General features: G+C 39.6%; 2 protein-coding genes across 8 annotated transcripts; one reads left to right on the forward strand and one right to left on the reverse strand.

Annotated features, from left to right (window-relative positions):
* Nucleotides 1–15,881: 15,881 nt before the first annotated feature.
* CDKL3 (cyclin dependent kinase like 3) lies at nt 15,882–54,336 on the reverse strand. Of its 6 annotated transcripts, none has more exons than XM_045183838.2 (14): nt 53,947–54,336; nt 53,568–53,750; nt 49,541–49,735; nt 41,052–41,230; nt 35,885–35,997; nt 32,735–32,874; nt 28,246–28,334; nt 26,070–26,223; nt 25,643–25,965; nt 23,962–24,052; nt 20,941–21,103; nt 19,391–19,488; nt 16,502–16,557; nt 15,882–16,338 (listed from the first exon to the last, which is right to left on the reverse strand). In XM_045183838.2, the coding sequence occupies exons 1-14, from the start codon at nt 53,983–53,985 to the stop codon at nt 16,323–16,325; spliced, it is 1,839 nt and encodes a 612-aa protein (XP_045039773.2). In that variant the 5' UTR covers nt 53,986–54,336; the 3' UTR covers nt 15,882–16,322. The 6 variants fall into 6 exon arrangements, 5 of the variants coding, with proteins under 5 accessions (XP_045039773.2, XP_045039774.2, XP_053768995.1 ...); XM_045183839.2 differs by adding an exon at nt 17,145–17,239 and having other exon boundaries at nt 15,882–16,557; XM_053913020.1 differs by adding an exon at nt 18,604–18,669 and having other exon boundaries at nt 15,882–16,557.
* Nucleotides 54,337–58,586: 4,250 nt separating this feature from the next.
* On the forward strand, nt 58,587–71,451 carry UBE2B (ubiquitin conjugating enzyme E2 B). Of its 2 annotated transcripts, none has more exons than XM_024575019.3 (6): nt 58,587–58,754; nt 60,841–60,921; nt 62,252–62,277; nt 66,361–66,450; nt 69,865–69,953; nt 70,903–71,451. In XM_024575019.3, exons 1-6 carry the CDS (start codon nt 58,711–58,713, stop codon nt 71,029–71,031), a joined length of 459 nt encoding a protein of 152 aa, XP_024430787.1. In that variant the 5' UTR covers nt 58,587–58,710; the 3' UTR covers nt 71,032–71,451. The 2 variants fall into 2 exon arrangements, with proteins under 2 accessions (XP_024430787.1, XP_024430788.1); XM_024575020.3 differs by lacking the exon at nt 58,587–58,754 and adding an exon at nt 59,313–59,465.
* Nucleotides 71,452–72,089: the final 638 nt, after the last annotated feature.

Consider the following 72,089-nt stretch of genomic DNA (forward strand, 5'->3'; position numbering starts at 1 on the left):
GAGCCTGCCTTCCTGTGAGCGATTCCCTCCGGACAAGTGGGGATTCCATGTGATTAGCCAATGTTGTGCTGTCAGGTCGCACGCTGCCTCAGAGCTCACGCAGCACAGGAATGCGAGCGAGCGGCACGGGCAAGGCAGTTGCTTGCAGACCCAGAGCGCTGTGCAGAAGCGACAGCCTAGCAGAGTTTCCCAAAGCCTCATTCTTTTGGTTTCTGTTTATTTGGAAATATTTTAGGAATTTATTGGACGCATAATAACATTTAGTGGCATTCATAAGGGTTAGAAGAGAAAGTAGAGTTCTATAAAAAAAGGGGGGGTTCATTCTAAGGGATATATACATATTCTATGAATTCCTTTGTAATGGTTGATTGACAAATGTTCAAGATTACACAAACACAGGTTGGTTTATGCCATTCCCAAAGAATTATGTGCAAAAAAATTCTGTAAGCCTAATCCTATTTTTAAAACTTTTCACTAGAGCACACTTTGTAAAGCTAATAATTATTCCCTAATTTATGTGCTTTGTGAGTCTCAATTTTAAACATATTTTTGTTCTTGTATTTTCTTAAAATGAAACGATCTCCACTAGGCTCGCAGAGGAAACTGCACTCTTGGGGCCGCGCACGTCTTTTCAACCCCACCCGCTCCTGCAGTAACTGCCTCTGTCCTTTACGCCTCTTCTCTCGTCCCTTCCCACCAAGTGGTCTTCCTAAAGCGCCTAGTAAATGCACTAACAGGCATTTAATGCTTCCACCACCTTTCAAAAGCCTCGGGTTCTTTACTACAGCACTCCGCGTCCTCTGAGCTCTGTCCCTCTCCCTGCATCTTCCCACTGCTCTCCACTCTCCACTCTCCACACACGCTCCAGCCACCAGCTAGTAAATGTTTTAATTATTATTCATTTTTTAATTTTCATTTATTGATGAGAGAGAGAGAGAGGACCATTAGTTCATTTCTCCACTTATTTATGCATTCATCAGCTGGTTCTTGTATGTGCCCTGGCCGGGGGTGAACCGTAACCTTGGTGTTTCGGGATGACGCTCTCACCGACTGAGCGACCCAGTCAGGACAACTAGTAAATGTTTCTAGAACATGGTCCATGCTTTTTCCAAGCACTGAACCACTGAATTCACTTTCTAGAATAAGAGATAGTATAGCAAACCCTTCATGTTGGACTGGATTGAATCCTGGCTGTCACCTACCAGCTGCGTCACTTTGATGAAAATCACTTAATCTGCCTCGGCCACAAGTGTGAGGATTCGCTTGCGTTAATCATGTCAAATGCTTAGCACAGCGCCTGGCACATAATGAACATCCAGTATTAGATAGCTCTTATTTCAGTCGATTAAGATCTGTCAAGAGCCACCCCCCCCTCCTTAAGCCTTTTTAGTTCCCCCAGCTGAAAGTCTTATTTCTCTCTAGGACCCCACAGATCATTAATACCTCTTTCTCAGCACTAACTGCTTTCTCCCTTGGATTACTATTAATATTCAGACGTGCATCTCTGTTCCACTTTACGGAATCCCCGCCGTGTACTAAGTGCTATGGGGAAGGAATGATGAAGGAAGGTTGGTTCTTTGCTATAGAGTGCTCACCGTCCAGTTAGCAGACAGACACTGGCAACTCAGAAACAATTCAGGGATGTTTGGTGAGCAAAGCTGGGTGGCTCATTAATTACCATTGTTTTGACGTTGTTTCCCTGAGGGCCTCTTTTACGGAAGAATCTCCAAGTATAAGCTAGATTGTAACCCAGGAACCCTTTTTCCTACTACTAAACGGAATGTACCTCCTGAAAGCAAATACAGGGATACAGTTGAACACAGCTGAGCTTAGGGGACTATCAACAGAAAAGTAACATCAGTGATGTCAGATTCAAGTGACACGATCCAACTATGACTTCCTCTGCACCCAAAGCTTTTGCCAGCAGAAATACCCGTTGCTGGACCTAAAATACGGCTCAAGGTTAAAGTGCTTCTAGCCTCCTTGCTGTGATGTGCATTCTTGGCGTATTTGTAATTCAAGGGCTGAACGGATGGGGAAGGCTGCCTGTCCATGCTGCCTGCTCTCACCCCGCGCAGGGACGGATGGTGACGACCCTTGGGTTTCAGCTTCGGAAAGCTGGCGGTCCTAACCCTGTCTTGTACTAAATGACACTGTAAGTCAGTGCCACGTTGTCAGGGCCAGCAAGACTTAAGTGAGACTGCTCAGGGCCCTGCCCCACCCAAATACCAGAAGAGAAGCCTACACCACCTACGGCAGCAGGAAGCCACGCAGCCGGACAGCATATTTTGGCCGTGTGAACCGGGTACACGTCATGAAGATGGCCCCTCATAAAATGACTGCTCCGGGCCGCCACAGAACAGGGCTGGCTTGTTCTCCCCGCAGAGCCGGTGGCCCGCTTTCTCCGCCACCCTCCCCTCCCGCCTGGGGCAGGACGGGGCTGGGTTCCTCACTCTGTCCAGAGTCCTAGCTCCGTGGGTGACTGAGGAAGGGAAAGCTTTACTCAGCTGCGGCAGTTTGGTGTTTCTGAAACACATTAGAAAGTCAGATGTATGGTCCAACAACGGGCTGGAATGTCCTAAGGACGGTTCATTCCCAGAAAACTAAAACCATTATGAAAGCCCTGATTACATCTCACATTTTAATCACAGTAGCTGGAAACAATGTGTTCCCAGCGTTTGTAGATATTTTTTCTTCATAACCAAGCCTGTCATCTGGCAGGTGACCCAGAGTCCAGATGAGGCTGCGGGCTTGCTGCTCTTCCTCCCCCGAGGCTCATTCTGTCTTTACAATAGCGTATCCATGAGAGCCACACTTCTGGTCACTAGCATGGGCAGCCTCGTTGTTCCACCTCAAATCATTCTTATTTTCACAGACAAGGAGTCAGATACTCAAACTGTCATAGAAGCACCACGTTGCCAACAATGGGAGCAACGCTTTCCAGACAGTGCTGTGGATGCAGTGGAGGACGGGGACTGCGGAGCCCGGACGCTGGGTGACAGCCAGAATGTAAGACCGCAGGCTGGAGGGGAAGGTGTGAGTGCCGTGGGTGTGACATTTCAGTGGGATACCAGGGCTGCTCGTCCTGTTTAAACCGCCTTTGTGTTGTCACACCTTATGGGTGACCACCTACTTCCACGTACACTGTCTCATTTGGATCACCGCACTTTTTCATCTCATCCCACACCCTCCCTCAGTTTGGGAGAAGAACGAGGATGGTGAGATGACAGAAATCAGTATTTGCTTAGCATGAATTATTAGTGAACAAAGAAGTACCATCTACATCTTACTCGATATAATACACAATGAGTCACTGCATAACCATCTAATGGGGTGTCGAGAAGAAAGACTTCCTATAGGACTTCTTTACACAAGGTCGGTAAAAGGGCAAAACCCAGCACGATCCCACAGTTAAATGACAACCAGGGACGTACACAGCAGGCGTCTGTGGACAGGGCTGTTGTTTTCCATGAGCCGCCTGTGGGGATCTAGACCCTCAGCCCCTGAACCAAGTGAGCCGGTTGTCTCGCTGAGTGAGACCCCCACACACGTTCAACAGAACTTCTCAGTGCCTTGTTCAGAGCAGCCCATAGGCAATTAAAAAAAAAAAACTAAAACAAAAACTTGATTCAAAGAGAATGTAAAAATATGAGAAATATGGATATTTGACCACTGATTAGATCATTGATGTTAAGAAACTATTAATAACTGTTACAAAGGCACATAACCATGTCTTTATAAAAAGAAGCTTTAGCTTTTAGAAATACATGTTGAAATATTTAGGGAAGAATTAAACGATGCCTGGGGTTTGCTCCAAAATGATACAGAGGACAGAAACCATGGGGGAATAGATGAAAGAAAACAGGGTGAGGAGTACGTGGGGGATCCGTGTGCTACTCCGTCTACTCCTGTATATATTTGAAATTTCCCATAATTTTCTTGAAGCACTGGAAACAAATTAAGACTTTAAGATACAAAGAATCCTGCCATTTCAGCACGGACAAACTTAAAAACAAGGTTGGGGAACAAAACATTGCAGAATGCTCCACAATGAAATACGCCATTTATATAAAATGCCAGCACGGCAAACAATCCAACAGAAACGACTAAGGGCAGATACATAAAATTAGGAAGACAAGCATGGGAACGACAGATACAGATTTCAGAACCGTGGTTACTGGGAGCGCAGGGGGAGGAATGGATGGGGAGGGTCACACAAGGGGCTTCAAGTCTATTTTTGTAAAGTCTCACATAAGGTTGTGGACGCATCGGCGATTATTATATTATTCTCTACACATTTTTGTATTTCTGAACTCTTTCACAACAAAAATACACATAAAAATTAAAATTTAAGAAGGCGAGACGACAAAAGTGGATATTCATCTGCGGGGAGGTTCCGGTAGAGCCCTGCTCTTCTTGGACTGAGAACAGCACCCACTTCTACCCCACCCTCAGCTGGCGGGAATTGCTTTTTATGTTAAAATGCTTTTATTATGAAAAATACGCTGGCAAAAGTATAGGTAGCACATTTAAATAGTAATAATAAAACAAAAGCCCTTGAACTCAAGTGACTAGAGAACCCTAACATTACCAGCCACTGAAGCGTGAATGAAGTACACTCTCCCTGAGCCTTCCCAGGAGACGGAGCTGCTATCCTGAATTTCGTGTGTTATTCCTGGCCCTTCTTTAGAATCTAATCATATGAGGTCTGTCCAGAAGGTACCCAGTCATGTACTATGAGAAACAGAGACATTTATTGAAGAAGATACAAAATACAAGAAACGTTGTACACAGGACAATGACCCCTCAGTCCCCTTCAAAGTGGGCACCTTGGGACCTCACACAGTTCTCCCAGTCACCATCAGCTGCCCTGTCGTGTGTTCCTGAATTTCATCAACAGTCTGAAATCTCTTCCCATTCACAGGTGATTTTAGTTTTGGGAAAAGCTGGAAGTCAGAGTGCGCCAAATCTGGGCTGTAGTGGGGCAGAGTCACTTGGGTGATTTGATATCTTGCCAAAAAACTCTGCATGGGATGTGATGCGTGAGCAGGCCAGTTGTGGTGATGAAGCTGCCAATCACCAGTCACCCATAGCTGCGGCCTTCTGAAACACCTGAACAGTTTCTGAAGAGGGATGTTCAAGCTTAACACAAAATTTGATGAAGATTCTTTGCTCTACTCACTCAGTCATTTTGAACGTGACAGCCACACAGTACACATGCTCATTCAACAGCATCTACTGTCCCTACTGACTAGTACAGTGAAGTCGTCATTATTCATGCATGTGCCTTCCAGTCCACTCTCGTTGGCTGCCAGGTTACATCGATGTTGTACAAACCATCCTCGTTACATTAACAATGGCTGGACTTTTTCCGGACAGACCTCATATACTGTGTTTTAAGATACAGTTTTGCATGTTTTTAACTTACACATGTGGAATCATACTATGATTTGCTTTTCTTTGTGGTGAAATACGTTTGTGAAATTTATCAATGTTGATGTATGTAGTTGCGGTTCGCTAATTTTTGCTATTTATTTACCCAGTCTGTTGCTGATGCACTTTTGGATTGTTTCCATTTTTGCTATAACAAACCCCGCTGCTGGAAACAGCCTTATACTTAGCTCCTGAGGCCCAGGTGCCAGACTTCCTCTCGGGAAAACACCGAGGAGAGGAACAGTTGGGCATAGGGTGTGCCCATCTACAGCTTGGCTGGATAATGCCAGGTTTTCCACAGTGGTTGTCCCAACACACACTCCCCCCAACAATGTATGAGAGATGTCGTTGCTCCACGTCCTCACCAACACTTGCTGTTTGTTGACAATAGTTGTTGCCAGTTGGGTGAGAGTGAGAACTGAAATCTGAGGCTTTAATGTCTATGTCCCTGCTTATTAATGAACTGAGCTCTTGCTATTTTATTGGCCATTCATCTTTCTTCTTTTGTGAAATGTCAGATTCTGTAGTTTGCTCATTTGGGAGAGATACGTTGTCTTTTTTCTTATTGATTATTTAAGGAATTTACTATATACTCTAGACATAATAATGTAAATTATGTAAGTTCCCAGTTGTGACTTGCCTTCTTGCTTTTTTTTGTGATGAAGAGTAGTCCTGAATTTTTAATATAGTTAATTTGTTCATAATTTGCTGCATTCTTTTGCTTTTTGTGTTGGTATAAGGCAAGAATCCAATTCCTTTTCTTTTTAGAGTATTCGTTTTTTGGCTTTTTTATTTTATTTTTAAATTGATTTTACAGAGACTGAGGAGGGGAGGGAGAGCATAGCCGTTTTCAGATCAGGCATCTATCTCTGCGAGGATGAAACCAGAGCCCTTAAGGGATGGAAAGAGCCTGATACCCTTGATTGCTATCAAGCAGCTGCTTGGTCTCCCCAAGCACTAATGCCAGAGACTAAGCACAATAGTCTCTGTCGCTGTAGTTTTCAGTGTACAAGTCCTGTACCTCCTTTCACCATGGCATTCGTAATGGCCTTGAAGAATGATGTGTCCCCAGGTCCTCCCGTGGAACACGCCCTCTGGGTGGTCTTCTGGTCTTGCATTATACACTTATTCCAGCATGCCCACTTCACTCAACCTCTTTATTTCTTCCTCTGCCATCTGTAAGGGCAACTCAGGCATTTCGTCTTCCCTGAGTGTTGGCCATAGAATTTTTCAGGTTTCAAAGAGCCACCCCAGCAGTGACTTTGCCACATTCTCTTAGGTCCTCATTAGGGTATTAAAACTTATCTCCTGCCCTGGCTGGTGTGGCTCAGTGGATTGAGTGCCAGCCTACGGACCAAAAGGTTGCCAGTTTGATTCCCAGTCAGGGCACATGCCTGGGTTGCTGGCCAGGTCCCTAGCTGGGGGCATGCGAAGGCAACCTTTTGATGTTTTGTTTTTCTCATAAATCATTTCTCTTCTTCTTCCTCCCTTCCCCCTCTCTCTAAAAATAAATAAATATTAAAAAAAATAAATTGCAACCTCCTATCACCCACTCTTCCCCACCCCTTTCTTTAACAAATAAAAAAATAAAACTTATGTTCTGAGAAGGTGCCCCCAAATCAATGAATTCTTCCTTAATCTAGGCATATAGTCCAGTCCCTTTGATCACACACCCTAAACACCTGAATCCAGGGTTACTTCCTTGGCTCCAGCTGGTAAGCTAGCTAAGTCTTGCAGTTCTTTCCGTGTGGGTTCATTACACTCCCTGCAGTTGGAGCTTTCAGAGGTGCATCTGTGTAGCTGCCGCACACGCACAGATTAGCATTCAGCCAAACACTGGAGGGGAACTCATACAGATTTCTAAGCTCCTCTGCATATCTTCCTCTTCTCTAGTGCTTGGCCTTGCAATTCTAGCCACCTTGGCCTCCCCAAGCTTATGTCCCTACATCATCGACTCAGCCAGTCTGCCAGGCTCTCCTCGGATCACCACCTGTCCATGCTGTGACCTAGAAATTGTAGGAAGACTGCATGATCTTAGCGGTCACTTTAATCATGTTCCTTCTACCAGGGATCATAGTCCTGGGCTGCCTGATGCCCAGTGTCTAAGGCAGCTACTGCGTACATTTTCCCCATTACCTTAGAAATTGACTGCATTAAAGCAAAACCTTTGACTTGTTGGAGTTCAATACAAATGACTACTTTCAGTACTTCTCTGATAATGTGAACTGCAAGGAGGGCTAGGAAAAGTAGTTTTTATGCCAGGCATTTATATGCTCAGTTAAAAGTCAGGGATTTGTATTCCAAAAGAAAAAACAGGACAGACATTGAGAGATAACTATCAATCTGCCTCAGTAGTCCCAGGTTACAGCTACTTTCTCTTGGTCCCTGGAAGATATTATTCCAACTGTCTTCTGCTGTCCAGTGTGTTGTTGAGAAGTCAGCTGTCATTCATTTACAATGACCGGTTTTAGTCTCTGCCTTTAATTTCTTTAATTTTTTTCATGTTCTGTATTTTCATGTTGATATGTCTCAGAGTGGGTTTCATTTTAACTATTTTTAGGATCTATTGGGATTCCTCAACTGGAGGATTCTTGTTTTCTTTTATCAATTCTGGAAATAATCAGCTATTCTTTGAATTTTGCCCTCCCTCATTCTTCGTATTTCTTTCTTTTGGAATTCTAATTAGTCATGTTAGACGTTCTCACACTTCTATTTTATCTTTTCCACTTCTTTGTCTCCCTAGACAAGGGGTGTCCAACCTACAGTCCATGGGCCACATGGGGCCCAGGATGGCTATGAATGTGGCCTAACACAAAATCATAAATTTACTGAAAACATTATTTAGTTTTATTATTAAGTTCTATACTAACTTTTATTACTTAGATATATACATTTTCTATATTAGCGATCACAGACTTGGGACCTGCTCACCAATTTTAAAAGATTATTGAAGGGGCTGTTGCATAATTAGGATTATTTTGTGAAGACTTTTTGCTTATCTGTGGTGGTGGGTATCATGAAAATTATGCATGGACCTTTTTTTTGCTCAACAGTTTTCGTTAGTGTCTGTGGCCCAAGACAACTCTTTTTCCAGTGTGGCCCAGAGACACCAAAAGTTTGAACCCCCCTGCCCTAGACTGTAATCTGGGTAATTTTTCTAGATCTATTTTTCAGTTCACTAATTCTCTCTTCAGCTCTAATTTACTACTTGACTAATTCACTAGGATTCTAATTTTTAAAAAGATTTTATTTATTTATTTCTAGAGAGAGGGGAAAGGAGGGAGAAAGAGAGGGAGAGAAACATCGATTGGTTGCCTCTTGCACACCCCCAACTGGGGACCTGGCCTGCAGCCCAGGCACGTGCCCTGACTGGGAATCGAACAAGTGACCTTTCAGTCTGCAGGCCGGCACACGATCCACTGAGCCACACCAGCCAGGATGCAATTTTGTATTCTTTTTCTCAAAAAAGGCCCTCAGATTTAAAAGCTTCAGGCTCCATAATATCGTATTAGCCCGTAACTCATCTTCTCAACGCCCTAACACAGCCAAGCTTGTGACATCACCTCACCCGCTCCTCTAATGCACGAAGACTTAGAACATCCACTGTAGCCTCAAAAGGTAAAAGTTGGAGCTGCTGGCATAGACGTGGTTTCCCAGGGTGGGACAGAACCACAAAACTAGCGTTTCCCCTCTGACATGGCACGACTCGGAAAGTGCTACCGAGCCTGCCAACAGTTCCTTGCAACCACAAAAGGACACAGGTCATACAGGTCTCTTTAAAAACTCTCAATGCCATGTTTGTTCTTGTGTTAAATGAAACATTTTTTACATGCGGGGCATATATCTGATGTGTCACCCATGCCAACTTCATATCTAGACAAACGGAGATCAAGACACGAATACCCTCAGAATTTCACAGGTAGACGCAACAGGGGTAGAGGGCACCTCTGGACCTAATTTACCACCAAAGAGAATGAAGTCAGGATAAATGCAGATGGCAGAATAAAATGAAAGACCCTTATTCTGCATCTCTGAGGGAGACTCCAAATGCCCTGTGAACAACTAAATTTCATTAATAGAAACCCACTATGCCCTGTGTGTTCAACCTTATCCCAGGAAGTCCTCATAATATCTCTAAGAGATAAGCTATTTTTGCCCCCATTTTCCAGCTGGAAAACTGAAGCCATAGAGCCCCACGCACATACTCCCCAGTAAAGTGGTAAAGGACATGATTCTAACTCAGGCAATCCAATACTAAGCTGGACACTATTACTAATCTCTACTCTATGGCTTTTAACAAAAATTCAATGCTCATTCAATTAATATTTTTAAAAAGAAAGAAGCCCAAGCCCTGGTCAGTGTGGCTCAGTTGGTTGGGTATCGTCCCACCAAATGAAAGGTTGCTGGTTCCATTCCCGGTGAGGGCACATGCCTGGGCTGAAGGTTCAGTTCCCCGACTGGGTGCACGCGAGAGGCAACTGATCAGTGTTTCTCTTTCTCATGGATATTTCTTTCCCTCCCTTCCTCCCTTCTCTTCTCTCAAATAGATAGATAGATAGATAGATAGATAGATAGATAGATAGATAGATACTTTTTTATAAGAAAAAAAGCCCCCAGGTGTTTTATAGGTATGGGTTTAATAAATAGTCTGCTACTAGTAGATATTCCACTGGGTGGATAGAAATGAAAGAAAGCAGCTTTCCAAACTCAAATCTATCAAAACCAGTTCAAAGAAGACTATTGATGGCAGAATTATTCCACAATAAATCTTGTTTTTAAAGTTTTTCACAAGACATCATATTCTTTCAACATTGTAATAATACAGTTCAATATAGTACTGATCACAAAGAAATTACTTCGGGACTCCCAAGAGATGCTGCCTGAAATGTACATAGTCTGGGCTTCGGTTTGAATGTCCTAAGACTTTAGAGTCATTCATCTGAGGAAACCCGATACCTAGCATGCATTTTCATTGCAGCTCTCATCTAGGGGAGCAAAAAGCATTGATGCAGAGCAAACAGCATTGCCATATTAGTACCCCATCCTCATACACTAATTCAGTCCAACACAACTCAATGGCTTATTCCTCTGTCGCCAGGGCAGACTGTCTCCAGGTCCTGAAAATGCTGGATCCTGAGCTCCCCCTGGAGGACACTGGGACTGTATGACTTAGAAGAAAACCTCAGATTCATCTTGACTCTTTGGCAAGAGGGGCATATAGACTGTAATAGCCACTGGACACACGGCCAGTTTGGAAGTCAATCTCAGGCAAACTTCATTTCATGGGATTGTTTATTCTTTCAATGCTGTACATATCCCCCCCCCATTAAGCAAAAAAGCATTTCACTTATCCTAACCCAGGGAGCTCATTGAGAGACCTGCATAACTCTGAGAGGGCTCATGCAGTCTCCCACTCTACAGCAAGTTCTAAGTGTGCACTTCAGGGCTCTCCTGGTCTCCTGACACACAGTGGCTGAAGAACAGACCTGTGGTGACGTTAGGTGGAGAACGTGAAAATCTGACCCCTGGGCTGCGACTCTCTTTGCAGAGCATTATTTCTCTTCACCCTTTCACTTGGCTTCTCCGAATTTCCTTGTCTCCTTCCTCTTTCTAATTTTTGAGAAACAAATTTCTAATTTGTCTGAAATCTCAAATCTCAAACAGAATCCGTAGAATTCTGTTCCTAATGAGCATCCCTGTTATCCTACAATCGAGTTTCAACTCCTTCATTAAAATGCTAACGAACAGTAAGTTCAGCTGAGCTCCTTCAACTTTAAATTCCTTGCCGAATCACTGCTACTTAGTCCTTGAACAATTGGGCAATTGGTCAGCTGGCCACTTGAACAGTTAATACCAGCCTGACATAGAGAACATATTCTACCCCACCTATAAAATCATCCCATATTTCATTCTTCTTTGTTTTGTCAAGTGATTACTATGTCAACTACTTAATAGATTCATTCATCCAGTCAGTCCTTCATTCACAAAGCAAATGTTGTTGAGTTCCAGTATATGCTAAGGACCAGCATAGGGAATACAGCAGCAAATGAAACGCTAAATCCTTACCCTCAGGTAGTTCCTATTTTGGTGGGTGGAGACCATTTAATAAACAAAATAAGTAAAATATATAGCTTGTCAGACAGTGAAATGCTATATGAAAAAGTGAAACAGGAAAGGGGAATAAGAATGGGGAAAGCTGTAACTTTAAGTAAAATGGTAGAGAAGGCTTCATATATGAGTAAAACCAGTAAAGAGGTTGTCCCAAATAATAGGAAGGAGGAGGAGGAGGGAATCAATCACACAGTTACCTGGGGAAAGATTTCTAAGCAGAGGAAACAGCAAAAACTGAGGTTTTGAGGCAGGAGCATAGTTAGGAACAGCAAAGAGCCAGTGGGCCTGGACCAGAATGAGCAATAGTCTCAGTAGCAAGTCTGGTCAAAGAGGGGGCAGAGGTATACTGTGTAAGGCCATGCTGGGTACTGTAATATCTCTGGCTTTTGCTGAGTGAAGTGAAAAACATTAGGGTTTGGGGCAGAGAAGTGACATCATCTAATTTAAATTTTATTAAGAACACCCATGCCGGTCTGTGAACCAAAGGGTTGCTGGTTCAATTCCCAGTCAGGGCACATGCCTGGGTTGCAGGCCAGGTCCCCAGTAGGGGGCGCACAAGAAGCAACCACACATTGTTTCCCTCTCTTTCTCCCTCCCTTCCCCTCTCTCTAAAGACAAATAAAATCTTTTTTAAGGAGCTTTGTAACAAATATTTACAGGACAATCACATGTGGAAAATGAAAACAGACCAGAAATACAACTCAAACACACTTACCTGAAAAATACCTGCTGACAAGTATTATCAGCCAGTAAACTATACACCCTACCAACTACGTCTACTGCTGAAGTATCATCGGCAAACTTCATCGTTTCTTACGTTAGGCTTTCATACTATTGGCAGAGAGCTCACGAAATAAACAATCATTACAATAACCAGGGTAAGAATAACAACAAAATCGACAAAAAGCATGGGCAAGCCACTACTTATATAATAAGGGACAAGTTCCTGTCTCCATATCCCACACCCTTAGGACTGGTCTTAAACTAAAATAGTGGACAAGTAATCAGGGACATTTTATATAAGATAGAGCTATAACTTTTTGTGATGACTCTAAAGGTTTTTTAAAATTCTTAGGATAAATGTCAGTATGTTATTCAACAGATCCCCCTAGTCACAGTGACTACATCTCCACTTCCAGAACTCTTCAACTGACTTCCAGTTCCAGCCATGATGGATAACAGGTATTGGTCTCACCTTGATAAAAGGGAATGATAAAACTGGACAAAAACACATAAGACACTGTCTTCAGATACTAGACAGCAGGTAGCAAATTATCAAACCCAAGGAGAGGATGGTGGGAATTCCCGATTTACAGCCAGTTGGGCAGAAGTACAGGAGGCCCAGACTTGCGATTGGAGTGTGAAGTGAGGGCCAGTCTTGTGGGACGGAGCCCTTAACCTGTGGGGTCTGAATATTTCTGATGAAATATTTCAATTTCATCAGAAACATAATAGCTCTAAATGTATATGCACCTATTAACAAAGCTTGAAAATGCATAAAGAAACTACTAAGAGAACTCAAAGGAGAGACAGACACATCTATAATTATAGTAGAAGATCTCAGTATTCTTCCCTCAGCAATTGATAGACTGAAAATCAGTAGAGATATGAGACCTAATACACTCTATCAGCCAACTCGGCCTATTTGCCATTGATAGAACACTACACTCAACTTCAGTACAATACATATTCTTCAAGTTGTAAATGCAACTGAGACCATCTGCTGGGACATAAAACAAGTCTCAGTGGAATGATCAGAACTGAGATAATACAGAGTCCATTCTTTGGCCACAATGGAATTGAATTAAAAACCAAGAACAGTAATATATTTGGAATAGCCCTAACTAGTTGAAAACTGAACAACACATTTCTAAATAAATGGACCAAAGAAGAAACCCAAAGGGAAATTGGGAAATATTTTTACTGATTGATAGCAAATCATTTGAATTTGTAAGATGCAACTAAGAGGAAACTTTGAAATTTTAATGCTTATATTCGAAAAGAAGAAAAGTCTCAAGTCAATGACTGCATTTTCCTCAGAAGCTAGAAAAAGAAGAATAAATGGAAAAACTGTTTCCTCTACTCATAACACTTCTGACACTACCTGGAGTTAGTGCTGCCTGGGGTCTCACAGGTTAAGGGCTCCATCCCACAAGACAGCCCCTCACTTCACACTCCAATAGCCAGACTGGGCCTGCTGTACTGCTGACCAACTGGCTATAAATTGGGATTCCTGCAACCCTCTCCTCGGCTTTGATAAATTGCTAGAACAGTTCAAAGAACTCAGGAAAGTGCTTTACTTAATATCGGTTTATTATAAAGGATACAACTGAGGAACAGCCAAATGGAAAGGATGCATAGGGCAAGGTACGTGGGAAGGGGTGCAGAGCTTCCGTGCCTTCTCTGGTATACCACCCTCTCAGGGCCTCAATTTGTTCATCAACTTTGGAGTGCTCCAAATCCTTTAGTTTAGGGTTTGTTGGTTTTTTTTTTAAGATTTTATTTGTTTGTAGAGGGGAAGGGAGGAAGAAAGGGAGAGAAACAACAAAGTGTGGTTGCCTCTTGCATGCCCCCTACTGGGGACCTGGCCCACAACCCAGGCATGTGCCCTAGACTTGGGATCGAATGGGCCACCCTTTGGTTCACAGACTGGCACTCAATCCACTGAGCCACACCAGCCAGGACCAGTTTAGGGTTTTTATGGAGGTTCTATTATATAAGCATGATTGAGTAAATTTTTGGCCATTGGCAATGAACTTGATGAACTCAATCTCTAGCCCTTCCCCTCTCCCCAGAGGTCAGAGTATCGGGGAGAAAGTTCCAGCCCTCTAATCATGTGGTTGGTACTTCTGGTAACCTGCCCTCATTCTCTAGGAGTCAACCCATTAGTGTAAACTCTACTGTCACGAAAAGGGGCTTATTATGATAACAAAAGATGCTCAAAAAGGTAACAGTAAAGGAGGAAAATCATAAGAGCATCTCAGTAGATACAGGGAAAGCATTTAGCAAAATTTCACACCCATTCATGGTACGGACACTCAGCAAACAAAAAGAGAAGGAACCTTCCTCTATCTAATAAAGGTCATCTACATAAAACCTACAACTAACATCATACTTCGATGGGAAAAGGCTAAACGTTTTCCCTCTGGTTTAGGAAAACAGGGCAAGGATGTCCACTCTCACTACTCGGTTCAACACTATCACACCTCCTACTTGGTACAATAAGGCAAGAAGTAATAAAAGGCATAGACATTGCAAAGGAAGATGTATCTTTATCTATAGATGTTATGACTGCCTACATAGAAGATCCTAAGGGATATACAAAAAGAAGGTGAGGACAAAGGTAGAAGGAGGAGGAGGAGGAGAAGGCAAAGAAAAAGACAAAAGGAAGGCATGAATGAACAAAAGGAAGGAAACCTACTAGAACTAATAAGTGAATTTAGCAAGGTCTCAGAAGATAGATCAACATGGAAAAACAAACTGTACCTCTGTACTGTAACAACAAACTGGAAGATGATATTAAAAACCAACACCATGCCCTGGCTGGTGTGGCTCAGTGGCTGAGTGCCAGCCTGTGAATCAAAGGGTCGCCGGTTCAATTCCCAGTCTGGGGCACATGCCTGGGTTGCAGGCCAGGTCCTCAGTTGGTGTGCAAGAGGCAACCACACATTGATGTTTCTCTCCCTCCTTTCCTCTCTCTAAAAAATAAATAAATAAAATCTTTAAAAAAACCAATACCTTTTGTAACAGCATCAAAAAACAAAACACATAAGAATAAATTTAATAAATGATATGCAAGACTACTACATACTATTACAAAAAAATTAAAGATGTAGATAAATGGAGAGTTTGTACCATGCTCATGGATTGGAAGATGATGTGATTAAGATATGCGTTCTCCTCAAGTTGATGGATACATTTAACACAGTCCCAATAAAAATCCCAGAAGGCATTTTTTTGTAGAAATTGAAAAAAAATGATAATCCTTTGATATTGATCTAAGACTAAACAAATATAAAATTCAGCAGGCAATGAATGGACTTATAACTGTTAAACCTACCACAGGGAACAACTCAGTTTCCCTGGAGGAGCTAAAGCTAACGGGGAGTCTGTCAGAAAGGTGCAGCACGTGTAATAATCACAGATATGAATTTCATTCAATTTTTGATGAGATAAAGAGAGATCATAATATAATAAAGAAATTATGCTTTCCTTTGTTTTTCATGTTTACTTTTAGTAAATATAAAATGAGGTAGAGTTCTGGTTAAACATCACATAATCCCATTTTATTGTTTTTTGAAGAACAGGACAATCGAGAATTTTGGTATATACTTCTTCAGGGTTGTATATAATTTATTTTATTAAATAGACAAGGAAGACCGCTAGTAGTTGTTTAAAAGCATAACAAAATAATTAACAATTGAATACTATATAATTTACAGATACTTTATAACTGTAATAAATACTTTCATACCTGACTAACAGAACATAGGTTTAATCATGTACTGGTAATAAACAGCTTTTATTTTATTTAATTTATTGTTCTGAATAGCTTTTAGAACAATGGGTCAGATATTTCATTAAGAACTCACGTCGGAAAGCCTAAGTAAGCCTCCTAGGAAATGACTGACAGTTAAGGTCGTGTGACCAGCAGGGGCAGGGGCAGGGGCAGCGGAGGCACTGGGTGTGCCATGTGACGGGGCGTATTACCTACTCCTGAATCATGGCAAGGAAAGAGGCAGGCAGACAGGAGATGACTTTAATTCCAAATCAGAGCATCACATCAACAGAATCCTTAGAAGAAAGGAGAAAACAGTGAACGGTTTGCCGACAAAATGAAGTGGGATGATGCTAATGCAGATGAATGGCCATCTTAACGGCCCGTTACATTCCTATTGCATATAAAATAACAAGGGAAGACACGCCAATTTGTAGTTTAAGGTTTCAAAGACACTACCACAAAAAAAATACGTTCCTCTTCAAATTCTGCCCTTCACAATGGCCATCTCCACCCTAAAATTAGAAACCAAGCCGGTAAGAACCAGAGATAAGAATGGAAACATATGCTGCCCAAACTCTGCCTATTAATGTTAAATTATATGTAACAACATATTCTATGAAACTACTGGGTGATAAACATGCTGGTCAAGCCAAAAGATTTGCTTCAATGCTTTGCTCAACTTCCATCCTTTTTACACACAACCATCATGATATGTTGAGATGCTGTTTCCGAGTGTTCAGCGTGGAATCAAGCCCATGTTGTGTGCTTATCGAGTATATGGGTTTGCTCAGAAATGTCTGGTGCGCTCAGAACCAAAGCCAAGAAGGACTGCCAAGGAAACGTGAACTGAGATACCATCAGATACAATTATATGACTCAATGTAAGCTGTAGTTATAGTAGAATGTACCAGTCGAGCAGTTTTTATAAATTAATGTTCAAATTAAGAAAAACATGAATAATTTAAAGGTTAATACATTTAAAAACAAATTAGGTGAATACACACATAACTTCACAGATTGTATAATATATCTGTAGAATTATCTAGTCAGCATTTTTGTGCATGTAATATTTAAAAAAGGATTAAAAAAAAAACCATACAGCGATTCTGGGATTCCCTGAATTTTCAGCTGCTGCATTTTCTACTCTACATCTGGCAGGTTCGTCTTCCTTTCAGTTTGTGCATTTCCTGTATTCTAAAAAAGTAAATAGAAACAGGACCTTAATTGAGGAAATGGTGAGTCCTTGGCTAAGCCACAGATAAGTACTTGTACTTTGCCCCTGGAGGTTGTTTTACGAGGCACAGCGAGACTAGTTAGCAAAGAATTCCTATTATCATCATGAACAGAACTGAAGGTGGTTTTCGTATGGGCTCTTATCTCTCTTGCCTGGCTCAGTAGCAGTAGTGTAGGGCTTCTCTCTATGCCATAGAGTCTACTCAATGCATCTGTGTACTATTTCAGTACACATTTGAGATGCCTAAGTGACTTTCATGTACACCTGGGAAGTTCCTGGGTCTGATTAGGTAATTCAAAAACAAGTCAATGACAGAACCAAGAATAAAACAAGTGAGTTGCTATTACCTCTTGTATTTTTAAAAACATGTGATATTCCCTGGTGCTCTAAAATAACAAATTACCAAAAACAAAACAAAACAAAACAAATTACCAACTCAAAATTTAGGGAATTTTCTTAATTCTGACATTAATTTATTAAAAGCATTTGGACTAGCCTTAGATGCAATTTCAGTCACATGTCAAAACTGCATTTGAATGGACAGTACAAATAAACTACAACCAGCATCATATGACTTCTTGTTATTCTAATAACAACTGTTTCAAGGTCACTCTTAAAAATGTCATCTTTTTAAGAGTTCTACACCACATGAGCAAGAAGGGATTTTCTCTTCCTATTTATTTTTGTATTTTAAAGATGACAGAACTATCTTAAGAATTCCTTTCTTCTTGCACTGGAGTGTAATTGTAGTTCGGGGTTGGGGGGCGGCTCCCATAGGAAGGTGGGATAAGCGCACTGGCACATTACCAGCCTGCCCAGCTCAGGAGCCCTGACTTACCAATCATTCAAAAAATGTGCAAATGGTGTGCTGTTCAACATGCTGTGACATCAGTAAGTCACCCAAGTTTAAAGCCACCTTTTTGCTTTTTATAACGAACTAAAAGATGAGCATTAATCGTTTTCTTGTTTTATCTAGAAAATGTTTCTTCTCTGCAAAGTGGACTTGTGCATTCTTAACAAGTTCTAGGCCAAGAATAAAATATAAATGTCACTGTGAAAATATATCTAATAGTGTCTGATAACTATTTTATTTTAATGTTGTAGAGATTAAACAGACTTAGATAAATGCCTTCTTTAGTAGTTTCAGATCAAAGTTTCTTGATCTTTCTAATTTCTTTCAATTTCCTCGATTGGTATATGCTAATTTTATCATGAATAAAAATGTAATCAATTTTATTCAAAAAATAAGAAACTGAGATAACAAAGTTGATGACCTCACAGAAATAGAAGGCCAGCTATGTGATCTAATCCAGTGAGTACTCACCACAATCCCCTTCTCTTAAAAGAATACCTTGCAGGGGTGTCCAACTTTTGGCATCTCTGGGCCACACTGGAAGAAGAAGAGTTGTCTTGGGCAACACATTAAATACACAAACACTAACAAAAACTGATGAGCAAAAAAGGTTTTAAATACATTTACGATTTTGTGTTGGGCTGCATTCACAGTCGTCCCGGGCTGCATGCGGCCCGTGGGCTGCAGGTTGGACACCCCTGTGAGAGTATTCACTTGCATGTTTGGGACTTCAAGACTTCTAAATAAAATTCAAGATTCTCTGGTGGGTAGGGGCTGGGACATTTCCACAAGTTTATCTGATAGCTAGCTAAGAGCAAAATTTTGTGAAAATAGGATAGCAGGTGCACGGCAGAGATGCGGGAACAAACTGGAGAAAAAACAGGAAGGGAGAGGCTCAAGACAAATACATCTGTTCTTGCAGCCCACATAACCATGTGTCTATGCCATCGTCCATTTCCTCTGGCACGGTTTACCCAGCCGCCACTAGGGAACACACACGACACACACACCTTTCCCTGAGCGCCATCCAACACTCCCATGAGGGCTGGTATGCACTGCCTTCCCCCACCCCCAGAACAGCCTTAAGAACCTTTAGTAAGTGGCTCTTCTAGGAAAATAGAGACCTGTTTCTAGAGCTCAAAGATTATAGAATTTTGAATTTTTATATAACTTTCCAATGATGATAACTAAATTGACACACCAAGTAAAGGATTCTAAACAACATTCCTTAGTTAAAGCTATAAACAAAAAGTTTTACCTCTTGTTTTTCTTGATTTTGATCCATATTAAGTAAAGTTGGTATTTTAGATGAATCTGTTTTCTTTGATTCTCTCTTCGGCACTTTTATCTGTTTCACTTTTGCAAAAATACACACAACAAGAACAACTTGTTATTCTTACAATGAAATTTTACTTTCCTTTTTAAGAATTTCTAATGGAAATTCTGATATTCACTTAAGCCAGTTTCCTACTTTATTATAAAGGAACTGAACAAATCATGAGTTGTAATGGTAAAATGTACCAATCATAAATTATTTGTTTTATGACTATAAAAAATCTAGAATACATTTATTTTTATGTATTTGTTTTGATTGATTGATTTGAGGGAAAGATAGAAACATCCATTTGTTGTTTCGCTTATTTATGGATTCATTGGTTGGTTCTTGCATGGGCCCTGACCAGGGATCAAACCTGCAACCTTGGCGTATCAGGAGGACACTCTAACTGGCTGGCCTACCTGGCCAGGGTGACAGTTATGTTTTAATTCTGTGACTTGGGCCCCTGAAAACTAAAAGAATATTATATGCCAAATGTAACTGATAGTGTAGACCCGCGGGGAAAACATTATCAAATAATACTTCACAGGCTTTTCTTGGTGCAGTGGCGTCGTACGTGTCGGCAGTGTGGGCGGGGGGAGTAAACTGTGCTCCTGAAAACTTCACGGTCCGCCCAACCTCTGCTGACAGGTGCACGTGAACAGCAGCTAGCAAATAATATTGAGTGTAATTCTTTTAAAAAGTGTCATTTCACATGAATGAATTAAATGGTTAAGAACAATTACATTAAGATTATATTTATATATTCACTATTTTGGGGTCCTAACATGTAAGGTTTGTACTGTGAGCTCAATAATCATGTTTACTTGTTTTTTTAATACAATAATAAATGTTCTAGGCTTCATTACACGAACTTTATCAACATGTGTAAAATTGGAGCTTTAAAGTCTTAAATGATTTATTGAAGAAAAATTAGTAAATCTGATTATTTATTTCAAAGAGTGAAAAGTGGATCGGATAACTCCTCTTGAACTATACAAGTACCATAGTCTTGCGATTATATTAACTTTTCACAAGGTGTCACTGTTCTTCAAAGAGTAAATGAGCTTCATTTGAAGAAATCAATACATGTTATAAATTTTAATCTGCTAAATGCTTGGGTTCCTGAAGCACATATATAATTCCTGCCATTATATGGATAAATAATCATGGAGAAGCATAGGAAATTGAGTTGCTCCAGGTCATATAATAAACCAAAACCACCTTCTTCAAATACTATTCTAAACATTTCAACAATACCGAGCTAATGACAAATTTACACTTTAAAGCTTTCTAAATCTTTCTTTAAAATTTTCTCCTTTAAGTCTCACCCTTTACTTAACTATGGGAAAAAATTCTCGTGTGCTGAAAATATTTGCAGTAATTTGCTATTTTCTGCCTAAATCACATTACAACATGTAAGTTATATTACAAGAACGGGTTTGTGAAAGATGGCCTCTGGGGAGCTGTGCTGCTGCGCCGCAGACGCCCACCTTCCATTCTTTTCGTCTCTTTTGACTGTGTGGCGAAGGGCAGTTCTGGGAAGTGGAATTCTTTCCTGTCAGGTCTGGGAAAATTCAGCTTCCTTTTGTTTCCATTTGCCATTTGGTCATTTTGACCTGTATGCTCATTAAATATAGCCGCCTCCATTTGACTCTAAACAAACCAATAAACAAGAGTTAATTTGAAGAAAAAAGTGCAACTTCTGAACGACAAGCCTAGAATCATTACCCGTTTGGACGGTATCAGATGGCATAACAACGCCGAGCAGAATAGAATACCAATACCAATAAGCACGTAAGCCAGATTAAACTTCAACAAGAGTTTCGTAAAGCAAACTTTTTAATTTTTAATTAATTTATTTGTAATGCTGCCCTGGTTGGTGTGGCTCAGTGGATTGAATGCCGGCCTGAGAAGCAAAGGGTTGCCGGTTTGATTCTCAGTCAGGGCAGATGCCTGGGTTGCAGGCCAGGTCCCCAGTGGCGCACATGAGAGGCAACCACATATTGATGTTTCTCTCCCTCTCTTTCTCTCTCCCTTCCCCTCCCTCTAAAAATAAATAAATAAATCTTAAAAAAAAAAAAAAACCCTCACCTGAGGATATGTTCTTACTGATTTTAGAGAGGAAGAGAGAGAGAAACGTCGATGTGAGAAACATGGATTGGTTGCCTCCTGTACACACCCCAATAGGGAACTGGATCCGCAACCTAGGTATGTGCCCTGACCAGGAATTGAACCGGCAACATTTTGGTGCACAGGACAGCACTCCAACCAACTTAGCCACCTGGCCGTGGCAACAACTTTTTTGGTTTGTTTTTTTTAGCATATTGAATTCTGAGAATAAACACCTTGATCATGAGAATCACAATCTCAACTTTTAATTTTTAATCCTGGCCATTGCACTCTGATTTTGGACAACTTGCTTCAGTGCATTTTATTGATAATTTGTTTCTCGATTTACAAAATGAAGCGCTCTGGACACTAAGAAAACCCAAAAGAAAAAATTACTTGTGAACCCAGCATTCTGGAAAATGGTTTTTTTAAAAGATTTTATTTACTTATTTTTACAGAGGGGAAGGGAAGGAGAATGAGAGGGAGAGATACATCAATGCATGGTTGCCTCTTGAACGCCCCCTACTGGGGACCTGGCCTGCAACCCAGGCATGTGCCCTGACTGGGAATCAAACCAGTGACCCTTTGGTTTGCAGGCTGGCACTCAGTCCACTGAGCCACACCAGCCAGGGCTGGAAAACTTTATGTTACCTGTTTTTCCTCATTTGACAATAAATGATACAAAGTTTCCTATGTTAACTGAATTGCCTGACTTCAGGGTAAGGGCTGGAGAGGCAGCTTTCTCTCCAACAGAAGTGCAGGCAGAGGCCACTGTTTCTTTGCTGAGCCCTTTCCCCACAGAGCCAGCAGGCTGGATCCATATCTGAGTCTCCATTAGTCTGGCTAACACTGTTGCCAGAGCCCTGGTGATTCTTTGAGACCCCACCCCACCTAACCTGCAGGGCCACCCAAACCATTTCTAGTGGCCTTTTCTTGTAAATGACCTCTCTTGGCTCAGGCTTTGGACTTTCATAAAATCTCTCAAAGAAGCAGCATCTTGTCTCTGCACACCCTGTACCTCTGACTAAGTTGCCCCAGGCCTGGCACTAGCAAAAGCCAGTCATGGTTCACAGCTTGGCCCCTCCCAGGCCCCTCTAAGCCCAGCACAAGCAGCAGCCATCTTCAGATTGTTCTGCAGCTCATGCCAGGTGGCTCCAGGCAGGGCCCAAGCGGTGGATGACCTTGCACACCCCAGGAGGCCCCAGAGCAGCCAGGGCACCCAGTGGACAGCTTCAGACCAAGCAGGATTACAACTCAACCACCTCCACGAGCAACACATTCAAGGGGCAGACTTGACGAGCACCGAAGCCCCACTGAAGCACGTCCTTGCTTTAGTAGCAGCTGGCCCTCACAGCTGATTGACCCGGGGGGTGTCAATCCCTCCCAGTGACGTGCCGACAGCAATCAAGGCTCAATTACAATGGGACAGTGCACACAGCCCACACAGGGGTTGCCCTGGAGCACCCACCTTGGGTGACTGGGGAGGCTGCACCACTGGGCCCTACAGGACACCTACTACACAAGGCCTCTCTACCAAGCCCAGGAGACACAGAAGCTCTACCTAATACATAGAATCAAACACAGGGGAAGCAGCCAAAATGAGGAGACTAAGAAAAGGTCCCAAATGAAAGAAAGACCAGGAGAAATCTCCTGAAAAAGAACTAAATAAAATGGAGGCAAGCAAACCACCAGATACAGAGTCCAAAATGATGGTTGTAAGGATGCTCAAGGAACTCAGTGAGAACTTCGACGAAATAAAAAAGGACACTTGAAACTCATACAATATTGTGCTCAACTTAAACTGTGCTCAGTTTAAAAATAAAAAGGAAAAAAACCTTTCCTAAGTTAATGAACAATCTTCCACAAAGTAGTATGTAGTGTCCCACTGTGTAGATATAGTCTAATGTACTGAACCAGTCACTTGCTCTTGGATGAATTTGTCTTTTTGATTTTTTATTATTATAAATAACACCGTGGTTCAATTTTGAATAAGCTAATTTCCTATGTAAAAAAAAATGAGGGAATAAACTACATTGATTATTTTTTTTCTAGTGGAAAGTAAAATGTATGTATTTGGCAGTTGCTTTAATCTATATAGGAATATATTAAAAACACTTTTTGGAAATGAAAAACCAAAAAGTCTTGTGACTTTTAAAGGTGAAAATCTTAACTTATGTCCCCACAAATAACACACTGAATACACAAATCAAGTTAATAAAAATTAACTAAAATGATGAAGGCAATAAGGAAATGATGGCCTATTTTCATCTCAGAGGGGAAAAAAGGAAACTAAAAGCACATTTTAAAAAATGTTAGCACCCCAGGGACAGAGAAAAGGACAAGGGGGGCATATCAGGGGATAATGCTGAAAGAGGCTATATTTCGACGACTTCTTGTCTTACTTGAGTGAGACCTGTATCCTCTTGCCTGCTATTAGCCATAACTTGTCCAATAGATTGTGAAGTACGTCTCTTTTTGGCTCTTTCAGTTAACCTATTATTTAAAAACAAAGGAGAAGTTATAGCCCCCCAGAACTGCTTCTGTTTTGGCTTCAATAATGCGTAAGTTATGCCATGGGAGTCTACTGTTTGAACACTGAGTGCCAAAGTGCAGCTGTCAGTCCTTAAGCGCCGGCTGCTCTAAGTACAGAGGTGAAAGCAAAGCAGGGAACAACCCCCTCATAGCTACCATCGGTGGTAACGACCACGTTATAGGGTTACTCCAGCTGGACAACTTGGTCCCTTCTATCTGATCTGAACCTGGATCTCTTAATTAGTAGGTTTCTGAATTTCTCAGCTTGCTGTCCAAAGCTGATTTACAACCATGGTTATTGTAACCATGGTTTTGGGGTCATCTCAAGAACAATTGAGAACAATAAAAAAATTTTTTTAAAAGAAACCATTACTTACTCCAAAGGAAGGAAAGAAAGAAAAGAGAAAAGAAAAGAAAAGAAAGGAAAGGAAAGGAAAGGAAAGGAAAGGAAAAGAAAGAAAAGAAAAGAAAAGAAAAGAAAAGAAAAGAAAAGAAAAGAAAGGAAAAGAAAGGAAAAGAAAAGAAAAGAAAAGAAAAGAAAAGAAAAGAAAAGAAAAGAAAAGAAAAGAAAAAGCCCTGGCTGGTGTGGCTCAGTGGATACAGTGCCAGACTGCGAACCAAAAGGTTGCTGGTTCAATTCCCAGTCAGGGCACATGCCTGGGTTGCAGGCCAGGTCCCCAGTAGGGGGCACACAAGAGGCAACTACACATTGATGTTCCCCTCTCTTTCTTCCTCCCTCCCCCTCTCTAAAGATAAATAAATAAAAATTTTTAAATAAGAAAGAACAATTGAGCTCTTGCTGTCTGTAACTCTGTAACCTGCTGTACCTTTCGACTGACACAGACGTCGGCGCACTTGCCCACCTGTGCAGAGCACTAAGTGTCACAACTTAGAGCCCGAACCAGTCTGCTAGGATCGGCTTGGGGTACTGAACCTAGTCTCCTTCCTCATCAAGATACACAGTAGTTCCCCAAAATTTAGAACTGGCCTCCATGCCTTCCAAGTCAGACCCTTGCCACCCATCACACTGCCCTTGATTATCAGACCCCTGCACCATTCTCTCAGTCTGTATCAGCAGCTAAAACTAAAACTAGCCCATCTGTTGTTTTCCTCCCAAAATTTTGGACCTTGAAAGACTATTTGACTATTAAAGATTATTTTCAACTATCATCTTTCCACTTAGAGAATTTGCTATGGTACAGAAATAATGCTTACTCTGTTATGCCAAGGCACATCAATATCACAACTTAGGTCATATCACCTCTTCGTCTCCAAATTAAAAAAAAAATTTTTCTAAGAGTTTTTTTTTAATTGAAGTTTTCCCAAAAGGCATTAGTGAAAAATTAAATGTCTATATAGCCAAGAAAAGTTAATTTCTTCTACAACAATCATAAGGACTCAGTAATAGCCTATTGTATGATTATAATTTCAGTATATCTTCAAATTCCGTTTACATACAGACACTATAAACTTGATTCTTTGAAACACCATTATATAGGAACATTGTATTCCTTAGGCCCATTTCCTTCTGTCTTTTCTGTTAGAACTCACCTTGCATTGGAGTGGGAGGGGTTTGAGTTGTGATTGGAAGCCATCAAATTATTGCCAGTTAGGTTAATAGGCGGCATCATCATACTACCTCCGGCATGTAGACTGTCTTTCACGCCATTAGAGTTAGTGCTGGGCGTGGCGGGGTTTGGCGGCTCACTGATGACAAGTTTTGTATCTTGAGACACAGTATGCGCGTTTTTAATCGCATCTTGTTGACAATGTCCACTTTCATACTCTGTCTTTTTTGGTTCTGAGGTATTTCCTCCTTTGACTTTGGTAACTCTGACTCTGCTTTCCTTGGGCTTTTTCTCTTTTTCCAGTTCCTGGAATAGATACATCCAAAATCTGAGTCAGAAGAAGGGTAATTTTTATCATTAGAGTGCTAACTATAATACAGTTACTGGCTAAAAAGAAAACCAGTTTTTACCTTTCCCAAAAGTGAAGTATTTAGTAGTGTATTAGTATAAATTGTTTTTCTTTCATCTTTCATAAATTCATTTTCTTTAGAATTCTCTTTTGGCTTTATGAGTGAGTTGACTTTTGCTTCTTGTAGTAATTTAGCTCTTAGTTCCGGTATGAATCTGATAAAACAAGCAATATCAACCAATAACCTTTTTATTTATATAGATAGAGTATTTTATCTTTAGTGGACCATTTAATCAATTAATTTACATTTCAGCCACAGCATAAATAAGCAGTTAATAATGCACTCCAAGAAATGACCTAATGCAAATTGCTTCCTGGTGAAGACACGTCTTTCAGTTTTGCCATGGGAATGTGCTATGTAAAACTTTTACAAAATAGACATAAAGGAACTAGATTTCTTTTGTGATGCAAACTTTACTCCGTAAAAGTACTTCTTTTAAATTTTGATATACTATTTTTTTCAAGGAAGACTCAGGCCACTTTGTCCTTTTTGTGGTTCTTTAAAGTAACAGTACTTAAAAGGTGAACTACCTACTTTGGAAAAATATTTTCAGTACAAAATGTAACAGAATATCAACATTGAAGCGAGATTGGTTTTGTTTTAGTTTGACTTTATTTATTTTTGAGTATGCAATAAAATCTACTCATATGGCTCAAGATTTGAAAGGCTGTGTTGAAAAGTCTTTGCATGCCTGTCCCTGAGTCGCACAGTCCCCCTCCCTGACGCAGCTATTGCTGTCAGTTTGGGGAAGTTTGAAAATATCAGTCCGTGAATGAATTCCTCCCTAGCTCAGCCCCGTCTTGCCAGTGCTGTGCAGGGACATGTCTAGCAAAGGGTGGTAGGAGGCGATGGAGAAAATAACAAGTGTGATTACTTTGGCTGAATGAGGAAATGTCACACTTCTGGCAAAACTCTCTTGCATCGCAGAAGGTTCACAAAAGGAAGAGTCCTCTTACCAAAGGAAAAGGTCTTCCTCAAATATTATTGCTGAGTTCAATAACTGGAACTCAAGAACTGTCACCCATAATAGTAAAATATTATTATCTAAATGTGCACGAGATATCAACTTAGTCTGCACAGAATTGACGTAAAACAACTTTTTTTATTCAACTGGCACTTGAAATTCCTTAAATGTCTGCAGTTCTATCATAGCTACTTTCAACGATTCCCTTCTCTTTGCCTTTTTTTATTTTAGTCTCTCCTCAATGGCAGTTCCTGGACTCTTCCATGCCCGATCTTAACTCTATCACATTTTTCATTGATGTCCATCATTCTGACCTCACATCCAAAGGCCAACTGAATACTTCTGCAATCAGTGAGAAACTTTTTCTATTTCTTTCAAAGTCAAAATAGAAAATGGTGCCCTGGTTGGTGTGGCTCAGTGGACTGAGTGCTGGCCTGCAAACCAAAGAGTTGCCAGTTTGATTCCTGGTCAGGGCACATGCCTGGGTTGTGGGCCAGGTCCCCAGTGGAGGGGCACGAGAGGCAACCACACACTGATGTTTCTCTCCCTCTCTTTCTCCCTTCCTTCCATTTTGTCTAAAAATAAATAAAATTTTTAAAAATGCTGTTTTTTAAAGAAATTTGGCTGATTTACATTTTAATTTTTATGTGTGTGTGTGTGTGTGTGTGTGTTTAAATGGGGGAAACAGAACAGCTGTGAGAGGCTTGGTCCATGTCTTTAGGGCGCTTCCAATTTGGTGGAGAGAAAAAAACAATAGCCACTGCAACGGAGAATAAGCAAAGCAGAGAAAAAAAATCATTTTGGGAAATGAATTTTAATTTTAATATATAGATCAGAGATACTATCAAATGAAGAAAAACCAGACTACTCTAAGTCAGAGGTCCAAATGGGAATAAAGCTAGACATTACCAAATATTTATTTAATGTTATCTCTGGCCAATGATGACCATTGAAAATGTGTGTAAAGAGCTCAGCACACACCCTAGGACATGGTAACTGTAATAAATATTAACTGCAATTATTTTTATTATTAGAATTTTCATCATGATACCTGTAAATCTACCATATACCTAGTCAACACAGGAGCTCAGTTATGTTTTCATTAAATTGAATTTTCCTGTTGTGTAACATTAACCTGTATAGCAATTCTCATGCTAGCAAAGCTTCCTAATACAAAACACGAAGGAATCCAAACTCACTCAAAAGGCTTACTTTTCAATAAATCCGTCTCTAGTAAAATACTCATGATGCAGAAGATCAGTACATGATATTCTCTCAGCAGGATCAATTTGTAAACAAGCCTAGAATATGAAAAAAAGATTCTATGTTTAAATGAGCTATTAATAGGGCTCTATGAGGCAAAAATTCAATTTATTTGACAAGTATAAAAGTAATTAATTACTCAGAGCTAATAGCGTTCTTGAAAAGATGGAATTAGACCTCAGGAATTTCTGATTGTGTGTTCTGACCATTTACTTCCCTAAGAAATTTATACTTACAAAACATTATTACTGGTTAAATGTCCTATGAGTCTAGACAGACCAGAAGTGAGTCTGTTTCTGCTGGAATTAGCAGAAATTAATTAACTCCTTTTGACCTTTTTGTCAGCCTGGGAGGTGGAAAGTTCATGGATTACCATTTCTATTTTACAGAGCTAGAAGCATGATTACATATTTCCCCAAATAGAATTTTAACTCATGTTGTGTAATTCTTAATCCAGGGCTCTTGCTATGGCATAATCAAATTTCATAAATATACAAGACCCAAATTTTTCAATAATCCATTATTTGAACAGCTCTTTCATCTCCCTACCTGGAGAGCACTTCAAATGAGCAGAGAAATAAATTTTAAAAACCCCACAAAACAAAAACTGAAAATGGAAGGAAGGGTTTTGGATAATATGTTGCACACAGTTCATATACAATTAACTATAGTTATAAAAATACATTTTAAGTATATTTTATTAATTATGCTATTACAGTTGTCCCAATTTCCCCCTTTGCCCCCCCTCCACCCAGCACCCCCTCAGGCAATCCCCCCACCATTGTTCATGTCCATGGGTCATGTGTATAAGTTATTTGGCTTCTCCATTTCCAATACTGTACTTTACATCCCCATGGCTGTTCTGTAACTACCTATTGTACTTCTTAATCCCCTCACCTCTTCACTCATTCTCCTCCTTCCCCCCTCCCATGTGGCAACCATCAAAACTCTCCGGATCCATGATTCTGTTTCTGTTCTTTTTGTTTTCTTAGTTTGTTTTTTAGATTCAATTGTTGATAGATATGTATTTATTGCCATTTCATTGCTCATAGTTTTCATCTTTTCTTAAGTCCGTCCCTTTAACATTTCATATAATAATAGTTTGGTGATGATGAACTCCTTCAGTTTTTTCTTGTCTGGGAAGTTCTTTATCTGCCCTTCGATTCTGAATATCTTTGCTGGGTAAAGCAACGTTGGCTGTAGGTCCTTGCTTTTCATAACTTTGAATGTTTCTTGCCAGTCCTTTCTAGTCCGCAAAGTTTCTTCTGAGAAATCAGCTGACAGTCTTATGGGAACTTCTTTGTAGGTAATTATCTGCTTTTCTCTTGCTGCTTTTCTCTCTTTATCTTTAACCTTTGGCATTTTAATTATGATGTGTCTTGGAGGGGGCCTCTTTGCATCCATCTAGTTTGGGACTCTCTGTACTTCCTGGACTTGCATGTCTATTTCCTTCACCAAATTAGGGAAGTTTTCTTTCATTATTTTTTTCAAATAGAGTTCCAATTTCTTGCTCTTTATCTTCTCTTTCTGGCACACCTATGACGTGAATGTTGGTTTACTTGAAGTTGTCCCAGAGGCTGCTTATACCATATTCATTTTTTTATTCTTTTTTCTTCCTATTGTTCTGATTGGTTGTGTTTTGCTTCCTTATGTTCCAAATCATTGATTAGATTCTCAGCTTTATTCAGTGTATCCTTTGTTTCTGACTGGATCTTTTTTTATGCTGCTGAGGTCCTCACTAAGTTCCTGGAGTATCCTTATAACCAATGTTTTAACTCTGCACCTGATAGATTGCTTATCTCCATTTTGTTTAGTTCTTTTTCTGGAGCTTTGTTCTGTTCCTTCATTTGGGCCATGTTTCTTTGTTCCCTCATTTTGGCAGCCTCCCTGTACTTGTTTCTAGGTTTTAGGTACAGCTGCTATGTGTCTCTGTCTTGATATCATGGACTAATATAGCAGGTGTCCTGTAGGGTCCTGTGGCACAGCCTCCCCTATCACCCAAGCTGGGTACTTGATGTGTGTGTGCCCTTTGTCTGGGCTGAGTACACCCTCCCCTTGTAGTTGAGCCTTAGTTGTTGTTGGCAGGTCAAAGGGAGGGATTTACCAGGGCCAGTCAGTTGCAAGGATTGGCTGTGACCACTGACCACCAACCTCTGCCCTCCATGGAGGATCAGCTGTGGAGGGCCACAGTGGTGGTGCTCTGACATGGTCTGTAGCTGTCCACTGGGTGCACAGGTCCTGGGGTTTCCTAGGTGGCACAGTCCAGTCAGCCCCAACCCCTGCCTGACTTATAAAGCGATCTGAGATGGCTTCTGTTAACAGCTGTAAGTTGGGTGGGCTGGAGTCTCAGGGGATCTGCAGGGCAGGGTCGAACAGTGTTAGCCAGGTAAATAGAGTCTCAGATATGGCATCCACCTGCCAGCTCTGTGGCTCTGCCTGCCTTTCTGTCTGGGAGAAAGCTGTCTCCCAGTTCTCATATTGGTGCCAGCCACTTCAGTTCCTCCCTGTACACTGCTAGTGCCTTTCAAGCTGCTACCCCAGTGCTGGAGCTCAGAGGGAATGAGTCTGGGTAAGTTTGTGTGTGGGTTCTTTAAGAGGAACTGCTTGGGACTCCAGAAGTTTCTTCCACGGACTCATTCCTGCTGGGTTTTACAGCCAGAAGTTATGGGGACTTATCTTTCTGGCACTGGTACCCTGTGTCGGGGGCTTGGTGTTGGGCTGGGACTCCTCACTCCCGGGATATTCCTCCCGAATTTTTATCAGCCACATGTGTATGTGGGACCAGCCCATTCTGAATCTCCACCCTTCCTACTGGCCTGGATAGATGTGGTTTTTTTAATTCCGTAGTTGTCAGACTTCCATTCAACTCAATTTCTGCTGGTTCTGAGTGATGGCTGTTCTATAACTTATTTATAATTTTGATGTGGTTGTGTGAGGAGGAAAGCCATTTTTGCCTATGCTGACATCTTGACCAGAGGCCAAAAACATAAATTTCTGTGTATATATTTGGTGAGGAAAGGTCTATGAGTATACAAGTACAAACCAAAATGCTAAAAGTAATTTTTTCTGGATGATGGGAGTTAGGAAAATCTTAAATTACCTTTTTTGTTTATCATGTATTTTCTACTTTTTCTATAATCATTGTATATTGTTTATATAATTAAAACTATGAAATAAAGAAAAGGAATTAAACTGAAAATGTAGTAAACAAATCTGATCCTTAATAAAGTCTAGTTCTCTCCAGGTACCAATAAAATAATTTTTCCTTCAAGAATAGTCTTTAAATATTATGTATCATATGTTCAAGTTTATCTAAAAAACAGCAAAGACAATTAACATGAACAGCTTATTCAAGGCCCTGTGCTCAGGACATTGCCTCATTTAATCCTCCAGGCCCAGAAAATAAATATTGTTAAGTGTTGTTTTAGCCCTGACTGATGTGTCTCAGCTGGTTGAGTCTCATCCTGCAAAGTGAAAGGTCACCAGTTTGATTCCCAATCAAGGCACATCCTGAGTTGCAGGCCGGTCCCCAGCTGGGGACATGTGCAACTGATGGATGTTTCTCTCCCTGTCTTTCTCCCTTTCTTTCCCTCTCTCTAAAAATAAATAAGTAATCTTTAAAAAAAAATCAATGTAAAGAATATTGTTGTATAGCACAGTAGACTGAGGCATTGAGATTAAGTGACTTGCCCAAGGTTACAGAATTATTAGTGAGAGAGCTAGGTTTTAAATGTAGTCTTTGTGATTCCCGAGTCCCTTCTTACAAACACTACAGTATATTTGCTTTGAAACTTAGGTAACCACTTTTTTTAAGTGCCATATATTAGAAATAAGGCAGCTTCGTTGACACTGGGAAAGGAAATTGGCTGTACAGAGTGAACAGAAACAGCTACGTTTCACAGTAAAGTCTCTTACCTCTTGAATTTTGTAGTAAGTGTTTTGGTATATTTATTACCTAGTTTAAAATGAAATTTAAATTTTGAAATAATTTAAGATTACTATAAAAGGTGTTTTTTTCCCTCCAATTCAAGGTGCACATGTATTTTGGCGTTGGCACGTCTTCAAGGATTGTTACAACTGCAGGTGCCGATACCTGAGGACGCCACTGTGCCTGGGACAGACCCCTAACTTGGGGAGAGCGGTTATTAAAAGGTGGTGATACACAAATAAGTCCTTAGAATTTTCCCAGTTTATCCCTAATTATCATTAAAATTGAGGTAAACTAAAAATAATAAACAAGATTATCCTAGTGGGCTTTCAGTTCTAAAAGCCTATGAATTTTACTTTCTCTGAGCTAACCACAAAGACAAGATTATAGTACTTTAACGGATACCATTATTCTACAAATCCTTTTAGAATTTCATTGAAGTAATACTCTAAAACTGTATTATAATTTATGCAAATTTCCCAGAAATAAGTCCTTAATCTCTTAACATACATGAACAACATCTGCCAACAATCCATTCAGCTTTGGGTACTTTTTTCTTGCATTTTTGGGGTGTTGAACTTGAGGAAGGATCACCCCAGCAAAAACTGGACTCTTGGAAAAGATATTCTGCAAATGAGGTGTCAAATTGCCTGAAAAGAGGAAAATATATAAGAAGAGAGAAATTAGTTTACAATAAAAATAATCACCCCTAACCAGTGTGGCTCTAGGGCATCGTTCCTTAAGGCAAAAAGCCACCAGTTTGATTCCTAGTTGGGGCACATGTGGCCTGGGTTGCAGGTGCATCCCCAGTAGGGCTGCATATAGGAGGCAACTGATCAATGTTTCTCTCTCACATTGATGTTTCTCTCCCTCTTTTTCCCTCCCCTCCCCTCTCTCTAAAAATAATAAATAATATCTTTAAAATAATCAAATTGCTATGTGTTGTGTATTGTTACTAAAAAGAAAGAATAACATTTACACTTTTTAAATTTTTTTAAGTTGAACAAGAAACTATCTTAATATAGTTTAGCATAAAAAAATTGAAGTTTCCCCAGTAATCTGTTGGTAGCACACAGTCACTAGAGAATGTGAAACAACTAGGCTTATTTTCTTTTCCCAAAATATAACACATAATATATAATGCAACCAGAAAAATAAAATACAAACCTTTACTAATTTCCATATGAGTACCTAAATGGCTTAACTAGCAAGTGTTCATCAACAAAGCCTTACTCAGAATAGCTAACATATTAAAATTATTTAGAAATAGAAATATTGCAAAGAACAAAGAAGGCTACAAAGTAGTAGCAGAATGGAAAGAATTATAAATAGGAGTGAAGAGAGTTAAGCTCTAGTACTAGTTTTGCTATACAACTAGTTCTACGACCTTGGGCAAATCTCCTCCCTTCCTGTGCCATGGTTTCCTCATCTTTAAAATGAAAAAAGAAATGATCCCATCATCTCTAAGTTTTCTTCTAACATTAATCTTATAACCAAAATTTTAAAGATGACACAAGAAATGTGATGCTTTAAGGCTCTGAACTGTATCTTTAATCAATATTTATCCAGATTTCAGTTTTTGTAGTTGTTCACAGTACTTTCTGAATGATCTTATAATTACGTGTTTATGTATAGCTTCCCCACCACAGAAAGGGCTCTTCCAGCTCCTCATTCATATATATAGGTACACAGTGTATTTAAGCTACACACACACACACACACACACACAGAAACTCCATGAGCAAGGCTATGCATCACAATGCTCGAGTAGTCAAAGCAGATAATCAATTTCAGCTTTCATCAAATATATTTTTGAAAAGGTTATTTAGCTATTTGGTTAGCTACAATGATAAAAAAAGTTTTTTGCAGCAAATAATTGACTTTCTATGTCCATGTGCTTTTAAAAAGCATGGTACTGGCATAATAACAGACACACAGATCAATGGAACAGAACAGAGAGCCCAGAAATAAACCCACACCTTTATAGTCAATTAATATTTGATAAAGGAAGCAAGCACATACAGTGGGTTAAATATAGTTTATCCAATAAATGGTGTTGGGAAAATTGGACAGATACATGCAGAAAAATGAACTAGACCACCTTCTTACACCACACACAAGAATAAATTCAAAATGGATCAAAGACCTAAATGTTAGACCTGAAACCATAAAAATCCTGGAAGGAAACATAGGCTGCAAAATCTCAGACATTACTCACAGCAAATTTTAATTGGATATATCTCTCCAGGCAAGGGAAACAAAAGAAAAAATAAACAAATGGGACTACATCAAACTAAAAAGTTTTTGCACAGCAAAGGAAATCATCAACAAAATAAAAACACAACCCACATCAACCCACAGAATGGGAGAACATGTTTGCCAATACATCTGACAAAGGGTTAATATCCAACATTTATAAAGTACTTATAAAACTCAACACCAAACAAAGAAACACCCCAATTAAAAAATGGACAAAGGACCTGAATAGACACTTCTCCAGGGAGGACATACAGATGACCAATAGACATATGAAAAGATGCTCAATGTCACTAATCATCAGAGAAATGCAAATCAAAGCCACAGTGAGATACCATCTCACACCTGTCAGAATGGCTAGCATCAATAAATCAACAAGCAGTAAGTGCTGGCGAGGATGTGGAGAAAGGCGAACACTTTTGCACTGTTGGTGGGATTGCAGACTGGTGCAGCCACTCTGGTGGAAAGCAGTATGGAGATACCTCAAAAAATTAAAAATTGATTTGCCTTTGACCAGTGATCTCACTTCTGGGAATATATCTGAAGGAACCCAAAACACTAATTCAAAAGAACATAAGCACCTCTATGTTCATTGCAGCGTTATTTACAGTCCCAAGATGTGGAAGCAGCCCAAGTGTCCATCAGTAGATGAGTGGATAAAACAACCATGGGACATTTACACAACAGAATTCTACCTGGCCATTAAAAAAAGGAAAATTTTACCCTTTATGACAGTATGGATGGACCCAGAGAACATTATACTAAGTGAAATAAGCCAATCAGAGAAAGACAAATACCGTATGATTTCACTCATATGTGGAATCTAATGAACAAACTCAACTAACAAGCAAAACAGAGACAGACTCATAGATGGAGAGCAGATGACAGCTAGTGGGGTGTGGTTAGTGGGTGGAGGGATTGAGCAAAAAGGAAAAAGGACTCATGGACATGCACAAAAGTGTGGTGATTGCTGGGGTAGTGGGAGTATAAGGGGACTCAAGGGTAATGGAAAAAATACAATAAAGATTAAATAAAATACAAAAAAACATAAATTAAATATATCATTTATAAGTCTTCTTTGAGTATGGAAATATTTGTAGAAGCCAAAATTTTAGAACAACTTTCAGACAAATTGAAGAGGGTTCCTACTGTACCATTTTTTCTTATTATCAGCCATCAACATATGGCTTCACTATGTGCACCCTGGCAAAGAAAATATTATTTGTAAAAACAGAAGAGAATTTTCTACTTTCTTTATCAGCTCAAGGCTTCCATCTGCTGCCATCAATCAAAACAAGATGCTTCCCTGTTCTTATCATGAGAAAACTAAATTTGAAAATCAAGCAAAATTGATCTGGAAACATTTGTTTTAGGCACTTCGCACTGTATTTCAGTAATACCTACCTACTTTTAAAACAATTTTATGAAGTAAGTCCAAGTCAGAGCTGCTAGGAAGGAAGGGATTCCCAGTGGCCATCTCAATGATCATACAGCCCAAAGCCCAGATATCCACAGGCCTGAAACAGGTAAGAATAAACCGCTTTTTCATGGAGAGATACATAAAATATATTGTCTAAAAGAACTTTATTAAAATAAAGTTGAGGACAAAGAAAAAAGAATGGTTAAGTAGTATCATTTATAAATTTTCACCATAGTATCATATGCCAACTTTAGGATACACATGTATATTAAATATTATCACATGTAGCAATTGAGATAAAAGTAGCTGTAATTCTAAAACTCTTTCATATACTTACATAAGAACATTATGATAAATAGTTTATGAATTGGAATAATTGAATACTGAAATCATCTTGTATTTAAAAAGTATATATTAAAAATTTCCAACATCAATCACTTACATTTCATTTATTTATCTTAACACATTGTGAGTCACCTATAATTCAAACTTTTTCCCTATGTAATTAGTTTTTTAAAAGATAGTTTATATCACTGGGGCTTTTAAATAGATTAAAAACGATGCCCAACATCACTTTCAGGAGAAATACAAATAAACACTACAATGAGATCTATTACTGCTGGTGAGGCTGGAAAGCAAATACGCGCATGCACTGTTCTAGGAGTGTAAACTTACATAACTTTTTGGAGGGGAAATTGGAAAAGTTACTTTTGACCAAGTAACTTCATTCCTAGAGATTGATCCAAAAATCTACTTGCACATGTGCACAAATATAAACATTTCACAGGAATATTGTGGTAGAAAAGCATTGGAAGCAACCTAATCCTGACATGGGTCTCTCTACGTGTGCTAATGTAAAGCAATCTCTACCAGTGACTACTAACGGGTACAAGGTTTCATTGTGAGGTGATGAAAATGTTTTAAAATTGTGGTGATAGTTGCACAACTCTGTGAATGTACTAAAACCCACTGAATTGTGCACTTTAAAAGGGTGAATTGTATATAGGTATGCGAATCATCTCAAAAAAGCTGGCATAAAATAAGGCTAAACTAAGTAGATGCACTTTGGGTGTAAAAGTATAAAGAAATGCAAAGTAACTGAAGTCAATGTCATGGTTACTTTTGGGGGAAGAGAGTGTTATAATTAGAATAGGGCCCATGGAGGGTCTTCTGGGGTGGCCAGAAAAATTTTATTAAAAAAAAATGTTTATTGATCTTAGAGAGAGAGACAGGGAGAGAGAGAAACATCGATGTGAGAGAGAAACATTGATTGGTTGCCACCCATATGCACCCAACTGGGGACTGAACTCACAACCCAGGCATGTGCCCTGACCGGGAATCAAACCCGCAACCTTTTGGTTCACAGGATGACACTCCACCCAACTGAGCCACACCAACAAGGGCCAACTTCTATTTTTTGACCTGATGGTAGAGGTATACATTTGTTGTGTGGGCTTTTCTGGTATCTGTATTTTGTTTTCCAATAAAAAGATTAAAAAAAAAAAAAAACAACACTCTCAGCCCTGGCTGGGTTTCTCAGTTGGTTAGAGCATCGTCCTGATACTACAAGGTTGTGGGTCCGTTCCCCAGTCAGGGCGCAGACAAGAACCAAGCGTGAATGCACGCATGAGTAAGTGGAACAACAAATGGATGTTCCTCTGTTTCTCTCTTGCTCTCCTTCTTTCCTCTTTAGAATCAGTAAAAAAAAACCACTCACAAGCAAATTTATTTTTAAAAACAATGTGAAGCCACATAGAATCCAAACTTGCCATGTGCAGGGCACCAACTTTGGCTCTGTGGAGTATGAGAGATTCTTCTGCTCCTCAAGGAACTTACCTTTCAGCTAGAAATATTTAAAAAACAATAGCTAGAGTAGAACTAGGCCACATTAAATATTAACTGGCACAGAACTTACAATGTACAAGGTTTAGATGGAGATATGATTTAGGGGCAAGGAATAGGGATTGAGGATGCCCTACTTTTGGACATCTGGGGAAAGAAATACTAGCTTGATTCCAATGATATATATATATCAAAGTTATTCCTATATAACTGTAGTCCCTTTCCCTCTTTTTGTGGTATTTTTGCTATACATATTACATCTATTTATGTTATAAACCAAACAATATATTGTTACAATTATTACTTCACAATCTATGATATGATACTTACATTTCCTGAGCCAAATGTAATTCAGCTCCTCTCTACATTCTTTTTGCTGTTATTGACAAATATACATATAAAACATACATTTATATATTTATATGTTTATAGGTCTGACAATATATTATGTGCATACTATTTCATACAATTGCCTTTAAAATCAAACAAGAGAATAAGGGATAAAGATATGAATATAAACTACCATATTTTGCCATGTATTATGCACTCCAGTGTGTAAGGCACACCCCCGTTTTTGGCGCAAGCTTTCAGGACAAAAATCTTTCTTTTTTTTTAAGATTTTAAGTGGTTTATTTTAGGAAAAAAATCTTTCATTTAAATTTTTAAATTTATTCACTTCCCCAGTTATCCTCAATCAAATTGGGCCCTTCTGGTGCTGATTCCCAGGTGGGTGGGTTTGTGTATGTTCTAGGACCCTGTGGGTCTCTCCAACGAACTCTCCTGTGAGCCTGGGAGTTTCTCCTGCTGCCGCCTCAACCCCCACAGGTGTTCTCAATCAGAGGTTTGAGGCTTTATTTCCCCGCGCTGGAACCCTGGGTTATGGGGTCTGTCTCACTCCCCAGTTGTTCCTCCCGGTTTATCTGCACATGAACGTGGGACCTCCTGGTCTGTGAGGTTCCTCTCCACCCTGGCTGCCTGTCTCCGCCCCTCCTCCCAGTCTGGATGAATGTTTCTTCTTTAACTCCTTGGTTGTTGGACTTCCATACAGTTCAATTTTCTGGCAGTTCTGGTTGTTTTTTGTTTTTAAATTTGTTGTTGTCCTTCTTTTGGTTGTGTGAAGAGGTACAGTGTGTCTACCTACATCTCCAGCTTGGCCAGAAGTAATTTTTTAATTTATTTATATTTAGAAACAAAACCGATTATCGTATTCCAGGGTATTCTTTTGCATACGGATATCATTATTGCTTCCTACAGTTACACTTTTAATGCATAAACGTAAATTTAAAAAATTAAAAACATGTGTAAAGACACAGAATTAGTACTACCCATGGGTAGTGTACATCCTTACTTTTCCCTCAAAAATTGGGGCAAAAGAAGTGCTCATTATACACAGCAAAATGTGTTATCTTTTATAGTAACATAAGTACCTTTACCTGTGCTCATTGCTTCTCTTGTGGATTCAAATTACTCTCTGGGTCACTTGTTTTCAGCCTGAAGCGCTTCCTTTAGGAACTCCTGTTAGGCAGGAGTGCTAGCAACAAATTCTCTCAGTTTTTGTTTATTTGGCAACAGCTTTATTTCACCTTCACTTTTGGAAGATAAGTTTGCTGGACATGGGAGTTTAGGTTAGTAATTTCTTTCTTTACGTATTTTGAATATGTTGTGCTACTACTTTCTGGCCTACATTGTTTCTACTGAGAAGTTGGCTGTTATTCCTATGGAAGTGCTTCTGTAAGTGATGAATTATTACTTTTCTCTTGCTGTTTTTAAGATTTTCTTCTTGCTTTTAACTTTTGGCATTTTTACGATGCTATGTCTGTCTGTGGCTCTCTTTGACTTTATCTCGGAGTTTGTTGAGCTTCTTGGTTATGGTTTTTCAATAAATCTGGACCCCTTTCATTCATTATGCCTTCTAATATTTTTTCTTCTCCTTTCTCTTCTCTCTTTCTGGTCCTATCCTTCTGGTCCTCACAGCAGGGAGAAGGTCCATTAAGGCATCAGTGGTAAGTACAGTAGAAAAGGTACTATGGAGTGACTTCAGGCAAATTAGCTCACCTTTCTGTGTCCTCTTATTTAAAGTGAGGATAATAATGGCACCACTTTCATCATAGCATTATTGTGAAAGTTAAATGATTTAATGCATGTAAAGCATTTTGAACAATTTCTGACACAAAGTACTCTTTAATAGTAGATATTGTTATATATAAAAACAGAATAATGATTTCTAGAAAAAGCACGCAAAAATTATCTCCCCTCCATTACTTTCTGAAATTTAAGACAAATACTATTTATTTTTAGAGAGGGCGAAGGGAGAGAGAAAAAGAGGAAGAGAAACACTGATGTGGGAGATAAACACTGATGGGTTGCCTCTTGCGGGCCTCCACCTGGGCACCTGGCACACCACCCAGGCATGTGCCATGACCAGGAATCCAAGTGGTGACCCTTCACTTTGCAAGACGATGCCCAGTGCACTGAGCCATGCTGGCCAGGGCGCCCCTCTCCATGTCTTGTATTAGCTGTACAACGTGGTCCCTTTATGTTCTTTCAGATTCGTTAGTTGTATATTAGGTTGCTGTTTCACATACTGTATCTATTGTTTCACAATAGACTGAGACCACACTACTTTTTAAGGAATCTGAAACAGTATAATTTAAAAATTATTATTTGCCAGTCTTTGCAAAGAGAATGCCATATTCCAGAAAATGGGAAACTTGTCAGTTCCTATAGTAACACTGGCAGAGTGAGGTAAATGATTTTTTAAAAAATTTTTATTTATTTTTAGAGAGGGGAAGGGAAGGAGAAAGAGAGGGAGAGATACATCAATGTGTGATTGCCTCTTATGTGCCCCCTACTGGTGACCTGGTCTGTAACCCAGGCATGTGCCCTGAGTGGGAATTGAACCGGCAACTCTTTGGTTTGCAGTCCAGTGCTCAATCCACTGAGCCACACCAGCCAAGGCAGAGTGAAATAAATGATTTTAAAAATCTTTGCAGAATGTAGAGGCTCAAGATAAGCACAGAAGGCAATTCTGCCACGGATGGGGCACTAAAGCAAGCATGGATACAGCCTGAGAGGTGTCTCCATAGATCTCCTGGGGTTGGGGCCATTCAGCCCCAAAGGGCAAGCATGTCACCATCTACAACCAGGACAGGTGCCTATGGGGCCTCTCTGTTCTATGTGGCAGTGTCTCTTTCTTAACCCCAATTCAGATGCAGAAGGCAGAGCGTGCTCGTAGTAGGGGTGACAGATTCACCAAAGGAAAAATAGAGATTGATAGGAAAGGCCAGGGACATCCCAAAATATACATACTTTCCGTAAGAGGTATCTTTTAATACTAATTCTGGAGCTCTATACCAGCGTGTGGCCACATAGTCTGTATAAATGTCCCCAGGAGCTGCTAGCGTTCGTGCAAATCCAAAATCACAGAGTTTTGTAATTCCTGACTGGGATACCAAAATATTCTCAGGTTTTATATCCCGATGAATGATCTAAAAAACAAACAGGAGATGCAATACATTAAAATGAGGTTTCATTACCCAGAGAATCTCACAAAAGTTACACAGAGAAAATCTAGCTAATTAAGACAGTAAAGCTATTTTCTTACCACATGCAAAGAATTAACCCCACAATGCAAAAGCTAAAGTTATACATTTTCAATTCTTGCCCCATACATCATCTTGTAATGAAAGAAAATCAAGAAAACAAGTATAGACCATGGCTGGGTGGTGGTAGCTCAGTTGGTTAGAGCATCATCCTGATATGCCAAGGTTGTGGGTTTGATTCCCTGTCAGGGCACATAAAAGAATCAACAAATAAATGCATAAATAAGAGGAACAACAAATCTCTCTCTCTCTCAAAAAAAATGAAAAATTTAAAAAGAAAACAAGTATAATACTAAAAAGGTAAATCACATTCCTAAAAGGAAAAGTAAACAAAAGAACAGTGAAAAAAGTTGAACTTTTCCTTTAGCCCCATGTTACAGCCCAGGTACTGCCCTTTCTCATTTCCCTCACAGCTAAGCCTCTTGAAGTCATCATCGTTACTCATTCTCCACTTTATGTCCACTCACTCACTTCTCAAGGTAACGTAATCTGTTTTCTGCTGCAGTGTTCCGTTAAATGGCCTGAGCTAATGTCAACAACTTAATTGCTGCTACATCCAAAGAGATATCCCTCACCACATACCTTACTTAATATCTTAGTGTAAAAACATTGCCAACCACTTCTCCATAACTGATTTCTGGGACCTAAAACTCTCCCAGGCTCTTTCTGTCTCTGCTGCAATTCTTCTCTATCTGTCCCTGAAATGCAGGGCTCTGGTCTTAGGCTTTCTCTTCTCATAAGTCATGCTTCCTGAACAATCTCATCTGCTTATTTTTTATTTTTTGGACCACTTTTTTCACGTGGTTATGGGGACACCATACTCTCCTGGGCTTCTTCTCACCTATTGGCTACTCCATCTCAATCTCATCTACTTTTATAACTTTAGTAACAATCCATATGCTGATGATTTCCAAATTTCTATGTCTAATTTCTATTTCTAGATGTCGCTCTTGGTTTCCACAAGGACTGGAATTCCATAAGAAATCCCACTCAGCAGATCCAAAACTAAACGCATCATCTCCCCCAAACTTACTTGTGCTCGATAGTCCTTTAGTTCAGTGAATGGAACCAACAATGACCCATGTCTCGAGCCAGAAACCAAGGTATTTCTCTCCCCCATCTCCCATATACTTTTAACCTATCTCCTCCCCCCACCCCCCCCAGTTCTCAAGTACCCTCGGCTCTCTCAAATTACAACACTGATGGCTGGTCTCCCTGCATTCACTCTGCTCCCCTCCAATCCACTGTCTATAATGAAGTCACAGTACTATTTTAAAATCACATGTGATCATGTTACTTCTCTGTTTAACATCCTTCAAGGACTCCTTACCCTACACCACAAATTTGAAACTCTTTAAAATGGCTTGTAAAGCCTTGTGGGATTTGAACCCAGTTCACCTTCTCAACCTCTTTCCCTAGAATATTAGTTTCCCAATTTCCTAGAGTTTGTCTCATCTGTGCATTTGTTGATGCTGCTTCAACTGCCTGGCCAACTGTTTCCTCAGGTCTCAGCTTAGGTGTCCCTTCTGTTTGTTTTCACATCATCCTGTACTTCCCCTATCACAGTATTTGTTGTGCTATATTATTAGTTGCCTGTTTACTTGTTTGTGACTGCCACCAGGCTATAAGCTGCATGAGGGCAAGATGTAGCATGTTTTGCTTTGTATAATGCGCACTTTTTGTCTAAATATTTGAGGGAAACATAGGGATGTGCGTTATACATGGGAACTGGCGCTAAAGCATGGGTGCGCATCATACACGGCAAAATACGCTATGTCTTGCTTAAGTTATCTTCCCACTGTCCAGTACAGTGCCTGATACAAAGAAGACATTTTAAAACTTTGTCATCTGAATGAAGTATGTTGTCATCACTGGAAACGTGTCACAGCACAGGTAAAAATATTTCAGTGACAGAAATCTGGGCTCTTTCCTTGTTTACATAATTTACTGCTATGTCTTTGGGACTGGCTCTTGTTTTGCCTCAGTGTCCTTCCACAGATGGCCAAACTTCAACTTCGGGTACTGAGCCATGTTCAAGGTGCCGTCTGTACGGCTACATGGATCTATTTTTACTTCCACGATGTTTACTGAGTGGTTACTACCTGCCAGTGACTATTCCAAAATCCGAGGATGTAATGTGAAGGGAAGTAGACCCGAGCAAGCACATTAAGATAACACCGCACACATTGTGACCACCAGACACCCACCACCCTTCTCCTTGGTGCTCTGAACGGACAGCAGGAGGAGCCGTCCAGGCGAGGCCCTAATATTCTCACTCTTCAACAACTAACAGCACGACCACGTGCAGAACTGAGTTATCCTTGAGAACCACGCATTCTCTGATCCCAACTTTTAAAATTCTATGTTCTGACAACATCCTCCTCGGTCTTCCACGATCACAGTGAGACCTTCGTAAACAGAGTTTTTCTATTTGTTCAGGCCTCCTTTCACTTCTCTCATCAATGTTTCCAGAGGCCGGAAGTGAGATGTCCATACAAGGTTGGCAAAGCTCTAACATGGTGCTGAGAATCAAGGCCACGTGCAGAGCTGTGCACATGGCGGGAAAGACCCAAGGTGGCCCTAAACTCTCACCTGTGGCTGGCTTTAAGGCTCTCCACAAGCAGGACAGTAAGGCTGAGGCAGAGCTCTCAACCGCCTGCCTGAACGTCGAAGGCACGTCCCAACACACAGAAAGAGCCCTTCAGTAAACAAGGCTGAGAGATTTGTTGGTTTCCGGCATTTCAGTAAACCTGTGTCCAACCATTAGCTAACCGCTAAGGTAGCGGAGCAGAGATTTCACATATGAATACAGACTTCACAGCTTTAGTTCAGGAAAGTAACTAAACAAATAGCCACCCCAACAAACGGCAACAACAAACCCTGAGAGACAGGAAGCTGATTTGCAGCGTGAATACCACATTACAGTTATTCTAAGAAACGAGTGTGGCCCATACACAGGAAAGAAAAGCTGTCAATACGAAACTTTTCCTGAGGAAACCCAGACATTGAACTTACCAAAGACTCTGATCAGCTATTTTAAGTATGTTCAAAGCTAAAGGAAACCATGTCCAAAGAACGAAAGACAAGTATGAACACAATGTCTCACCAAATCAAGAACATTCATTAAAGAGAAAGAAATTATTAAAAAGAACTAAATATCAAGAAAGCAAAAAGAGCCCTCCCTGGGTGGCTCATTTCGCTGGGGCATCGTCCTGTGCACCAAAAGGTTGCAGGTTCAATCCCCAGTCGGGGCGTGGACAGGAAGCAACTGATGTTACTCGCTCACATCAATGTTTCTCTTTTTCTCTCCCTTCCTCTCTCTCTAAAAACAGGAAACATATCCTTGGGTAAGGATTATTTTTAAAGCAAAAAGACAACACACAGAATGAGAGAAAATATTTGCAAGTCATATATTTACCTGATAATCACCCAGTATCCAAACCATATCATATAAAGTACAGCTCAACAATAAAGATAACCCAATTTAAAAATAGGTGAAGGACTTAAATAAACATTTCTTCAAAGAAGATGTACAAATATGAACTTGCCTGTTCTGGAGATTTCATTTAAATGGCATTTACACTGTGTAGTCTTTTGCACCTGACAGGTTCCGTTTAACATAAGTTTTCAAGGTTCATTCATGTAGTAGCATGTGTCAGTACTCAATTTCTTCTCGTGGCTGAATAAATTCCACAGCATGGATCTACCTTAGTCATCAGACGCTATACACTTTAGTTGTCTATGCATTTGGCTATTATGAAAGTGCTACTATGAACACTCCTGTGCAGGTTCTTAGTGAATACGTGTTTTCAGTTCTCTTAGGCAGATGCCTAGGAGCAGAATTCCTGGGTCATATGGTGATTCTACATTCAACTTTTTGAGGAACTGCCACACGGTTTTCCATAGCAGCTACATCATTTTACACCAGCCGTATCTGAGGGTTCCAATCTCTCTACTTCCTTGCCAACATTTGTTGTGTTTTCTAGATTACAGCCAGCCTCGTGCATATGAGCAGTGTCTCAATTTTATTTTAATTTGCATTTCCATAATGACGAATGATACTGAGCATCATTTCATGTGCCATCAGCCATTTGTATATCTTCTGTGCAGAAATTTCTATTCAAGTCCTTTGCCCTTTTTTAAATTGGGTTGCCTTTTTATTTTGAGTTGTATTTTATGTATCCTGAATGCTAGATGCTCATCAGTTATAGTATGATTTGCAAATATTTTCTCCCATTCTTTAAGCCGTCTTTTTATTTTCTTGATGGTCCTTTGGTGCACAAAGTTTTTTAATTTTAATGACGAATTTGTCTATTTTGTTTTTGATTGCTTTTGGTGTTACATCTAAAGAACTATTGCTTAATACATGGTCATACAGGTTTTTACCTACGTTTTCTTCTAAGAGTTTTATAGTTTTAGCTCTTACATTAGGTCTTTGATCCATTTTGAGTTAATTTTGTATACTGTGTTAACTATCATTGTTTGGATTTAAACAACGAGTTTGACTCTCCTTTACTTAGTAGTGAAATGCTCCAGAACTACATAAAACTCCACTTAACAATCTGATTTACAATACCTCTGCTCTATGTGCTTGAATTTAAACAGCCATTTCGGAATAAAGTTTGAACTTCTATATCCTTTAATGGCCTCAGAGAGCCTGGTTCTAAATCACTTAGAGTTTCAATTTAATAACCTTTCCAACTGAATGTTACTCAATTAAATGCTAATGTCGATGTGAAAAAAAAATAAGCCAACAGCTTCCAGAAAGAGGATAAATAAAGATGTTTAAAGTAGACTGCAAGAGTGGGAATTCCCTATTTGCCCTAAAAATCAAATGAAAAGTGGAGTCCTTGATGGGATCCTGATTTTAATAAATGTAAAATCTGTAAAAAAAAATTAGGAACAATTGGCTAAATTTTAATACAAATTTGATATTAAATGATTTAGGGAATTATTGTTAGATGTGCAGATAACTAGATATGGTATAGATATGGTATAATGACTGTGAATTTGTATGAAAATATGCTTTTTTAAAGAGATATAGAGTGAAATACTTGGGGATAAAATGTCAGGTTGCCTATAACTTAAAATACTTCAAAATAGAGGAAAAAACAAAATAGAGGAAGCACATATGTCCAAATATTAACAACACATTAAAATATATTAAGTAATATTGAAATGTTAACAATATTATTCAAAGGATAATTCCTTGTTTGAAAGACTATGAGTTTAAAATCCAAAAGCAGAGTTAAGAAAATATGCAAAAATGACCTAAATTTAGGGAAGCAGAGCTTTGTAAAGTAGGAGGTGGGGTTGGAGCTAGGGAAGATTAACAGTCCTCAGTTATTAATCAGAATTACTTACAATTAATGAAGTTTACCAAAAATTGGATAAAATTGAATAAGCCCCATAAAGGTAGGAACCAAGTCTCTTGCTCAAGACTGCATCCTCGGCACCTAGTACAATGAACGTTTGTTACCAGAAAATGTTCAGTAAATACTTGTTGAATTAATAAATGAGGGAATAGCCACTTCTCCCCCATAAATGGCCAACTATTTTCATTTACACTCTGACTGCTTCTAAATGGTTCTGAAGAGGCTTATATTAATAACCAGATAAAAACTTTAAATTATGAAAACCAGTGAAATGAAAAAGATAAACTAGGTTCCTATAGTTAGTTACTGCAACTGAACGTTAAATTTCTGTTAGAGCTGCCTAGAAACCAATATAAAACATCTTTTCATTATTAGATAAAAGAAGGTAGATAAATACTTCCAGACGAAAAAGCTTTTGCTGTTACTGAGCTGTACCTGACCTCATGAATTCTTATTAGGGGGGGACACGGGGCGTCATGGCGGAAAGTGTCTCAGACGTTTCAGTTATGTAAAAACCCAATCACCTTAAATTTGGAGATACTAGGAAAATAACGGTTTCCTTTCTTGATTTTTGTCAACATGAAGATAGCCTTAAATCATCAAGGCCAGAATCCAGATATCCAGATAAAAAGCATAATATTTATTCTAATGAGCCACTGCCTTAATTCTCATTCTCATTCTGTGAGGTGAAGGACAGGGATAATTCTACTCCAGGTCCTAGATGAGAATAAGAAAACATGAGACTGTGGGGGCTTCTGTCTAGGCCTCTTTTCCTGCTGCCCCGCACACGCTCGCAGACGTTCTTCCATACTTGGGGCCGAGGGCCACCTTTCACTTTTCTCTGTCCCTTCAAGAGTAGCCCACCCTTACCTCTTCAACCACTGTCTCCAGGAGGAAGACTCCCAAATCTGTACATCCAGTTCTGACAACTTCTAAGGCCATGTTATACAATTGGTTAAGCACTGTTTTTACTTAAAAATTCTCATCGTCCCTTAAAATATATCAATACATCTGAAAGCAATTCCCCTTTCTAAAATCAGTTACTGCCAACAGCACCATAATTCCCCTGATCTCAAATTAAGTCTTGGCATTATCTTTGATTTCTCCCTCTGTTCGCATCCCTCTCATCTCTAAGTCATTCCCAAATCCTGTCATTTCTCTTTCACAGTCTTGCCATCCCCTCCCCACCCGCCACCGTGCTAGCCCGAGCCCTTACGACTTCATTTCTGGACGGTCACAGTAGCCCCTCCCCTGATCTCCCTGTCTCTCTCTGTACTTATTCTCCACTCATGCCAAAATAATGTTTTGTTTTTAACCCATTAAAGCAATACTGAAAACTTTCCGTGGTTTCCCAGTACCCTCAGGAAAAAGTCCAACTCTTCAGGATGATTTCAAGACCCTGAAAACCTCTCCCTAGGGCTCCTGTGCAATCTTATCTCCCTTTACCTGGTCTCTGGAAGTGTACGTATCACCGCTCTCTGAAATCCTCTGCCCAGGCTGGCCTCTATTCTCACAGTGGTGCCCTATCTGAATGTATTTCTTCTCCTAGTGAAATCATAGCTACAGTTCAAAATTGTACTTACTTTAGTTTTAGCTCTTCTTCGAAGATTTCTACTCCCAGTCTAGCCCATACTGGTATATCCCTTTATCCAAGAAACATTTTTAAAGTCTACGATAGACAAGGCAGTGTAGGAATACATACAACCTCACTATTCTTGACTCCCTCCCAGCACTATTACTGAGCACTTAAAATGTGCCTGACAAGGTGCTAAACACTTTATGCCTACCACCTAATTGGATCTTTACAAAAAAATCTGTGAAGTACAACAGTATCACTGCACAGGTGAAGGAAACGAGGCTCAGAGAGGTCAGACAACTTCCCTGGGGCCTAGAGTAATGGGTCTGCCGCCTTTCGTTGAGCAAGTTGTGAACTGCACAAGTGGTGTGTTTACCCACAGGTAAGTCGGTGGGTGAGAACCCAAGTAGTCTGATTCCACAGACTGGGTGCTCTTAACTTTCGCGTTATACCGCCTCCCACTGATCTCCCTGGCAAGGAAATTACAATCTGAATTCCAGTTGCTATCACAACCACACTTCTTCAAAGCAGCAAAATGTGATGCACTATTTGCAGGACAAAAAATTAGAAATTAGGATGTCTGAAAAAGTCTGGGATATATAGATGTTATAACTATACCACTTACTAATAAAACTACTTTTTGAGGCTTTTACTGTTATTTCCTGAATAACATCTAACATTTTGGAAAGTACAACTCATGGTGGGAACCAACTATCTCCATAAAAACCCGCTAAGCTAAATACATACTGGGCGATGCTAAAGGCAACACCAAAAGTCAGAAGAGTTGATCTTCTTTCCCTTCTGGACTTGTCATGAGTTAAACAAGGCTTTGTATCTCTCAGCTACTCTATTTCTCTTTTCTTCCCCTAAAAGCATCCACATTCACTTGCCATTCCCCTTGCCTAGTTTCCAGTTCCTCCTTAAACCTCCCTTCATTTGAGCCAGCATAACTTTCAACGTTTTTAATGTACTTTCTTTAATAAAAGATGCCCCAGCTGGCTCTATACCAAACTTATTAATACCTCCTTTAGCATCCCTATAATTGTCTGCCCTATAATTATAAATATTGTATGCTCAATATGTATTTTGGTTCTGCGACTAAATTGTAAGGTAGTGACCCTATTTTCAGGATGTCAATATTGAACAGAAAAAGAATTTTAACAACCTTAATATAAACAGAGGAATGTTTAAAGGGCACTTATCATTCATATGCATCCTATAGTTTGGCTTATCTGCAGCACTTACATTATTATTGTGAAGATACTCAATTGCTCGAATGATCTGGAAGAGGTATTTTTTAAGTCGTTTACTCTCTAGTCCATGACAATAATGTTGTAACTCATCTAATATTGTGTGGTCAATAAATTCAAACACCAAATGGATTTTCTTTTTCTGTCTAAACACTTCAATCAGATTGACCAAGTTTTCATGATGGAATTGCTATTGACAAAAGAAACAGAATTTTAATAAATTATTTCATACACAGTAACTTGTACACATAACACCTATATCATATTAAAAAGTAGAAATATTCTCAGCTTCATTTTCTCCATGCATTTCAACAGAAATTTCTCAACTGATTTGCTTACATTCCTATTTTAAGAAAATGTTTATTTCATAATTAATATTTATAGAACAAAGGGAAATGTACTGCTTTACTTTGTTAGCATTTGATTACTTATTAAAATAATTTAGAGTTAATGTACTATAATGCAACTTGGTATGCTAAGAGACGTCTTCCTAGTTTTTAATTTGATTTGTGGTTAAACTAAAAAAATTTTTTAATCCTCAACCGAGGCTATGTTTATTGATTTTAGAGAGAAGGGGTGAGAAGGAGAGGATGAGGGAGGGGAACAGAGAGACACACACACACACACACATGATCCCTTGCCTCCTGTACATACTCCTGGCTGGGGACCTGACCCACAACCTAGGTATGTGTCCTGAACTGGAATAAAACTCCCAACCCTTTAGTGCACAGGACAGCGGGACAAAGCTCCAAGCAACTGAGCCACCTGGCCAGGATGATTTGTGGTTAAATTTAACATCTGAAATTTAAAAGGTCCTTATGTTTTCAAATGAGCAGGGATTTCAATATTATTGAATATGTAATATGAATTTACATAAATTAATCATTCTCTGAGTTTGGTCCTAAACTCTTGAGAGTAAAATCTAAGTTCCAGGTATAACAAAAGATATCACACTGTAATAAAAGAGTATCAAATATCTAGAAACTTTTCAGATATATGAAATATCAACTAGTAGCCATAAAGACTTTTCAAAAATATACTTATTTGTGGGTACATTTTTGTTCTATTCTATTAGAATAAAATAATAGTCCATTATTCTACTAAACAGCATGACACCTTTTTAGACTGGAATTAATCACCATTAAAATAATTTCAAAATATCAAAAATGACATGTATCACCTTAGGAAACAAATGACATTTTAATATTTTACGCTGCTTGTTCTATTTTTGTAACACACTGATTTAATTATAACCAGCTCTCAAATTCTTAATTTAAAAAAAATACCAAAAATATCTATTCATTTGGCTAAAAATTAAGCAGTATATTTTCAATGTAGGATTCATGAAAAAACTATACTTTTATGAAAATTATTTACCTTCATTGCCATGGGACAATATCACTTTTTCTACTTATCTATTAATACAAAAACCAGTCCTTAAAACATGACTAATAGAAACACATGCCAAAATGCAATGCCAGATGCCTTTCCTATTTTGGCTCCCAATTCCCCTAGGGGGCCAGATGCCAGCGTGCTGCAGTGGCAACGTGCTGGCCGCAGCAAAGCCAAGTGACTGCTTTTGGACACTACAATAATAATCTTTTAACGAAGGAAAATTACAGCCTTCCTATCCAGTATTTATTCTAAAGGCAAAAGCAGTAAAGGGTTAAAGGGAGTTAAATACCATTAGGGAAGATCCACCGAGGGGTAAGGAATCAGGTTTACTCTCAAATAAATCAAGAAACTCCTAGAAATGCTCCATTACCCCTTTTCAAGAGGTTTACTCTTTTTCCCCTTCATTACTAGATAATTTTTATACAGATATTCTCACTAATCACTGTCACTTATTTAGTGAAATTCTAGAAGATAAAAATTTAGATCAAATTAAGTCATTACGACAATACTTTTAGACTAAGAATGTTAACTAATCCAAGAAATCTCTCTTGTGGAATTAAACTAAAAATTCTATAAGAAATAAACCAATACAAATAGTTAAGGTGTCTCAAAATAGTTTGTACAATAATTATAACAGTTAAGTACATTTTCAAATTCATCTCTGTGTTTTTGCCACATAATTGGCTTTTACAAATGGTTAAATAGCCCTGACCAGTGTGGCTCAGTTGGTTGAGTGTTGTCCTGACAAGGGAAGCGTCGCTGGTTCGATTCCTGGTCTGGGCACATGCCTGGGTTGCAGGTCGGTCCCCATTTGGGTCTTGTGTGAGAGGCAACCCATCGACGTTTCTCTCACACATCGATATTTCTCTCCCTCCCTTCCCCTCTGTCTAAAAATAAATAGATAAATAATTTAAAAATGGTTAAATAAAAAAATAATCAGTTTAAATGCAACAGAGTTGAAGAAAGGGAAAGATATTGCCTGGGAAAAGTTCTCCTTCTAATCCGATTTTCACTTAAGGTGCATTATCGTTTGCCTTACAGTATTACTATGCTTTAGGTCATCCGGGTAAGGACTGGTATCTTTCACAAAACTGTAACATCTTTACTGATTTTTGCTTTCCTTTTCATTGCCTAGAAATAGAGCAGTTCCTCCAATCCACAGATGCCTAATACATTTCTTCTATTTAGAAAGCAAAGTGATCCATCCTATCTAATATACTCTTACAAAGAGAATATTACTTTTGCATCGGATAAAAATGAGCAAGAAGAGTATCTGTTTTCATTACATAAAACATCTAGAATACATTGTCAAAGTTATAAACCTTAAAGCACCTAGATGAATTCCAATATATAAAATACATATATATTTAAATATTTTTAAATCACTAGTTTTGAACCCAATCCCCAAGGGACGTTAATGCTCCTGTCTTCACTCTCCTGACTGAGTTCTTTCCCCAGGGTCGACCTGCCACACCTACACAAAATCGTACCTTTTTTCCTGATCTCTCCTGATACTGTTCCCCATCTATAGGAGCCCACTGGTCCTCTCTACTTAAATGTACTCCCAGCACCTCAAATCCAACATTTCTAAAACTGCACTAGTTCCCAAACTATGTCTCTTTGAGGTCCTTCAAATTTCCCCCAATGACAGCATTCACCGAATCTCAGATACCTTTGACTTCCTCTGTTCCACTTCCTTCTACACTCTTTTGTGCCTTCTTTTGCAATATATTACTTTTACTTTCCATTCAAATTGCTGCATTCCCACTAGGGCCCTCACATTCACATATCCTGAGTTAAACTGTATCCCTGAATTAAACTCATATAACAGGCCTCCCTATTTTTACTCCCTGAGTTCTCCAAACTATTCTAAAAAATAGTGCCAGATTTACATTTATAGAATCTCTTTACTCTGCATTTAAAAAGTTCGTCCTCTTTGAAACTCAGATTTTAATTCTTTAGCCCAAAAGACAAGACTGCAAAACCTACCTCCAATTTACTTCTCTAATCCCACCTCTTTCTATTTCGGCACAGGAAATACTACAGGGAAATGTCTCTGCTCTTTGTCCTTTGTCCTGCGTGAGCCTCTCTGAGCCTATGCTGTTCCGTTAACCTGTAACACAACAGTTTCTCTCTCTCACGTAAATTCCACACATCATTCAAAGCCAAATTCACGCTCCAATTCTTCCAAGAAACCTTCCCTACCCAACACAGCTTTGTCTTAATCGCTTGGCATTTATCACGAACCCCTTCTTATTCAGTATTATTTTATATGCCCTGTCTTTCTGATTAAATAATTAAAGTCCTGAGAGCAGTTACTGTCTTTTACCTCATTTTAGTCTCGGCATCTGGCACAATGCCTCGCACAAAGCAGACACTTTTATTAGGCATTTTACCTGGATACTTCTGAATAATTATTTCCCAATATTTGGCATACCTTTTGTTACATAAGCACATGTATATTGTATCACTATAAAATTACAAAACGAAATTAGGTAGAGTACCACACTTGTTTTTCTATTACCTGTCTTAACACACATGTTAACTGAAATATTCCTTATATAATTTCCCCCCATAACTATTTCTCTTTTCACTTACGAACAGCAACTTAGGCAAAAGAAGCCAACCTTTAGGAACTTTATTTCTCTCATTGCAATTTTGTTGACAGATTTTTCTGGTTTCTCATAAAATATCTTAATGGCCACTATCTGCCCGGTGTCCTTATGTTTACACTTCATAACTGTTCCGTAACTTCCCTCTCCCACTTTTCCAAGGGTTTCATACATCTCCATTCTTAGGCCCGGCTTCTTCTTCATAGAAACAAAGAAAGGAAATGTTAAACATTTTAATTTTATTTATTCAAGCTGGATAATGCATTTCCACAATAAATCCATACTTTAAAACACAGAAACACAGGAAAAATAGGAATCGTTTCCACAGACACCGTTTGTCTTTGGAAACTGCCAGCTCGGCAGTAAGGTGTCCCTGTGGGGCCCGGGCCCTCACCAGAACTTCGGGAGCCTCCGTTGTCTCGGTTATTATCATCAACTCTAAGTTTTAAGATTCCTTCGCTACCTGTCAACATCCGTCATGGGGGCGAGGGTTGTTCTTCCCACTTCTTGTCACGCTTGTGTCAAATAGGAGGTTCCCGCAATAATGCAGTCGCCCACAGGTCAGTCCCCGAGACCCAAGAAAACCTCGGCACCGCCCGCTCCTCAAACCAAATGTCTTATGGTCCCAGACCGGTGTCGCGAGCCTCGCCGGCAGACGACCTCGTCAGGGCAGCCACCACCGCCTCAGCCCATTCTGTTGTCCGGCGGGTCCGGACCCGAGCAGTACAAGCCCTACTTAGGCAGCTGGCTCCACTGCGTCCGAGCCATCCGTTACCATGGCAACGGCACCGCCGGCCTCGCGCTTGCAGCCCACTGCGCAAGACCGGAACATAGGCCCGGCCTTCCTGACCCGGAAGGGAAAGTGAGAAACGAGGACGACCTCCGGGTGAGCGTGAAGTGGAAGTTCGCTTGGTGATGCGGCTAAGGATTAGTGGTTGCAAAACGCCCAAATTAGGACCTCCTCACAAAGCTGGTTTAGAGCGGAGGTGGGGGAGGATCGGCATCTAGACTGCAGTGGGAAGGACTGCAAATCCTCTACGGAAGGGGAACAGCTGCGCAGGTTTGTCCAAGCCGCCTTGCCTATGTCCCCAGGCCAGAGAACACCTGCCGCTTGTGCTCGGTCCTAAAAGGATGGATGGTGCATTAAGTACGTACTATGGACTTCTTGTAAAAGAAGACTTCCAAGCAAGCCTAGTGTAATTGTAGTTTTCTGAGTTACCTAGTTACGTTAATATTCCATAGGCCAGAGTTCGAGCTCAACAGTGCACTTTTCATCCTTAAACTGGGGAGAAGATGCTTCTTAAATCAAGAACCTTCCTCGAACACTTGCATTATGCTTTTAACTTTTTTCCAAGCTCATAGTAATCCTTTTTAAAAAACTTCCTTGCTATGTGTCAAAACTGTAAAACTCCCTCTTTGGAAAAGTAGCTAATTCAGTGGGTTCTGCTACACACTTAGATGGACATATAAGGGCTCAGAAAAAAAAAAAAAAAAAGCTGTTATCTAGTTGCTTAAGAACTACACTGGGTTCTGCAGGCGTTCCAGCCTCCCATGAATAACAAGGATATCATTTGAGCAAGTGCCCATGGAATGCCCTCTCTCATCGGGCTTTATTTTTTTTTGTAAAAAGCGTTAAATGTTAAAAGGCCAACTCTCACTTTCCCTAAATGAGAAAACATCATTAGTATCTAATAAATTCTAGTCCAGTTGGTCTCACTCTACCATGGACATTAAAATAACATCTGGTGAGTTTTTTTAAAAGGCCCTACCCCCAGAGATCCTAATTTAAATGATGGAACCAAGGAATTGGTATTTTAAAAACTTCCCAAGTGTTTCTACGCTGCTAAAGTCTGTTAAATATGTGGACTAGATATTTTCAAGGGGCAAAGCATGAATCAGGGTCCCTGCCCTCCGTGACCTCACAATCTAGAGCTACACTACAGTATATAATTACAACTTTAAAACTATCTACTGAACCATAGGCCCAAAACGGCATCACTTGTGCTAAAAAACCCATGATACCAAACCTACACTTAATACCGAATCTAATTGTTTTTTCAACCTCTCCCCAAAACAACCTAGACTAGAAAATTCCAGACTGGTTATCTGGAATTTCCTGGTCAACACGGATGAAGTCATCTATCACATGGGTCCTCTCCACCCCTCTAATGTAAAGAACAGGCAATTTGCATGATAAAAACCCTTTTCTCTTCCCCAGACCCCCAAGAAAGTTGTCCCTGCCCAAACATAATCCCTTCTGCTCTTTTGTTAATAGCTCCCTTGTCTCCCTTTCTTCCTACAAAACCTTTCATTTTGTAAAATTTAAGAGTGGCTTTATAGTTGCTAAACCAGATGTTGCCAAATTCATGAATGGCTTAATGAAGCCAATCAGATATTCAAATTTACTCTATTGATTTTGTTTTTTTAACACTACAAGTAGGTTATGGCAGGTCTGGTAACCACAACAGCCAATGATTCTTGCTTATACACTGGTCTTCTAAAGCTTTAATAAAACACCTTCACTGATTTTGTCAAAAATGTTATTTCATTTTAGAAAATCATCAACTGGGTTTCCAAAGCAATTATAAATTGCTAGATAAATGACAATGAATTTTTAAAAGTTTCTCTCTAGCATTTTACTGTGTGTAACCCTACCAGTGCATCTTCATCCTTAGCTGTTAGGAGGTTAGGGTTGCTATAGCAGGAAGGCAAAAGAGTTAAAAATAAGAATATTCAGCTTATGATTTCAAGAATCACATTTGTGGATGAACAACATGACCTATCAAGAGTTAAGCCTGGCGCCCTAGCTGGTGCAGCTCAGTGGAGTGAGCGTGGGCTGGGAAGCAATGGGTCGCCAGTTCAATTGCCAATCAAGGCACATGCCTGGGTTGTGGGCTAGGTCCCCATTGTGGGCTAGGTCCCCAGTAGGAGGTGTGCAACAGGCAACCGCACATTGATATTTCTCTCCCTCTCTTTCTCCTTCCCTTCCCCTCTCTCTAAAAATAAATACAATCTTAAAACAAAAAAAAGGCCGTTACCAAAAACAAAAGATAGAACTGAATTCTGGGTTTGAAGGAAGGGAGTGTTGATGTACAGAATTGAGTTTGAGCCAAAGTGATGACAATGCTGGAAAGCTAAATCTCAACGATGAAGAAAATGCTCTGGAAAAGTGGCAGCTTTACTACTCACTTCATACATTAGAATCAAAAGAAGATGTAAAGGGTTACATGAAATTCACTGTTGATTAGGGAGGTGGAAGAAGGCAAAGTAGGGAAACCTCTCAGATTGGATAAAAAGTAAAAGGGAGACTCAAATACTTCTTTTACATTGGTGAGTATAGCATAGTTAACATTTACAGTATATAAAGATGGCATGCAGATTTACAGTATACAAAGAAAACAATGAGGGATTCAGTAGTCTCATGTTCTAGGGGAGACTGTGCCCCAGGGGTCTGGAAAAAAGGGGATTACTCTGACATCCCAGATGTTATCATAGATGGGAAAAGACAATAGTCAAGCCTGGGTAGGACCTGACTACCTTCCATGACTCGCTTTTAGTTAGGAAGTTTTAATTTCAGACCATCCTAGGAGGCTACCTTAGGTCTCTGAAATTGTAAGGCCCGCCAGGCAGGCCTCCCGTGCTTGTCAGGTTTAGTGTGTGGCTCCTTTTTCATCCACAGAAGATACAGGAAAAGGGGAAAGTTACCCTCTCTGGTTCCATTTAACCATAGGCAGCTTGGGGCAATGCTAAGGTGCTCATTCTACCCTCCCATTCTGCTTTGGGCTGAAGAATTACCCTAATAGATATGAAATTGTTCCGAGTCCTCTACAAGGGTCAATACCTCTGATCACTACTGTGTGGGGGGCGGGGGCGCGTTTCTGGTGCAATTGACTTGGTAGTGGGGAAGACCTGAAGTGAGTTATCCAGCTTAGATATACAATCCTCGCTCATGTCTCTATGATGTCCCCCAGACCTGAATCACACTTTTAGGTTTCTTTGACAACCAACCCCCATCAATACGCTGCTCTCTGGAGCGCTCATCCCCACATTTCTTGACAAAGACAACAGTACCCCATCATAGCCGAATCCGTGGATTCTGACACAAATCCTCAAACGGGAGCAGACCCCTTGGGGAAAACAAACTGTGTCATCCCTAGGGAGTGTGAACAACGCTTGGACGATCTACACCATGCTTTGGTATTTGCCCAGAACTTCCAACCCTGGAAACCCCACTGCGATGCCCATGCAGGCTATTTGGTTCCCCTAAGGAAGCACATCACGGGTTTTTACTTTGTATGGGCCTCAGCATTAAACACCTCGCTCACTAGAAAATGTGGAGCGCTCATCACTTTTTCTTCCTCATGACCAGATTTGATAGGCCCTTGGACCAACCAGAGGGGAGTTTAAATCCAAATTATTTTCAGCTCCGTTTTAAAGACTTAAAGCAAAACAACCTTTGCTTTCCCTGACCTCTTCCACTTCTATTGCCCTTCCTGTTCGTGGCACCACATGTTTGGAAAACTAATAAGGGTGTTTGCCCGTCCTCAGTCCAGTCTACCTAACTACCAGTTTCATCTACCTGGTTGGGACTCAGACCCTGCGGACGCCCTCACGCGACCACTTCTACTCGCGTCATAAGAGGCACGTGGTTCTAGATAGTTCGCCACCTCCCCCTCAAGGGTGGATTGTTGACAACGCCGCCAGTGGTCACGTGGTCTTACGTCATCCCACCTCCTTTCCCTGAAATCTCTGGCCCCGCTTGCGTCCTTCTTTTCCCCACTCGGTCGGACCTAAGTTAGTGGGAGGGGGAGAGACAGGATGATGTTTGGTTTCGGTGTCTCTTAATCCACAATGTCTAGTCTGAACACAGAGAATACTAATTTTTCAATTACTTGCGGAAGCCAAAATAGATAAGGCCTTGCTGAAAGGCCCCCATAGGAGCTCTCATACGTTCCTGCCCATGTTTCTATCCCCCCTCCACTCTGTGGTACTGGCGGAGGGCGGAGGGATCTGGAGGCGGCGGAGGGAGACGTCATTGCAGGGTTGTTTTTGCAGCCTCCGTGGCGGTGACCCGCAGTGATTCGGCCGCGGCGCCGGGGGGTGGGGGGGCTGCGCGGGACTCTTTTCTTCCAGACGGACCGCGGGGCAGTTGTGGAGCATGTCGACCCCCGCCCGGAGGAGGCTTATGCGGGATTTCAAGCGGTAAGGCCCTTCCTCTTCGCCTGGGGTGACGGTTACTCCCCAAAGCTAAGGGCCTATAGGGCGGGGGTCCGGCACACCTTCCCCTCGGGATCCTCAGGGCCGGCCGCGGGCCCCGGGGAAGCGACCGGAGGCCAGGTCTAACGCCCATTCGCATTCCCTCATCCTTTTTGCTCACTTCTCTGACGTAAGGAATTTCACCTCAGAAGTGAAAAGATGGCTATGGGCTCCAAAGGTTCCCTGCTGCCCGCTTGGGCCAGCTGCCTGAGGTTCCAGGCTTGCCCCCCAAGCCCCTGACCCTCACTCCGCGGTGCCCCTCCCTAAACCCGCACGGCGAGCCCTTGCAGAAGCGTTTCCCCGCCCGCTGCGCCAATCAGCTTTGTTCGCCGGCCCTGCGGTCTCCGCGGAGGGGGAGCGGCGGGTCGAACGGCGCCCCCCTTCCGCAGCGAGGGTGGGGTCTGCAGCGCGAGGCCGGGAGGTGGTTAACCCGGCCCCAGAAACCCGACTCTCCCCCGCCCGCCGGAGAGGACCTTGGGAACTGGCTTAGAGACCTGGGCGCGGGCTGGCGCCGCCGGCTGCCAGGGCCTGCTGGGAGTCGGCTCCGGGCAGGGTGTGGGGAGCCCTATCTATAGCCCCGAAGTCTGGAAGGGCGCCGGCCCCGGCCTGGGCGCTAACCTGAGCCTCCCCGAGTCTCCCTCCGCGAAACGGGATTTGGTGAGAGGGTGTGGGGGCCGGCGAGGAGGAAGTGACTTTTCTCAGTTGTTCACCTTCTCCTGGGAGGTGCGGGGGAAAGGAACGAAACTCAGCGTTGCGATCCTCCGCACATTCTTTCAAGGTTCTTCGGGTGGGGGGGGGCTCGCCCTGATGGAGACAAAGTATCTGGTCCGAGAACTTTGATTAGCCACTCAGGAAGTCCCTCGCAACCTCGCAGTTGTAGGGCGGTCGGTGAGGCCTTCGGGAGCCATTGTTTTGGGCTTGGGCCCATTTATCATTGAATTTATTCGTAACCTCACCTTCGGTGGGCGTCCGGCAGCTTACTTCCTGGAAGGCTTCTGTTCAGGGTGGCTCACCCTTGAGGTTGCCTGAGAAGAACCGTTTCTATGTGGATTAATTTCGGAGTATCGTACCGCCTGGCAATCACGGCGTATGTATACGTAGAGAGAGAAAATGTAGCGTTTACTTTCTGCCGAGTCTTCGAAAGGTGGTGTCGTGTTTCGTGTAAAATCCTCTTCTAAAGCTTGAAATCGGTAGATTACAGATGAGCTGAAATTCGGATGAATGAAATTCCAGTAATAAAACCACCAGATCTTAACTCTATTCTCTGCTTTATTCTGTTCTGTTGTGCGTGTGTATTACGTCTTTCTCTCTGCTTTATTCCGAATTGGACACACGGTACCTCTGGTAGTTTTCCAAGGGTCTTCAGGTTACAGGAATTTGAGTGACAGATGTTGAAAGGTAGCTTTGTATTGAGTCTCGCGATCTGAGAGGTAGATCGGGTGTCTGTGCGGAGCCTCTGAAGTGGGAAGGGACGCAAAACCTGCCTGAACCTTTGATTACTTTAAAGCCGTTGCTAATTGAAGCCAATGGGAGAAAGTAACTTTCGTGCCTAAAACTAGTTTCCTATTCAAATTGAATATAAGTAGTGGTTACACTGAGGATTTTTTTTGTGTTGGGGAGTGGTGGCCTTTTTGCACAAAGACCTTGGTTAGGGCTCACGGTCTTTGCATTACAATAGCAAAATTGGTGGTTCTGTAAACGTGGTTTTGGCGCCTGAGGTATGTATGTATTTTTGGTTGAGGGCAGCCTGTATACATTAGTTCTTGGAAGATATCTTCACCTCGATGATATTTGACGAGGGATACTCCCAAGCCCTTTGGAAAATTAGGTAATTTGGAGCGGTATCTGATAAGTTTATACCTGGTCGATTTTTTTCTTTTCTTTTTGTCAGATGGTTTATTCCAGCCCAGCACAAGAACAAGGAAATAAATTTAGTTTATGTCTCAAAGTAGTATAGAGTCCATAGGTGTTATGTTTGGACTTTTTAGTGGCTCAAATGTTCAAATTTAAAATTACCATGATGGATTTTTAGATTGCAAGAGGACCCACCTGTGGGTGTCAGTGGAGCACCATCTGAAAACAACATCATGCAGTGGAATGCAGTTATATTTGGGTGAGTTTAAAGATAAAACAACTAATAGGGTGATTCTTTAAGAAAAAATACGCAGCTAGGAAGAGAGGCTGAGGTGGAATGAGGATCTTACGGAAACTGCAAGATAGCAGAAAACATTCCCGTAAAACGTTTAGCAGTTACACAAAATTTATTTGCAGCTTAGTGTGTTAAAATGTATGATTTTAAACGACTTTGGGTTTTAATTTTGTACAAACTGTACCCAGCAGGTGTTTTTGTTGCCCACTGATGGAACTGTAGAAAGGCTAGGAACCAAAAAATACTGAGATCTTCCTGTGGCGAGAATTTAAATGAAAACGGTTTCACAGCCCGGTGAGAAATACAGGCAGACCTCAGAGATACTGCAGATTTGGTCCCCAACCACCACAATAAAGAAAATCTTTTTTTTTTTTTGGCTGGTGGAGGGCCTTACATTCAATTCATTTAAAAAGGTTATCTGTGAAGCACAATGAAGTGAAGCTCAATAAAAACATATGCCTGTGGCTGAAAGGGGTCTTTGAGTAGCAGTCTTCTATTTTACATATTATATATAGCATATATGCTTTCTAACTTAAAATTTCCTTATCTTTGGTTTTCTCAGACTTGATCTTTTTTCTTTCACCGTTTTTAAAGTAGGGTTTTGCACTAGAACTTTGAAGGGGAAGCCTTTCATGAACAATTCTGATTTGCCTCTGAACCAGTTAAAAAGAGTCTACCTTAAAAACTAGTGGGAAAATGAGTGTAGTTCCTGTTCTAAAGTGATATAAATTCAGGCTGACTTGCTTTGGAGTCCTGAATATGCCTTGCAAGTAATAATTAAGCTTCACGCTGCTGCTTAGGAAAAATGAGATTGGGGTATGGAGGCAAGAAAGGGATTGGAGCAAAAGAAACCAGCTTTCTTGATGACTTGTGTTATGTCTGTCCAGTTTGAACAAGAAATTGCCCTGTTGAAAAGCAGAAGGTTCTGTTTTGGTGTCATACTTGTCTTAAATAAAGGGCATATTGCTTTTCACTTTACTGATGTAAAATAGGACCTTGTAAGAATACGCATTTACAAAATGACTGACTGGTATTTGTGAATTGAATTTTTTGTGCTAAAATTACGACTCTTTGTACAAGGAAAATTCAGAAAATAAAAGTTACTTTTCATGCCTACATCTGTGAAAATCTAGGGCTAAGATGATACTAAACTAATGTCTCAAAAACTCCACAAATCATCAGAATGAGCCCCCTCTTTCTGTTCTGAGTTTATCCTTTTCACTCTTGAAAATCAGGAGAAAGCAGAACAAAGGAAGGAAAACCTTTTTTTAATCAGAACTCTTCTTGTTTTCAGGCCAGAAGGGACACCCTTTGAAGATGGTAAGTCATTCTCTTGGGTTTTTTTTTTTAGTATTAAGAGGCTTTTTTAAGTAGGAAATTGTGATACCAGTGTGTCTACTTAAAACTATTTTCTGTTAATAGGTCAAATTAAAACTAAATACTGCTGCTGAGAATTTGAGTTTACAGGACTTGCTTTCCCCGTCAGCTTGACCACCTTTGGTTGCCAGTTACTCCGTTACTCTGATATTTGGCTATAAAACTAAACCCAGCTGGTAGAGTCCGTGTAGAGAATAGTTTAAATTTCAGGGCCTTGTAGCATGCCGACGTGCTCCGGAGGTAAACACCAGGAGGGTAACCGTGCTTTTTTCCCCTCTCTTTGTCATCTATATTGATAGGCATGTTGAGCTGAAATTGTTGTTAAACATACATAGCTGCCAGTTGATTCACATGCAGCTGGCATTCAACACCTGTAAATAGCATTCTGCACAGTCTTCTGCATCTTAAATTCAGTATTTTCACAAAGAGCCAGGGAAATGGAAAACTAGCTCTAATACATATTTATAATGGAGCTGCTTAAATTGATTTTAACCAGGTACTCAGATTTTCCCTAATTATAGCATTTTTATTTTAAAAAAATTCTTTTAAAAGTTTGTTTTAATTATCAAAATGGCTTCAGCATTAATGCAGCAAGGATATTTGGACAATGATTGATTGCAGCACTACTTTTAAGGAGACAGCCTGAATGCCCAATAGAGGAAACAGCAAATTATGATACAGCTAGACTGTCATATTACATACTTCTTTTTGTTTAAAAAGACATATTCTGCACTGCTTCCCCCCCCCCTTTTTTTTAGGATTTTATTTATTAATTATTAGAGAGGGGAAAGGAGGGAGGAAGAGAGGGAGGGAAACACTGTTGTATGTTCACACCCCCTCTGGGAACCAAATATGCACCTCGGGCATGTGCCCTGACTGGGAATCAGATCGATGACCTTGGTGACCTTGTCTTGGGGGATGACACCCAACCAACTGAGCCACACCAGTCAGGGCAGTATTATAAACTTCTTAAAGAACAAGGTAGACGGGATAACGTTACAGAGTAATGTGTGTTGCAGTGTCACGTTTTTACCAAGCACATACATGCAAGGGTGTGTGCATATTAAAGGGTTGTGTACCACACTGTTACCAGTGGTTATCGCTAGGGGGAGGTTAGGAATTAAAAAGAGGCACTTAAGGACTTAAGCTTTTTCCTCTATACCTGGGTCTTCTCAAGGGTGGTCCATAAACTCCTTAAGGTCCCTGATACCCTTTCAGGGGTTTCACTTGATCAAAACTGTCTTCATGCCAATACAAAGACATCGTTTGCCTCACTGTATTGGCATTTGCACTGACGGTACAAAAGCATTCGTGACTAAAACTGGACCCAAGCAGGTCAATGTCTCGGCACAAATCAAGACAGTGGCACCAAACGGTACTAACAGTCTTTGTACTTTCTGCATTTTAAAAGATGCCAGTTTTCACTTAAAAATGTCTTGATGAAAAAGTGAAAGTTACTAATACTGTTAAATTCTGACCCTTGAGTATACATCTTTTTAATAATACTCTGTGTGATGAAGCACTTCTCGTATACCAAAGTGTGGTGATTGTCTTGAGGAAAAGCACTTCTGCAGTTCTTTGGGTTGCAACTTGAACTCTTGCTTTTTTCGTGGAACATTTTTACTTGAAAGGATGACCGACAGACAGACCGATTCTTTAGGTTTGAGTACTCAGCAGACATATTCTCAAAAGTGACCTAAGTGAGCTGTTAGGTCATGGAAGGCATCTGACAATACTTGTTGCTGCTGGCTGATAAAATGACAGCTTCCCAATACTTTTAAGATTTCTCTGATGAGGACAGTAGGTAGTGTTACCTATTGTGATTTTTTTCGATGGTGTATATTGGAATATGGTGACATTTGGAAAAGTTGTATAACAACGAACCAGTATTTTACAAATATAAGTGATACAAAAGGTTTATATGATTTCAGATTTTACATTGCAACTAACCTTTTAAAAACCTACCATTTCTTTGGTGTGATATCAAAAAACATCTAATTATCTGAAAAGGCTATGAAAATACCATATTTTACATTGTATAATGCACCCCCATGTATATTGCATACCCACATTTTTGGCCCAAACTTTCAGGAAAACAATCTTTTTTAATTTTTTAATTCGATTATTTATTTAGATACTTGTTTTTGTATTATAAAGGAATTTTAGCATTTAGTTTTGAACATATTATGGTACAAGAAATTTTATGTAATAATTACAAAACACAAGAACAGATAAGAGTATTTCAGGTACTACCCATGTATAATGCACACTCTTATTCCTCAAAAATTTGGGTAAAAATGTGCACGTTATACACGGGAAAATATGGTACTTTCTTTTTCATTTATGTAATTGTGTGATGCCTGATTTTCTTCATGTTCCTCAACCAAAACAGCATATTGCACCAGATTGAATGCAGAAGCAGCTAAGAGAATCCAGCTGTCTTCTGTTAAGGCAGCCATTATAAAGAGATTTGCAAAAATGTAAAGCAGTGCTTCACTTCTCACTAACTTTGGGGGAAGATAGTTATTTTTTCATTAAATGTTACTTAGGCAAATGTGTAATGAGTCTGTATTTACTGATGATACATATTTTAAGGTTTTCTGGTCATAATTTCTAATATAATGCGTTTTGATGGTTATGGCCAGTGGTGTGCTGGAGGCAGCTTGTAGGGATTTGTTGCAAGCTGGTTATTAGAGAGCCAGTATTTTAAAATGAAATTACCTTTATTTTTGGTGGAGATATCATAAAACAGTATTCTGTAACATGCATCTCCTTCCAGCTTCACATTCAGTGACTTCACATTGGAATCTTGGTGACTGTTGGGAGTAAGAGTGTACAAGGGGATCTGAGACCCCATAATATGAAAAAAGTTTAAAAGTAATTATTTGTGTTTGCTTGAAATTTTTAAATAGTACATTTTTGTAATTAAAATTAAAATGTAGGCTTTAAAAATGCATAATTAGGTTTAAGGCTGTCTTTGCTAATTAACTATATATTTCATAATACTTCTATATATATCAAAATATGAAGTAGATATCGCCTTTGAGTTTGCTTATATCTTTGGCCTACTTAATCCCAAATTTCCAAACAACAAAAAATATAGAGAGATAGAGTTTGCATACCAAATATATGACTAATGAAGAAGATAAATATGAAATATTTAAGCTTAGAATTTAGGTTATTTAAGGGTTTTTGTTGTTGGGGGAGTTTGTTTTTAGATTTTTAAAAAAATTTTGCTGGCTTCATGAGGAATAAGTATGTCCAAGGGGTTGGAATTAGAGGGAGGACCTCTCCAACCAACTCACCTTTGAGGTGAGTTTCTTCAAAATAAAAGGACTCTAAATATTGAATAAACACTAAAGTCCTCTAGAAAGACAAAACCAAAACCAGTAATATTGTTATTTCTACGAAGTGGATTTGAATTGGAGTTTAGAGTTATTTGTTCACTGTGAACAGACTTAGTTTGCTGCAAATGCATGATTTTTAAAAAATGTGTGTTTCTCTTGACCAGAAAATACTGATACAGACTGACCAAAATGTACCGTGTTGGTCTGTAACCAACAATAGAAGGGGGTTTACCCTAATGCTTACTGATGCCTGACATCCTGAAGTGAAGGGATTGTTACGGGACAGAACCTTTCACATTAGGGCCATTGCCTTCCAGCTAAGCTCTGTCACATGATAGTCTCCCCCTCTCAGGATCCTCTGGGCTCGCCCCTTCTAAACTGTAACTACAGCCTTGTTACTTAACTGTCTGTATTTCTCCTAATGTACATTTTAAGTTTCAGTAGCTAGGGCCAAATTGCCTTTTAAAAATATGACAGATTAGTTCCCTGCGTGCTTACCAATCTTGGGTGATATCAGTTTGACATAAGTACAAGTATATTAGTATGTTTTATGTTACCCAAAATTCACATTAATTTTTATGTGGTATAAAAACCAGTATGGGTTGAAAAATCATTGGTGAAGAGATTTAAAAATTATGATTGTCTTTACTATAATTATTTTGGTTTGTTTTCTATCTAGGTACTTTTAAACTAGTAATAGAATTTTCTGAAGAATATCCAAATAAACCACCAACTGTTAGGTTTTTATCCAAAATGTTTCATCCAAATGGTAAGTAGCAATTTATTACACTTTGCAAATGATAGAGGGAAGGTGGGGGAAAGAGTTGTTTTCTTCCTCTTAAATCTTATCCCATGCTTCGCATTCTCAGGGCCCACTTCTAGGTGTCCCTTCCATGTCTGTGTTAGCCACGTTTTTGTAGTCTGGAATCTTGACCGAGGTTCCAAATTTGAGATAAAATTGTTTTGTTTTAATGATTTCTGATTTTAAAGTAATTTATTTATAGAAATGGGAAAGATGCTGAAAAGAATTTGTCACTGAAAATTTAGCTTTTAAAAAATTATAAATACTTGCACAAAATTGGTATGTTTTATGTCAAGTAGTTTTTTATCTACTATGAACATTTTTCTTTTTTTAAAGATTTTACTTATTTATTTTTAGAAGGGAAGGGAAGGAGAAAGAGAGGGAGGGAAACATTAATGAGTGGTAACCTTTTGCTCATTTAAATGTGGTCTTTCCTGTCAGTTAACTTTTAGAAGGAACATTTTCAGAAGTCCTTCTGATTACGCATCTAGTCTAGTACTGCAAACTGTGAGTGGGCTATAAGGCAGGTAGAGCTCCCTACTCAGAGAAGAGGTGTTTGTGTGTCTGAAACCAGTGTGACTTCCCAATAGATTTAAATGATTGTGCTTTTTCTTTCAAGCTGCCTTTTTTTTTTTTTTTTTTTTTTTTTTTTTTAGCCAGTCTTGGTTTAATTTTACTTTTTGTTTCTAATTTGGAGATATTCCCGGCTCTTTTAAATCAAGGTGGGATAAACTGTAGAATGTTTGGGGGGGTATATGTGTATAGGTGTAGGATTAACAAATTAGGTGTAGGAAAACAATGTGTGAGCTTATTTTTCATCCTTTCGTAGTAATAACATGGTTTCCCGTGTTTCTGCTATCAGTAGTACTTTTTAAATTAATTTTCTGGTTTACTTTTTTAAAAAACATCTTTATTGAAATACAATTCCTATGCCATGCTATCATCCATTTAAAATGTTCCATCTAGTGTATTCACTGAGTTGTGTAACCAGGACGATAATCGATTTTAGAACATTTTCTGGTCACCCTCCCAAAAAATCCCATGCTTTTTAGCAGTCACTCCCCATTTCTCCCAACCCCTTCAGCCCTAAGCAACCACTGATTTATTTTGTTTCTGTAGATTTGCCTCTTCTGGAGATTTCATGTAAATGGAATCATATAATAGATGTTTCTTTGTGACTAACTTAAGCTAGCAAGCAGAGCTTTCAGGGTTCATCTACATTATAACACATAGCTGTACTTCAGTCCCTTTTATTCCTGAATGATAATCTATTGTATGGATATAGTGTATTTTGTTTCTTCATCAGTCCATAGATGTTTGGTTTCTTGTTTACTTTGTGATTACTTCTCAAAAATAGTTACTAGTTTAAAACTTTAAAATCATTTTATACTTTTATGAGACTTACAGAGGTGATGGTTTTTGCTTTGGGCTTCCTAAATTTGATATCCCTGTGGATTACAGTAGTAGTTGACTATGCTGCTTTTAAGCCGAGAGTTAGAATCTGGTCTAAAGCTAACAAGTGGAAGTACCTAGCACATGGGTAGTGATTGAGGCCACGGGAGTGAGTAGCACAGCCCAGAGGGTATGTAAAGGGTAAGAAGGAATAGGACTGAGCACAGAGTCCTGTGGAATGACAGTATTTAAGTATAATTTTTGCCTCCTCTTCCCCCCAAAACTGCATAGCTGTTTTTATGTAGAGTGATCTGGCTTGCTCCATGATGCTTTCTACAGGCTGGTAATATCTATAACATTTATATTCATTTACCCTTGTCAACACAGCAGCAGTTCTACTTCCGGAAATTTATCATACAGATGTATAGTCTTGTAGATGGATAAACATTTATTCTGTTCATTGTATTTTCACATAATGAGTTCAAGAGATGAGAGAAGTGCTTCCCAAGTGTTAGACTTCTAAAATATGTTAATTACTTGATTTTTATTTTTTAATTCTAAAAGGAATGCATACTCAGTGCAAAAACAAATCACAAAATACAAGAAAAAGTAAAGAAAATAAGATCCTTCATAATCCTACTATCTACAGATATCTACTACTTACATTTGGCATTTAGTCTTAAAAATGTTCGTGTAACTGCATGTACCTCAAATGAAAATTTTTATATGTAATTCTTTACAAAAAATGGAATTATCCTACATAAATAACTGGAGAACTGAGGTAACATTGTGAATGTCTTTCTACATTAGTTAATACAGAGTAGATGTGTGTCATTTCTGGTGGCTGTAAGGGTATCAGGGCTATACGAATGTAGTATTTAGCCAGTCCTCTCTACGGACCACAAGGTAGTTTCCAGTTTTTTACTTTTATAAGTAATGTTGTGGTGAACATGTGTAAATAAAACTTGGCATGTCCATTATTATTTCTTTTAAAGTACTATCTTGGAGTAGAATTGCTGTGCTAAAAGAAGAAACTTCTTTTTCTTTTTAAGAAGAAACTTTCAAGAATTTTATTTAAGAATGTTTAGAAATACAGGATTTTTCGTGCACTAATTTCTTTTAAAAATTACATTTTATTGATTGCGTTACTATAGTTGTCCCAATTTTTCCCCCTTTGCCACTCCCTCCACCTAGCATCTCCCACCCCCTCAGGCAGTCCACACACCATTGTTCTTGTCCATGGGTCATGGGTAGAAGTTCTTTGCCTACTCCATTTCCTATGCTGTACTTTACATCCCCATGGCTATTCTGTACCTACCTGTTTGTACTTCTTAATTCCTTCACCACTTCACCCATTCCCCCACACTCCTTTCCCAACTGGCAACCATTGAAATGCTCCATATCCATGATTCAGTCTCTGTTCTTGTTTGCTTAGTTTTTTAGATTCAGTTGTTGGTAGATATGTATTCATTGCCATTTTATTGCTCATAGTTTTGATCTTCTTTCCTTAAATAAGTCCCTTTAACATTTCATATAATAATGGTTTGGTGATGATGAACTCCTTTAGTTTTTTCTTGTCTGGGAAGCTCTTTATCTACCCTTCAATTCTAAATGATACCTCTACTGGGTAGAGTAATCTTGGCTGAAGGTCCCTGCTTTTCATGACTTTGAATATTTCTTACCAATCCTTTCTAGCCTGCAAGTTTCTTTTGAGAAATCAGCTGACAGTCTTATAGAAATACGGAATTTAAACAGGTTTGCTATATGGTGTGTTGGAAAAGTGTAGTCTCACTCATCCTCCTGATGAAAAGGTACAAGATAAGAGACCTTAGTTTTAAGACTGGTTTTCCTATGAGACAAAAGGGGGTTTAGCTGTTGCCTAATGTTCAACACTTCTGTCTGGGCCAAGCATTCTGTTTATAGTGAAGAGTCTTACCCTTTAGATATGACAAAGTTAATATGTAACCAGTTTTAGTGTTGTCTTTGCAGTGTATGCTGATGGTAGCATATGTTTAGATATCCTTCAGAATCGATGGAGTCCAACATACGATGTGTCTTCTATTTTAACGTCAATTCAGGTAAGTGTATTAAGATGCATCATAATTTTTCAAGGCTCTGTGGGATCCATTTGGCTCCTTTAGGAATAATCTAAAGACCAAGTGAGCAGACAAACCTTCCTAGCACCTACCTAGGTAACTAACCAATGGCAGGAGACAGGCAAGAACCCATGATTCTCAGATGACTGGTCTGCTTTTTCATTAGTGACCACCTTACATCAAATCCACCATTATTTTCCTATTCATGTGTAAGTAAATGTTGCAACAGCTCAAGTGTTATTCATACCATGAAGTATAGCCAGAGATTGTGGAGGAGAATGAAAAATCTGGGAGACAGATGAAGATGATTGCTTAGAAGACCGTAGGGATCTCAAACTGTCACGTGCAGAGAAACATTGAGTATGCTGCCTCATCCAAGAGATTCTGTGCCACTCTGGCGGAATAGTTCATGCTTGTGTTTTAGTTGTGTGGATTTGAGGGGAGCAGAAGTAACATTTTGGTTAGTGATCTTTTTAAAGCTTTTCTATCACACCTGCTTCAATTGGGACCATCTTATAAATATTCTTTATAACCTTCCTGTTGCTTTGCTGCTAGATGTATATATTTTATTGATTAAAGGAAACAAGATTAACTTTCCAAATTGTTGTATATAACCAAATCAAACTGCTTATTTCTCAGTTTAATGTGTTAGTATGCCGAAGATTGTTCTTTTCCAGTCTATTTGAAATTAGAGGTCTTAAGTCGTTTGAGAGTGATTTATTTTAGAAGCTTAAGTTCTCTAGCAGCAAAAATCTTAATTGTAGTTACCAAGCCATTTCTGAAAAGTGGCTTTAGGTCATTTAGACCTAAAAATATTTAAAACATACTAATTTCTGCCATTTTGTATAAGTTCTGTGCTCATTATCTGACCCATGTTAATATAATGAATAATTGCAAATCTGTTTTTTCTTTTTTCTTTTTTTCCTTCTAGTCTCTGCTGGATGAACCCAATCCAAACAGTCCAGCCAATAGCCAGGCAGCACAACTTTATCAGGAAAACAAACGAGAATATGAGAAAAGAGTTTCAGCCATTGTTGAACAAAGCTGGAATGATTCATAATAGACAACTGGTCTGTTAATCTTTTTCATCATTGTTGTGTATAATTTACCTCTCAGTAGAAAGGCTAACAAGTTTTAAGTGCCACAGGTTTTAAGGATTCTGCAGAAAGAAAAAAAAGTCCTTCAGTTTAGAACCTACAAAAGCTTGTGTATCTTGATTAATGTACTTTTTATTGCATGGTGTGAACTAAGTTATTGCTTACATAAATTTGTAATATATCCTGTTTGTATTTTTTTCCAAGTGTATAATGTTGGTGTGGAGTTTTCATGACAGAATATACACATTTTGTAAATCTGTACTTTTTTCAAATATTGAATGCCTTATTTTTGAATTCTTTAGATTTTTAAATTGGAGAAAAGCACTTACAGTTTTTTATATATATTACATGTAAAGCTGTTAAAATACATAACTTCAGTGCAAGAGACTTTGTCACTTATTTCCTTATCTGTGTAGGATGGGTTAATAAGTCTCTAGCTCTATATCAATTGATAGTTCATTTCCAGTTTCAGAAGAACAGATTTATATTTTATCAAGAAATTCTTCAAATTTGATTCTAAACGTCAGTAATAATCTCAAACTTTATTTTGAACACATCTGTATTAGTTTCACTCAAGCAGTTTTATAGACCTAAGTGGTTTGTCCAACTCTGTACTTAAGCCACTTGTTACTGTTTCTTCATGCTCTACTTAGTGTTAAACTGTACCTTCTGTGATTTCACAGTTTGCACCTCTACCATGAGGAATTAGCACCTTTACTGTGAGCAGAGAGCAGATGCAACTTATTTTGCTGCTTGGTAACACTTTAAAAGATTTTTGATAATGAAGAAAGTAAAACCGTAACATTACCAAAAATCCACGCCCCCACTATTAGCAGTGAATAAGAATTAGTTGCATTGGATGAACAAGGCATATATTTGGAAGGAATCTTGGTATAATTTAAATATTCGAAAACTGCCTTTTAATGTGATTGCTTATCTGTTTATTCTAGAAAAAATGTTTTAATACCAGGGCCTACTGAGTTGCTTTCTCTTGTGGAGATTTTTTTTTATCTCCTAAGTT

This window comes from Desmodus rotundus, chromosome 10, assembly GCF_022682495.2.
Source record: "Desmodus rotundus isolate HL8 chromosome 10, HLdesRot8A.1, whole genome shotgun sequence".
NCBI lineage: Eukaryota > Metazoa > Chordata > Mammalia > Chiroptera > Phyllostomidae > Desmodus > Desmodus rotundus.

Bases quoted from the DNA above. Each gene is read 5' to 3' on its own strand.
- UBE2B (XM_024575019.3), top strand. From the start codon at position 58,711: ATGTCGACCCCCGCCCGGAGGAGGCTTATGCGGGATTTCAAGCG. The intron at 58,755-60,840 runs GTAAGGCCCTTC...ATGGATTTTTAG, and splicing joins CTTATGCGGGATTTCAAGCG to ATTGCAAGAGGACCCACCTG. The intron at 69,954-70,902 runs GTAAGTGTATTA...TTTTCCTTCTAG, and splicing joins CTATTTTAACGTCAATTCAG to TCTCTGCTGGATGAACCCAA.
- CDKL3 (XM_045183838.2), bottom strand. From the start codon at position 53,985: ATGATAATAACCGAGACAACGGAGGCTCCCGAAGTTCTG. The intron at 35,998-41,051 runs GTATGTATATTT...TACCTGTTTCAG, and splicing joins AAAGATACCTCTTACGGAAA to GCCTGTGGATATCTGGGCTT. The intron at 28,335-32,734 runs GTATGTTAAGAG...TTCATATTCTAG, and splicing joins TGTTGGCAGATGTTGTTCAT to GCTTGTTTACAAATTGATCC.